A 72,089-nucleotide genomic window follows, 5' to 3' on the forward strand; every position below is an offset into this window, starting at 1 on the left:
TCTTCCGTCTCTACCGAATCAGCTCCCGATAATTAAATTGTACAGCGTGCGGTCACGTACATGGGTACGTACCCACATTCCGTGGGCTCCACCGCGGGTTTCAGTCGTCGGCAGCAGGGAGTCGTCCACACGTATTATTGCCACGTGGCCATGCTACGGTATGTGTATGGATGGCATGTGGGGGCCATGTCATGTACTGCCCACCAGGTGATAGCTGGCACCACGACAGAGCAACGCGCTTGGGCACGTGACTTGGATTCCACTTGCGAAAGCCCGAAATTCCAATTTCCAACCAACGCAACACCGCTTCGTCTTTCCACCGCAGCTAAATACGGCCAAATTGGCGGATGGGCACGTCGAACGCGGTGGAATTACGAACATGCCACGCGAGGTCTACCTTTACCGTAGGGCTGAAAGTCAGGCGGGGCGGGGCGGGCCGGGCGGGGCGGGGCGGGCCGGGTCGGGTTGGGTTGATGCTCAACCCTAGCCCAACCCGGAGTTCCTATACTTCAACTCAAACCCAACCCAACCTAACGTCTAATTGGAAATTCTCAATCCAAGCTCAACCCAAGTGGGCTCGGTCGACTTGGCAGGTGGATACATGCTAATATTTTCATTATTACATTAGTTTATTATATTTTAATACATATTTTATTTTTTGTACTTATAATTTTATTAATTATATATATAATAATTTATGGTAAATAACTTCATTTTCTCTAAACAAACAAGGTAAAATATAAGATTACTCATTTAAAAGTTGTTAGGAAAAAATACAAAAAGTCCGAAAACTCAGTTATAGAATAGACCAACTCTACTGACACAGCCCGAGGATCCGAGATAAGGGGTGCGACCGAGGCAAAATAATAAAGCCTAAATGAGAGACTTAACTCGGATTGCAGAAAATAAATTCCGACTGAGAGATAAAGAGCCAAGAGTCATAGGCCGAATATATAAGACACATAAAGTTGTCTTGGATAACGAGCCAATAACGTTTAAAGGGGATCAACTAAAGTCCAAAGACTAGAAGTTGCCCGATCGATTAGAAAACCGACTCATATTAAGTCGGTTATGAGCCAGTTATGAGCCAACTCTGTTATGGTTATCGGAATAAAAAAGAGTATCAGTTATGAGCCAACTCTGTTTCATCCGATAGAAGATAAGAAGCCTTATCCTTGCAGCCAGTCAAGACTCATCTATTACTACAGTCGGTCAAGGCCGAGCCGAGAAAGGAAGAGATGGTATAAGCATGAATACCGTCCTAAAAATCTTGTGAAATGATTCCCAATCCCGATAATTTTGAGATCGAGAAGCATCCGTAAGCAGGTTGCAATCAAATCAAATCTCCTAAGATTGAGGAGAGAATCCCTGCACGGCAGGACCTCTCACTCATATAAAAAAAGGATGTCTCTAAGATCAAAGGTACGTAAAAAAATCCTTCTAAAAATCTTTTCTACATTGTCCATTCACTGACTTTAGCATTGAAGGGTCCCTCGGCTCTAGCCAGGGTCTCATTTATTTCATTCTTGTGCAGGCGGTAGATCAAAAGAAGGTTCACCAATTTTTTGCATTAATAAAAGTCATGTTGTCCAGTATGCAATTGCAATCTATTTGAGAGAGAAAACTAGCATATCTTGTTAACTTGAATCATTCAAAATGGCATGGACCAAAAACACCTGACGGCACACTGGAATTTCCTATTACCTTCAACACAGACTATGCAATCTCAATTATCATTTATAACTTATATAACAATCACTGTCCTAGCAATGGTACTATAGCTCATGTCCAATCATTGGGTCCATCCCCCAGGTGGGCTGCCACATCTAAAGCAATGGCAGACGATGGTCCAATCCATCGTGCGTTTGTGACCCACCTAATGAGCTAATTGTCTTTGCTCGATGTGATTTTCATGGTACGGCCTACCCACGAATCGCATGTTCTAGTAAAGTGATGCATTGGTGTGAGTACAAAAGCTGTAAGCTACCATGCGAGGTTGCATGTGACCATTTCTTATTTATTTTCGGACGCTGATCATGCAATGAGGTGTGGATTCTCTATGGGCCCACCGTGATTTTTTTTTTCTATCCACGCTGTCCATCTGTTTTTTCAGTTAATTTTAACACATGAGCCCAAAATCGAAGCATATCAATGTCTTAAGTGGGTCACACCACAGACAACAGTGGGATAATGATGTCCATCGTTGAAACCGTCCAACGGCCCACATTGATGTTTATTTTGTCATCCTGTTCATAAGGTTACACAGACCTGGATGAAGGTTAAAAAATAATTAAAAAAAAAACTATGAGCTTGATCAAAAGCTTAAGTGGTTCTCAGGATATTTTCAACCGTAGGCATTCCCACTATTTCAAGTAATGTTGGCCATTTGAGCTTTGGATATGCTTCAATTTTGGATTCAAGCCTAAAATAAGCTAGAAAAACGGATGGACGGTGTGGATAAATCACATACATCACGGCAGCCCCACAGAATCCACATCACACTATAGCGTAGTCCGCTCCTCACCACACAATCCGCATACTTTATTTTCCAACCGTATATTTGGTAGCCACGGATGAGACGGTTAGGATCATCGGCGTGATTTCTGGGCTATGCTCCATCCATAACAGGTTTTGAGATTTGGACCGTTCAGTCTGACGGTACACATATGGCCTACGGTGGATAAGTCACCATCACTCGCGATGGTGACGCTGCGTTTTATTAAAAACGAAAGGGAAAACAAAAAAGAGATGCTGCGCGACTCACACACCCAACGCGCTAGACGTGGTCCACAGCACTTGTGCCATAATAGCACGTGTAGTGAAATCTGTACCGTTCATCAGTTTGAGGACTTTTAATAAATCTAATGTCTCAAAAATCTGATCTTTCTTCTCATCAACCAGTTTATATTTTTATATTCATTTTTAACCGTTGATCATCTTTTAAGACAATTTTCCATTTTCTCACACGTTTATCTCATCTGATTAATAGACCAGCATATGTACCGTGCAATCTACGTTATTATGGCTCCTAAGTAATTAGTGGAGAAGATCTCACACACGTACGACGTTGTCATTTGTGCCGAGATATATGGCGTTGAATTATCACCGGAGTCTCGTCCGTTACTCAAGGGCAGTTTCGTCAACAACGGGGTCATTTCTGTCCGCTCTGTATTTTGGACGCTGGGAACAGAAAGAAAAAGGCTCATGTAGAAACTGGTTTTACCGGAAAAAATCTAACGTGTCGGTGACCGACAGAAATTGCACCGACAGGTTTACCGGCTGCACCCGGTTATTCCTTTATAAACTGGCACGTGTCTAAGACTGAAAGTTGGGAGCATGTCCTTGCACAAGCCCGGAGTCGACGAGTTCGTCGGTGCCGAGTTCTTTGACTAAGGCGACTACGTACTCGTAAGTCGTAACGGATCTGATTTTTATACCGTCGCGCTCTGTATTTTTTCGCGTTGACGTTGAGAACTGAGGCAAACTCCATCCCTGGTGGGGTCCATCAGATCATCGGTCTGGATCACTTAATTATCAGCTAGAAAATTAGATCATATGGACACCATCAGACCCTAAAGCATCAGGACCCTACACTGTTCACCTAAACTCTGGGCTAGACTCAGCACCTTTTTAATGGTTGTGATTCATCCTCCTCACATCTGGCACTAATGTACAGCTACCCGAACCATCCAAATTGTGGGTCCATTTTGGTTGAAGCATATCTCTAAAATCACACTGATTAAGCAATTGTAACCATCCAATTGATGGTAATCAAATGGATGGTTAAAATTAAAACAGTGACGGGTCCAAATTCGAATGAGATAATCAGACCGCTATGATTATCTTCTCGGGGAGATTTTTTTAATTATGGTCCATCGATTATCGTATTAGAGATTTGGACGGTCTGGATTAACGTACAACTCATGCGTAAGGTTAAAGAGTCAACGCCATTTTTTAGATAGTTTAGTGCACCTCATTTTTATAATGTGGTGAAATGCACAGCAGGTATGGCCATCCTTAGGTAGATGGACCGTCAAAAACACACTGATCGAACGATCCTAACAACCAAACTAGCTGCCGTCATAGGTATGGTTGATAATACTGCAGTAATCTGTCCAAATTTTCGATGAAAGAAATCAGACGGTTAAAATTGCGTCATTTGTGTTATTTGGAATATGTATTCTATCACCTATGGTCCTTGACTTGAACGGTCCAGATCTTGAGAACTGTACTTGTTGGATGAGTCAGCAGTATCTAGAGACTGTGGTAAACAATCACAGGAGTGAACTTGTTTTAAATTCAAAATAAGAATTATTTTTTTGTTGTCAGTTTGCCTACTTGAGAGTTACGTGCTGCCCATGTGAGATGTTTCGCAAGATTGTAATGAATTAATTCACGGCACGTGATGCGGTACACGTGTCACGTCTTATTTATTTATTTATTAAAAAGTGCTGAAAATGGAGGATATCTCCAGCGCATCTACCGTCACACGGCACATGCGTGGTGCAACTGAACCGTTGATATGATGGGCCACCTTGTAGACAGGTTGTAACCTAAAAAATACTTGATCAAACGATCCAAGCTGCCAATCCGTGTCACAATAGACCGTTGAACGGCTAGTCTTTCTCCTTTTTAAAAAATAAAAATAAAAAATATTCAGGCCATCCACAAGATAGTCCACCAGTGATCAACGGTCCACATCAATTGGAGAGGCTACAGACCACAGGAGATAATCAGACTGCTATGATTATCTTCTCATGTGGGCCATACATTATTCCAAAAGTCGTATGATTTGACATAACATGCTTTATTTTTTAAGTGGATTGGCCTCATTTCACTCCAGATTATCTTCACAATGTATACAGCAATTTTCAAGGGTAGGCTGTCCACTATGTATATGAAACCAAGGCAAAAAATAAAAATAAAAAAATCTATGGTATGAAATAGACCTTACTCGCCTGTCTAGATGGCAGGAGAGACAGAAGGATCAGAACCGTTCATCTCGTTGTCCCTATCATGGGTGGCCAATGGTTGAAAAAGAAAGAACCCAAAGTAATGCGTTTACGTACAATTAGTGGTCCTTGAATGGACGTTGACAAAGGAATTTATTAACGGTTGAGATTGGAGAGTTAATAGTAAGGGATATCCATAGCTACAACTTCCAGTCCATGACCATCCAAGGCAAAAGGCCACTAGATGGATGGTCCTCATCCATAATCTCTCCTGCCACGTGTACGGTTGAGGGTCTCAATCGCATTATGATACGCTCAGCTCTACGGTTGGGGCAAGAGCATTTCGACTGCCACGTGGAGACAGGTACGTCCGAAAGAGAACTTGGCCCTTTTCCCATTGTGTGGTTTGATGAGACCGAGACAGACTCGAGTGTCCGTACTTAAAATGACGCATATACCCATGTACTTGCTTCTATTAAGTAATTTAATTCCTAATATCATAAGGGTGTTTTGGCCATTTACCACCACATTTTTGTTGGCTTCTGAAATCCATGGTCCCAGCATTTAGTCGATCAGTGCCAAAATGGGCTATTATCAGACGCACACATGCATACATTATGTTATGTACGTGAATGTAACGTTTATATGGCATGGGGAACCAGATACATGCACGCAGGAACCCGTACATTAAGGTGGGACCCACATACTAATTTCTTATCATTTCTCCTGTATCAAGCATGTGGGAGAAACGATCTTGTCCACCTAAAAGGCCCACAAATCTCCAGCCACCTAGATACGGTTTTGGGAATCCCAGCGCATATTCTGAAATGAGATTTTTGGATCAAGGACCCATGGTTCATTTATCCGAACCGTTGATATGATGGGTCTGACTGTGGATTATCATCTGCTTTAAAATCATTCGGATTGGATGGCTTTTTGGTTGAATGTCATCTAGTAGAGTTTTGGTGATGGCTATCTACGGTGCGTCCATGAAATCAACGGTTTGGATCACTGAACCATGGGCTAAAATGGGCACCTATTGTAGAAAATTAAATTCTGATTGGTACAACACAAACTCTCTGACCTGGGTACGGATGGCTACCAACGAGCTGACAGCTGACCTAACCATGACCCACAGCTCGGGCCCATTCGGGCCGCCCGAGTATGGCCCGTGATGATTATGAGCGCACAGACCTAGCCCAAGCACGTGTATATGTTTGTACCAGACCTGGGCTATTCATTACCTGTGCCCCACCATGCATGATATAGGACAAAAATGTCCTTAAAATGCAAAATCGGGCCGGGCCGGGCCAACAGGCTGTAGACCCACCCTAGGTCAGTAAATGGATATTTCAGAACTAGGGCCATTACTCAGGCCTAAATTCCAGCCCAAGTTAAGCCTTGAAGCCCATTAGCGGGCCCAACCCATAGATAGCCTTACACCTTGATTTATAATTGGCGACTCATGCCAAAATCTCCAGTTCTATCACTTATATCACAAGATTGCATTTGTCTAAAAGATCGTGGACGTTCATCTGCTGGACTGCAAATCCCAAGAACCATTCCAATCTGATGATCCTACCCATTGAATGGAGGTCTTTTATCAATCAAGGAAGGTGGATACTCACTGTCGAGATCCTGAACGTTGAAAAGAGCTATGTTTTGGTGTATGGCCCCTCAAGGTAGTATGGAAATAAACACCTGGTTTGGATCTTGTACATGGGCCAGATGCTGAAACAAATTGCCTGATTACTTGGGTGGCTGATAAGGCACAGGTGCAACAGTGCAGCCGTTGCTTACCACCATCAGATGGCAATTCATCTGTAATCACATGATCTCAATTCTACGGTGGGAAGCCTCTCATCTCTAATTCAATCGAAAGAAAATTTTCTTGCGCGAGTGGGTGGGCCAGGCCCAATCATCCTGGCCCACCATGATTACAATGCACAGGAGGACTCCATGCTGTCCATCTTTTTTTCAGGTTTGGGCGTGCCTAAAACAGGCTCATGCTGAGATTGGGCCCTCTGCCTTATAGTGTCAAGCCAGGTGGGGCCTAACCAGGCCACCCCATGCACAGATGGAGAGCTAATCCACTTCAGCCAAGGGCTTCTTAAGTAGTATTATTCTCCATTAGGGGAGTTATTTGATACTCTGGCAGAGTGATGGTTGATATGCAGGCACGATGAAATTGTATACCTAGCATCCACCCACTTAATTTAAACTGATCAAATTGCAGGACCCACTTTAGCTAAACATCCTCTCAAAATCAGATTGGTTGGACAATCTTAACCTCTGAATTTGGAGAGTGGGGTCGTTCTAACTCAACCGTCCGATAAATGTCCACTGATCGATTAGTTCAGTTGAATCAGTGTAAGATTTGGTTCATAATCCATATAAATCAGCGTACACCACGTCAATGGTTTAGCTTGAGTTGCTTGTACGCCGCTTGGACAACTTGTTAGTGCCTGCGCATCAATCGTCGTAACATGACAGAGTATCAAAGTCCATAATGTTGCTGGAAAATAGTACTTTATTAATCTGTTTCCTCCCTCAGTATTATTTAATACTCTGGCAAAGCATGATGGATGATATACAGGCACTTGCATTGTACACGTCCCATATATGAAAATTTAAATGTCCGAATTATGTAGCAATTATAGGAGATTAGCTAAAATACATCCGGGCATATTGCGATATGAAACATTTGAGATTTTTGCCTTTGAATCTGGGTCATCATGCAATGGTCCAAACAGTCATGTATGGTGGAAAGATGACAAATACAAGCCCTCAATTGGATTATTTTAGCCTTTCAATAATTTGGCTCTTTTGCTTTCAACATGAACGGTCACCATAACATTTGTATAATCAAAGGGTTGAAATATTCAATCCAAGTGATTTTGGTCCTATCCGGAGCCCAATCAAATATACAATTTGGGTCATTGAAAAATAACCCAAATCCAATGGCTGGAGTCCCAACGTATCTTATTCCAATACGTCATCAGAAGTATTTGAGCAAAACCTCAGTTTATAAACCTAAAATAATAATATTAATTGAATGGCTGTGGTGCCTATGTATCATCCATCACACAATCCAAGCTGTGGTTTCTGAGTGCCTGCAGATCATCTACTACATACTGCCAGAGTATCAACGTCTCTCTTTTTTTTTTGTTTGTCGTTGTTTTTTCCTAGATACATGTATAAACACTGACATGGGAATGCTCATGCAAGAGCAAGGCAGATACTAGAACTATAAGAAATGGCAGTGATGAACTGATAATTAAGAGGATGCTAGTTTAGTAGTTCATCCAACTGTACATTGAGTACATGTTCATCAAATGGGCTCATGTACTGCAGATGATCACAGCTAATTCATGTGCTGAAATTAGAAAGTGGGCCACACGACTGATAGATATTAGTTTATGATGCAAAAGATAATAAGAAAAGCCAGCCAACAAAAGTCAATTTCTTTTGCCCAAAATTTGAAAAAAGAAGAAGAAGATAATAATAATAAAAAGAAAGGGAGACTCACAAGCCATATGTTTCTCTATCCTTCCTTAAAAAACACCTTTCTGTATTCAGAGCTTCTCTTTGGCTATCTTCAAATAAAATATGGACCAGCGGGTGATACTGGCAGCCTACTTGGTAGCCGTTTCTCAACACCTGCTTCTGGTGGACCCACCTATTCCAATCTCTACACTTGTAGTTGATCACACTTCACAGTATGGGATAGCTATTCAAACCTTGAGTTTTGAAGTTCTTCTTGAACTTAAAATGAAAAAGATGAGAGCAAGGAATAAGAAGGCTGCAATAGTTAACGGAAGGACCTTCCAGGGACTGTCCCCGAATGAATCTCTCCACATTTCTTGTATTTCCTGCAGCACATGTTAAAGACAAGCTATCATACTCTTTTCTTTCCTTAGCCAAGTTGATGCTTTTAAAGAAGTGATGTTGGTCATTCACAAGGTGAGACATCGTCAAGTGCAAACATTTTCACTATAGTTGGGCAAATGAGTTGCATGGGCCCTACCACGCAGCATCATTACATCCTCTCTGACCATCATGTATGCATTTCCATGTTTGGCCATGGGCCCAAAAATCATCCCAATCCATGACTCAGGTGTTCCCCACCTCCAGGAACACTTGAGAGGGCATGCCCTGCCTCTATGTTCACCACCCCAAGTACAGGGTTGCGATGTAGTAATAATCTCAGTAAGACCGAGGTCGAATCCCTGAAAGCAACTAGAACTAGAACTAGAAGAAGATGTAATCTAAATCAGGAGAATGTAGGAGAATAATGGTGAATTATTAAACTAAAACTTGTAAAATTCAAAAGTGGGAAACTAGGGTGCCAAGGATCCACTTGTAGAGATCAGGGCAATCTATGCTTGATTCAAGAACACAACTGGATTTAGAGTTCCATCTTCATCCAGTTGGAGGATATAATATTACAAATCAAATCTAAACTTCTTTTGATCTAGTTTTCAAGAGATGAGAGGTATGAGAATTAGAATTGATTCCATCACAAAACCATGCCCATGAGACAAAGCAAACAACTGAATTTAACCAATTCACATCCAATCTGAGAGAGTTATGAACGTAGGAGAGGATTCCATTATCCAACCATGTCCATGAGACGATAGTGAACAACAACGTTCCTACGACCATAAGCTCTATACAAGCATAAAAATACTCAAAGCTATCGCAGATCCATTGTAATTTAAGTCACAACAAACCATTAAAAACTATGAATATTCCATATAATCAAACTAGAATCCAAGAGAGTTCAATAAAGCATGAATCAAAGTCGTAGAAAACACCCCATCACGCTACAAGCTTCACCTCTTAGCCCTAACTAAGAGGTTTAGCCAATCATAGGCATGATCAAACTAAAAATCTCTTAAGAAAAATAAAACAAAATAAAGAAAGAAAAGGAGGAAAAACTCTTTTATGCAGGCCACGCTCTCTCTCTCTCTCTCTCGTTCCTTGCTTCCCTCCACGCCTCCACGGCTGTACGGCTACCTGGATGGTCTTCAGCTCTTTCTCCTCTCCTTTTATAAGGAGAAAAGGGTGGTGGACGTTGTGCATGCCAGAGGTGGTGGAATGAAGTGCGTAACTCATACACACGTTGTGTGCGCAGCAAAAGCAGAAAAAACGCAAATCAACTTGCATTTAGAGGAAATCTTCGGACAGTGGACGTTCCAAGAATTGATTTTGGCTCCATGGTTAGGGTAAAGACCCCCTTTCCGAGCTGTTGGACGATTCAGATCAAAGATCCGATCATCATCTGGGCCGTACAACGCCCCGCAACATCCGGGAAAACCGGACGTGCGTAAGGTGCGAATTTTCTTGGGCTGAGATGCTCAGTGGACTCCACAGTGATGTTTTCGGAGAAATCCACCTCGTTCATTGGATTCCTGGCGAAATTTCGGTCGAAAAGGAGTGGTTTTGATTGAGTTTGGGTGCAGTCTACTGTATCAAATTACCCCGCCGTTCATCCTACGTTTGACAGCGATCTACATGTGTACACGTGCATTGGACCAAACAGTCACCATGGCCAGGGTTGTGGCCACTCCCGGAGCTAATGGACGGTCCTGATCATCCAATGGGGCCGTGATGGTGGCCCACTACGGTCACCCGGCGAATAGCGTCCGCTCGCTGTTGTGAAGACGGGTGCGGATCAGGTCAGCCGTGTGTTGACCGAACTTGCGGTCCGGTGCAGTGCGGGAGTGCACCGCACTGTGTACGTGCAAGTCCCCCTGTGGGGTCCACTATAATGCATGTGAGAAATCTGCTCCGTCCATCCATTTTGCCACCTCATTTAAGGGTTTGAGACCAAAATTGAAGCATATTCAGATATCAGGTAGGCCCAGATCGGTGTTTTATGGGCTGATCTGTGAGTTGGGCCACTTCTACAAGGATCCAATGGCTGAAATTTTACGTGTACGGTTACTTTATGGTCCTCAGGCTAGATATAAAGTTTCGAACTAAACGGATGGTGAAAACCCTGTGATCTTGCATTCAGGACGACTTTTAGGCCTCTTTATCGTTGATCACTTGATTTTCTTGGATCTTTGGGGTGTAAATTCTTCGATCTCGATCCCCTAGGATCCGTCCCTTGCCTTGGTGATTTGTGAGCATCAAATCCATGCTTTTAGTACCCTTTTTTAGTCCAGGCTCCTAAAAAAAACAGAATGGTGGTCAGGGTTCCAGGTGGAGAGTTGTCATGGTCACAAAATTATGTGCAAGCTCAAACTCTTAAAATCCAAAATTAAGGAGTGGCACCAGCAGGAGGATAGGCAAAGGGAGATTGAAAATGGTGCGTTGCTGTCAGAGCTCTAGAAGATTGATTCTGAGGCAGAAGTCAATCCTCTATCGCCGGAGTCTATGAACAGGCGAATTGCCATAATTCAGATCCTTTCGATCAAAGCCCAAGAAGAAGAAGCCTCATGGAGGATCAAATCCAGAGTGAGATAGATAGCCGAGGATGACAAAAACAATAAGTTCTTCCATAATATGGCCAATATGTGCACTCGATCAAAAGCCATTCTAAGCATCTTTAATAGCGGGACCAGAATTGAAGACAAAAAGGAGATCGAAGCCCTCGCCATCGCTCACTTCAAACGTCATCTATCAGCTGAGAACTGGGTGAGACCGTGTCTCGATAACTTGCCCTTCACATCTCTGAAGCCCGAAGAAGCTGAGCATCTGGAAGCCAAATTTTCTGAGGAGGTCAAAGCTGAAGTTGATGCTCTGGGAGGGGATAAATCACCAGGGCCTGACGGTTTTCCAATCAGTTTCTTCCAAACTTTTTGGGACATGCTCCGTCAGGACCTGCTTTTTTTCGTCCAGGAATTCCACAGCCAAGCTAGACTATCGAAGGGCCTCGGAGCTTCGTTTATCTCCCTCATCCCAAAGGTGGCAGGTGCCAGCCCTTTTTCCGACTTCAAACTAATCAGTCTGATAGGGAGTCCCTACAAAATCCTTGCAAAAATTTTATTTACTCGTTTATCAAAAGTTATAGGCAATCTCATATCCTGCAATCAGAATGCTTTTATAAAGGGTAGACAGATTACAGACGCTGCTCTCATTGCAAACAAAGTTCTCCATTCTTGTTACAGGTCTCACTTGAAAGGCATTTTTTATAAGCTGGACATCGCTAAGGCTTACGATCATGTTGACTAGCACTTCCTGCTCTATATGCTTTACCAGAGGGGTTTTGGGATCAAGTGGAGAAGATGGATGGCTGCCTGCATCGGCTCGGCTCACTTTTCAATATTGCTCAATGGATCCCCCAAAGGATTCTTTAAAAGCTCGCGTGGCTTGCTTCAGGGGGATCCCCTTTCCCCCCTTCTTTTCCTGTTTGTCGCTGACGCGCTGTCTTCCATGCTGACCAGAGGGCAAGAGGAAGGTCTCTTGCGCAGAATCCCTATGCCGGGCCTCCCCAACCCCTTAACCCACATTCAATTCGCGGATGACACCCTCATCTTCTCGGAAGCATCAACTGATTATATTGATAATCTCCAGATTTCCCTACGATGTTTTGAAGCGGTCTCTGGCCTGCGGATAAACATGTCTAAATCCAGGTTGCTGGGGACCAACGTTCCCTCTCCCACGCTTCAGGCCTTTGCAGACTCTTTGGGTTGCAAGGTAGCTTCCTTCCCAACTCTATTTGTTGGTCTTCCTCTTTCTGTGAGCCGGCCGCCGAAATTCATGTGGGACAGGATCATCAACAAGTTTCATAGGTTTTTGGCCTCCTGGAAATGTCGTTACTTGTCAATGGGGGGTCGTTTGACTCTCATTAAAGCAGCTCTGTCTAGCCTCCCCCTCTACTTCATGTCTCTATTCAGGTGCCCTGGCTAGGTACTCACAACTATAGATAAAATCAGAAGGGAATTTTTGTGGTTTGGCAAAGAAAACCAGCGGAAGTTTCACCTTCTTGATTGGAGCGAAGTCTGCAAGGTCTTCGGGGGGGTGGGGCTAACGTGAAGAACCTGAAAACGATGAACTCCGTGTTGTTAGGGAAATGGGTCTGGAGATTTGCTTCTGAGAAGGAGGCTTAATGGGTAAGGATAGTTAAAGGAAAGTATGGTTCATCTCCGGGGGATCGGTGGCCTAAAGGCTCGTCGTCCTACAAGGCTTCCCATATCTGGAAAGGAATCCTTAAAGTGAAAAATCCAGTTATCCAGCACAGCAGTTTCGAGCTGGGCGATGGCTCTTCAATTCGGTTTTGGGAAGACCCCTGGCTTGGGGAGATACCGCTCAAACTCCAATTTCCGCAGCTCTATCGTCTGTCCCCGGAAAGACACCCGCATCATCAACTGCTACTCCTGCACGGCTGGCCACATAGTTTGGAACATCAGAAGCTCCAAAAACCTCAATGAAACTGAAGCTATGGAGTTTGAGACTCTTCTGGAGTGCCTCCTCAGGGCTGCGCCTAACAAAAATCAGCCGGATAGCCTGCTCTGGCAGTTAGAGAAATTGGGGCGATTTTCCACTGCTTCCTGCCCTGCGTCTCTCCATGTGCATGATGCCTCCCCATTCATCTGGAAGTACCCGGTCCCCCCTAAGTTTATTTGTTTTGCTTAGTTGGCCGATCGCAAAAGAATTCTCACGATGGACAATCTTATCAAGAGAGGCATGCACATTGTGAATGTTTGCCTATGTTGCATGTGTGCAGCTAAATCAGTCAACCACCTACTCGTTCATTGTTCGTTCATGTCTAAAATCCGGGCTGAGTTCTCTCAGATTTTTTTCAGCAAATAGGTGTGTTCCTGAATCGGCAACTAGCCTCCTCTCTTCTTGGAATGGCTTCAAATTGGGGAAGATCAAGTCAATCATTTGGTGCATGCCCATTATCACTATTTGGTGGACCGTTTGGGAAGCAAGAAATAACCGTTGTTTTGAGGACGTTTCCTCGTCTGCCTCGGCGGTGGGATCTAGGGCCAAAAAATTGGTGATTGAATGGGCTTCTAATGTTAAGGATTTAAGGTCCTTCGATTTTAGCTTTCTAGGTTGTTAGGGGGTTGTCTGCTATCTCAGCAGTGTTGCCCTTTTCTTCTTCTTTCCTTTTTTCTGTTCTTTTCCTGTGTTTCTTATTTCTTTAGTTGTCCTTTTTTCCTCTCTTTAATGCAGTTCCAGTTATCTTATTAAAAAAAAAAAAGAATAATTGAAAATCACCTTGCAACACAAACACGATTAAAATAGGACATTAAACATTATCATGTTCGTAAAACCAAACAATAACTGGGGTCTAATATGCAATATTTGACCCTCAACACTCTCCCAACTGATCCTGATTGTGTGGCCCACCTAAGTCATGCATTGGCCTAATTTTTTGCACCATGACCAAATGGCCACAAGGGATGTCATGAACACCACGGTGGGACCCACAACTCGTTTGCACCACAATTTTAGTGAAAATATTTGCACTAGACTATGACCTGTATATATGTACAGACCCAAAATTGGCAACAACCAAGTAGACATCCTAAACAAAGCTAGGTAAGACCCAATAGAAAGATCGCATAGCTATTTTGATAGAAATACATTTTTAGCCAGATAATATCTGCTTGATGTTGAGGGTAACATAGAACAACTTGTTGGCCATAGTCGAGAAAGGTACAAATGTAGCCTTGAAAGAGATGTATAAATAATGAAAAAGAATGAGATGCTCTGCTCTTCACTTGGCAGTTTAAACAAGTTGTTGCAATAATGCGTCATTATGTATGCGTAGGGCATGATTTTTTGGTCATCCTAAAAAAATGCACTCAAAACCGACCAACCCTCCCACCCAAAAACGGAGCGAGAGGGAGGGTGGGGGGATAGTATTTATAGACTCAAATATGACCTGTGGGGTGAGAGAAACCACATGCATATGGAATGGGAAAGCAAGGATCTGTGTCACTGATGCCGACCGGCTGTTTAGTTGGTTGCTTATGGACATATGTCGTCTATGCTACTGGTGCAAACTAACTGAATATGGGAAGCAATGTTAGTGCTACTAACACCTTCTTTCCACTATCCCCATTACCTGGAATGGTTATTTTGATATGCACTTCACATGTTTAATGCATGCTACGTAGTTATGTATGAAAGGGGTGCAAAAGCAATTTTCATTGTTTCAAGCCAACTTGATGTTGGACGTAGGCCAGTGGGGCCCACTGGTGAGCAATCACTAGTGGTTGGGTCCCATGTTTTGAGGCCTCTCCTTCTTTTTCAGTTGGTTTTTTCAAATTCAAAATTGAATTTGATTTTGGATGGGAGATAGGGAGAAGACCGGATAATCTGGATTCATCCCATCTCCATCCTTTTCTATAAAAGGGATGAGCTTTTCTCTCGTAAAAAGCATCAATCATAAGAAACACCGAGGGTATAAAGAGAGATATAGTGTGCACAGTAATTAGTCCATTTTGGCTTGTCCTTGGGACGATCTAATCCATAGATCGTGATTCGGGGCCATTTATACCGTAGGATCAGAGGGGTGACTAGACCCATTTGCTCCAGTAGTAGTTAGGCGGGCCATTGGATCTAGAGCGTTAATCTTCGGCTTCGTGAGGGTTCCATATCGTGTAGATTGTCAGATCTTGAGGGCTCATGCTTCCACGCTTCCCAACAGTGGTATCAGAGCGATTTAACGGCGGATCCCCGAATTATAATTTTCATCAAAAAGGTAAGTGGCCCCCTTTTTTTATTGGAATCATGCTCATATATATATATTTTTTTTGAACAGTATCAGATCAGTGTGCGCACAGTGACTTGATGTGCACATATGCACCAAATTTGGGCCTACGTGGATGCATATACACGTGTAAAATTTGGACTCTTGGATGTGCATGTTTTGTACAATACCTACTAACACGGCCTAATAATTTGGATGATATGGATTCCAATCATTATTTATTATGCATCATATATTTTTTTTGCTTGATCGGGTCAATAGCGGACTGCTTCATGCCTGTTGAGGCATTTCCCATCAGATCAAGGTGTGGATCATTGAGCCTAATTTTACAAGAATAAAGGTCAATGGTCCTAAGATCTGGAAGATTCAGGCATTCCCCATCAAATCAAGGTTTGGATCACTGAACCATGAGCCCCAAGTGCATGGGAAAACCATGCAGTTTTCTATTGTGCTAGATTTCGTACATCCAGGGCATATTTTTTTTTTATAATCCAGAGCTTTTATCTGATGGGATCCACATTGGATGAGCTATGGCCAACGATGATCATGATCTCCAACCATTCATGAGGATGCATGCATAGATCGTGATAAATGCTTCCCTTGTGGGGTCAGGCCCACAAGCTGCGAAGCAAGCCCGCCCGTTCCAAGTGGTAAACATGCCTACTCTATCGCTAATGGACGGTTCAAAACAATCCACCGTGATATACTCAATTAAAAGATTGTTGTCTGCTCACCATACGTCCACCGTGATGCACTCAATTAAAAGATTTCTATACACTCACCATACGGCCACCGTAACGTACACAACTATAAGGTTGCTGTATTGACGCACCTAGCTATATAGCTGCTGTGAGAAGCAGATTGGCTGATGTACATCACACCAGCTATATAGCTTCTTTATTGACGTCAGTAAGTCTTGTGGGTCTGATCACGAGGTATGTGTTGTATCCAAACCGTCTGTCCATCTGGCGAGCTCAAATTTATGCTTAAGAAGAAAAATAAGACATATAATTATCAAGTGGGCCACATGGATGGACGGCGTGGATAATCCACATACATTTGCGGTATGCCCAAGAGAGTTTACTCGGTACGCAATCCGATTTCCATGTCGCCTGTAGCAATGTAGCACATGTACATGGGATATGGGCCGCTCATTTGGTACCACTCTTTATTGATGGTGCACTCATAGTAGGGGCCTAATATGAGCAGAAAATAGGTACCCTATGCATTCAAAGGGATACGTTATATTTTATGAGGACCATGGACGATGGATTGAGATAGAATCTCGGGACGTGACCTTCGTTGAAGATAGATACCTAACTGAATGCAGCAAAAAGGTTCCAAAAGAACTTTTTGAAATACCCAATGTATCTCATGAGAATAGGAGTTCTACTTCTCAAGATGATGATGCTCCTATAGTTCGTCAGAACAGTGGGAGGACATCTCAGCAGGCTCCTGAGTTACGTCGAAGCGAAAGAGGATTGATTCCCCGAAAATACTTCGATATTGAGGGGCAAACATTCTCTTACATTGCAGTTGATGATGATTAACCTGATTCCTATCAGGATGCTTTATTATCTTCTAACTCGACCGATTGGGTGACTGCTGTGGACAAAGAGATCGCTTCCATGGAAAAGAATAAAGTCTGAGAACTTGTTAATCTGCCTTCCAATCGCAAAGCGATGGGTAATAAGTGGGTACTAAAGATCAAAAGAAAGGCAGATGATACAGTGGATAAGTATAAAGCACGATTAGTTGCTAAAGGTTTTACATAAAAAGAAGGCATTGATTACGAGGAGACCTTTTCACCTGTTGCAAAGTTCTTATCAATCCGCATGATCTTGTCCATTGTCGCAAGTTTAAACTCATTATATCAGATGGATGTAAAGACCGCATTCTTAAATGGTGATTTAGACGAAGAGATATACATGTAACAGCCCATGGGTTGTGAAAAAAAAACATCCAAAGAAAGTCTGCAAGTTGTTGAAATCTATCTATGGGTTGAAGCAATCTTCAAGACAGTGGAACATGAGGTTCCACTTAGCCATCACCACTTTTGGATTCACGATGAGTGAAGAAGATCATTGTGTATACATGAAATGGTCAAGAAGATCCTTTCTAATACTATCTCTATATGTAGACGATATCCTGCTAGCTGGTAATGACATGTAATTGTTGATATTGACTAAAAATTGACTATTCTCGAACTTTGAGATGAAAGACCTCGGTGAAGCCAACATTACTTTTGGGGTAAAAATCATCAGGGATTGCCCTAAGAAATTTTTAGGCTTGTCTCAAGCCACCCATATACAAAAGATCTTAAAGCGGTTCAAAATTCAAAAGCTGTTGAAACTCCTATGGATAAAGCTACCAAGTTGGATAGGAAATCGTGTCCCCAAACTGAAGCCCAGAAATTGGCTATGTCCTCAGTACCTTATGCAAGCGCAGTAAGGAGCTTAATGTATATTATGCTTTGCACCATACCGGATATTAGCTATACAGTTGGCATAGTAAGCCGTTATCAGAGTAACCCGGGACAGTCTCATTAGCGAGTCGTCAAACATATATTCCGCTATCTCAGAGGAACAAAAGACCTAATGTTGTGTTACGAAGGCACAAGCCTCGAGCTCAAAGGATATTCTGATGCTGCTTGGGGTAATGACGCCGACGAGGGAAAGTCTACTTCATGATATGTATTCTTACTCGGAGGAGGAGCTATCTCATGGTCGAGTAAGAAACAGACATCCACAGCTCTTTCATCTATGAAGGCCGAGTACATTGCATGTTGTACTGCAGTTTAAGAGTGTATGGGTTCATAGATTTCTATTGGGTCTAGGTGTTGTACCGAGTGTTCGTCAGCCTATATTGCTAAAGATAGATAATACTTCTGTCATTGACTTAGCAAAGGACCCTAAACACCACCAGAAGTCTAAGCACATTAAGATCAAGTATCACTACGTCTGTGATCAAGTGAGAGATAAGAAGGTTGCCCTCAACTACATTCCTACTAAGGAGATGATGGCCGATCCCATAACGAAACCTATAACCAGAGATTTATTTAAGGTTCATGTCAAACAGATGGGATTGAGGAAAGCTTGAGTGATGTACTTGTTTTTAGTACCTTTGATCTTTCATTAATAAATAACACATTCCATTTATTCAGTATTGAACACTAATATAAACTAGGTAAGTAGATCATCAGCATTTACCTTGAGATCATGTAGGATTTCTATTTTTATCGGCAGGCCGGTCACCCACTCACACGGGTTGACCAACCTTGAATGTACAAGAGGTACATTTGGGGCCATGTTCATACACGAAGGTATGGACTTCTCTTTATTGTGAATAATAAAGGACGAGAATATGAGTGAGTCGTATCCGCCTACAATCTTAAAAAGATTGAAGATGAGACCGATAAAGTCAAATAATATAATCACACCATTCTTTTTCATGCGATCAATGTTAGGGCCTGAATTTATAGCCAGGTTATGAGGATTATGAGATGAGTCGTACCTCATGTAGAATGACCTGCGTATTGTAGACCCGACAAACACCTAGTATTGTCTACTTTACGACGTGGATTGTAGTCACGTGTTGGGACCTTTTACCTATAGATTGCTTTGATTCGATCTAATCATTGCAACGTGCGAGTAGCTAGTCCCGTAGGTGACTTTTGTGTCCTCAGCTACCCTCCTATTGTGTATATGAGGATAAAATTGAGTGTCGCTACTTTAGTGTACTATGAAAAAAGGTCCTTGATTGGACAGACTCAGTTACGCTAGGAAAGCGGCTTAATTGATTCTAAATTACACATCTGTGTGGGGAAGATCCCATGACCGCTATACCAAGTTTCCAGAACTATAAATGCGCATTTGAAGACTTATCCGCCGACAGTATCGAGTTGGTTGTATTAGACTTTTGCAAACAATATTTTTTTCTTAAAAAGCATATATATAAGTATTGCTTTAAATTGATTTTAGTCAAAGTTTGTGAAAAATCGAGTTTTCAGAATAACTCGATAAGTTAGATAAGTGCGTATGTTGGCCGAGTACTCCAGATCGGGAGTTAACTCCATCCGGTGTGGTCATGCGGACTAGGACAGGCATTACAAAGCTTGGGTTATTGAGTATTACTTAGGTGGTCACTTAGTACTTAAGCACCTGTGAGAAGATTACGGTGATCCATCTGGTCCCACGCCTCTGATTCTTTTGATCGCGATGTTTGGTTTTTTATTGTTATTAGGCGAGTTAGATGGACAAATTTTTGTACCTATCCCATAATGTGATTGAGTGAGAGATGTTGGACGTAGGCCAGTGCGGCCCACTGGTGAGCAATCACTAGTGGGTGGGTCCCATGTTTTGAGGCCTCTTCTGGCCTCCTCCTTTTTCAGTTGGTTTTTTCAAATTCAAAATTGAAATTGATTTTGGATGGGAGAAAAGGAGAAAACTGGATAATCTGGTCTCATCCCATCTCCATCCTTTTCTATAAAAGGGATGAACTTTTCTCTCGTAAAAAGCATCAATCATAAGAAATACCGAGAGTATAAAGAGAGATATAGTGTGCACAGTAATTTGTCAATTTTGGCTTGTCCTTGGGACGATCTAATCCATATATCGTGATCCGGTGCCATCTATACCGTAGGATCAAAGGGGTGAATAGACCCATCTGCTCCAATAGTAGTTAGGTGGGCCGTTGGATCTGGAGCGTTAATCTTCGGCTTCGTGAGGGTTCCATATCGTGTAGACCATCAGATCTTGAGGGCTCATGCTTCCCAACACTTGAGACACATGGAATTGTAATTGGGGGTTGGTTATTATTACAGACTACAATGCCCCTACCTCCACTTTTGGCCATTCCCTCTCTATGTCATTGAACTATCCTGATTCTGTTAAACTGTACATTCAAGCACGTCTTAATCTTCTGGCTAGTTTTTGATTCCAATGATCATCTAAACAGAACGGCGAAGCGGAGGGCTGGAACAGTTTTGCTAGATACGCTATGATTTTACAATCTCCGAGAGAAGCATGTGGTGGATCTTCAGGAAGATAGACAACTGAATACGAGTGATTTGTATTATATGTGACCTAACACAATCATAGGAATCCAGACTTACCACTTTAACCAACTTCTCGGCAAGATGTTTCTGCTGCTGTGCAAAGATGTCCTGAGCATGCTTATAAAGCTCCACGTCAAGGCTGTTTAGCAAAAGTATCTGCTGGAGAACTGTTTCAGGAACCTGAAGGCGTGCCTGTTAATCCCCAAATTTCCATTAGTCAATAATGATACAAAAGAGAAAATAGCTGGTACAATCCGGCCCTTTTGAGTTAAACATGGTCAAATGCGAGGAAAAAAAAAAGAAGAAAAAGAAGAAGAAGAAAAGAATAGGCATTTAATAATGCCTAAAATCGTTGCATTGCCAAATTACTAGAACTGCTCAATCTATGTAACAAACCTCAAACTTTAAAGAACTGAAGCCTCAAGCACAGGCTGGAACCTTGATATGTTTATTTTAGCTTTATTATATATAATTTTGTATAATTTCAATGTAGTCCTACTACTTTTTCAAACATGTATTGATGACCAGGGATACGGAAACATGTATCAATATCGCCAATACTCAGAAAAATATCTCTGTCTATGGGAAACATTGGGAAAATGTTGAGAAAAAGGTCGAATTTTTCAATGAAACTTAAGGAGAGGTCAAAAGACACGTGTTTACACATGTAGGAATCAAAATGTTGTAAAAAAATAACTATACATAATAAGTTACCATTTTATAAGGGCCTAACCACGTGTTATCGAAAAAATTAGTATAAATAAATATACAAAATTTATCGCCAATCAATAGATTGGCCAACATTCATTATTATATAAAATTTTCACATTGATTAATAGTAAAAAACGCATTGCATAATATAAAAATAGAAAAAAAAAAATAGTATTTTCTCAATTTCCCCAATTTTCCACTTAAATGTTTATTTTTTTTCCGCCACATATCCATGTCAATGCATGAGAATCATGCATCCACCTGAATTTCCATTGCAATCCATGCTAACATTTGAAAAGAAAAGAAGTTTCCATGAATTTTTTCGCCGCCTTTGAGTTCTGGCCTCTTTTTGTTTCAAGTCGAGATTTCTCCCCAAATCCAAACTTTTATTTAGTAAAAACCAAGAGTGATCAAAATCACCTAAGGAAAAAAATTCCAAAAAATTAAAAAAAAATAAAAAATCTCCACTAGTTTTTTATTTTCTTTCCAATTTTCTGTCAATTTTCACCTATTTATGGATATTTCCCCAGTATCGATGATATTATCGTTGTTCTCAGGGATATTACTGATGGTATCACTGATACCGGGAAACTTTTACAAGGGATTCTTCTCAAAGTATCGTTGATATCGATAATATCGCCAAGTATCATTGATATTATCAAAAATATTGGCAATATTCGCAAATTTGTATACTTCCAGCAGTTTCTATATCACTGAACTAGGAATACCCGATAATATTGGAGATATTAATGATAATATCACCGATATTTGGAACGCCGGTCGTCATCACTCTGCATTCTTTGGGGTGTGTGAAAGGAGTGAATATTATCAATAATATCACCGATATTTGGAACACCGGTCCTTGTCACTGTGCATTCTTTGGGGTGTGTGGAAGGCATGAAATGCTAGAATATTTGAAGATGCAAATTCATCAGTAGATACGCTAATAAATAAAATTCTCAAGGCAAGATTTCCAGATATGGTCAAAGAGATGCTTGGGAATTGGGACAACTTGTACATCCGCCTTGGATATCATTGTTTATTCTGTAAGCATATTTGGGTTGGCCCATGTACTTTTTTAAATTTTAATTCTCTATATCAATCAAAATCATTAAGTCTCAAAAAACAAAAACACAAAAAAAAAAAAAAAAAAAAGAAAAAAAGGAAAGAAAATTTCCTCTCGATTAAACTGAAAGTTCATATTTCAATTCAGTTGTGCATTTTCAACCAATAACTTTTGGGAGAAGTATGTGTATTGTACCTCATCTGAAAAGTTTACTATAGAGATTCTCTTAAATGATATGTTTCGTCGAGTTGAAAGAGTTTTCCGGAAACCAGAACTGCAAACCTCATAAGCTTCCATCAGTTTTACAACTGTCATCTGAAATGTTGAAGATTCCATATTAGCACCAAAAAAAAAAAAAAAGCTCATTCACAAAATCTAAATTTAGGAACTCAATAGTTCTAAAGTTTTTAACCCCCCACCAAAAAAAAAAAAAAACACTGGTCTTACATTTTCATTTCGGGTTTCGACATTTCCCATCGGAATTCCGCTGGTGTTTTCATCTGCAATGCTACTCTATGGTGTAAAAGATAAAGGTAAGAATGACTGCTGATGTAATGATTTTAAAACAACATAATATGTTCATCAAAGAAGAGTTATTTGATAATATGTCTGAGCATCGATGATTCATAGACATGCCCCCATCCATTACAGACAGCTTACACGTAACTCAATCAGAACCGTCCAAATCATGAATATTAATGAGTAATGAATTCCTCTTTACATTAGCAACTTAGATTAGCTGTAGCCCCAAAATCGAATTAACCGGAAAATCCTAACCTCTGCTTGATGGACATGTTTGTTGAATTTGGACCTTTAATATATTTTCATTTTGTCAGTCAACTTGATGGTCACCAAATGGCCAGCTGCAATTGTTCTTGCAGTCCGATTTTGGATTATGATCCAACTACACTGGGGCTCTCTATTTAGATGGTTTGGATTGTGGTACTTGTATGCCAAGTGGACAATATTTGTGAGGATGATCATCATCAAATGTTTGAGTATGAAGTAATTCTTTTTAATCAAATTAAGTAAAATGAATCCATCTTTGCTTACCTGCAGCTGGCTTGAACTATCAGGCCCAGAAGAGGAGTTCAGCTCTGCAGCAGAAGCAGAAATTTTGTTAGGAGAACTATGTTTGCTTGGCCAGGATGAATTAAGATACATTTTCTTGTTTGTGTTTGTATATGCGTGTATCTATGAATGTGATGTAGACCCATCTAGGCCCATTGTAGGACCCACCAATAACGTAGGCCCATAGCTCACCATAGGCCAACATGTGCTGATTTTTGGGCTGATTATTTACAGATTTGGAGATTATAATTTACTATTTTTTAGAGATATGGGGGGCTGATTTAAAGATTGATGAGCTAGATTGAAGATATGACCTCGATTTAGAGATTTGATTGCTTTCTGTGTTTGCTTTTTTTTAGACTTTTGTCATATGAAGAAAGATTAGATTAGGGTGCAATAAATTGTGATTGATTCTCTTAGTTGTAGAGATTTTAATCAACGATTTCTTTAGGATCTATAAAAGGGGGTTGTGGCATAGGAGTTGGCAGATTTGAATATTTTTCAAAGTGTGCTTTTTCTTTAAGCTTTGTAAGGGAAAAGGTTTATATCAATAAAAGTTCTCTCCCTTTCTACTCCATTGTTCTTGTTAGTATTCTTTTTTTACAAAAATTTCTTTGCAATTTGGGTTTCGAGATCTCATTGACTCAATATCCGGGTTGCGCCACTTTGGTACTAGAGAACATTGTCTCACAAGAAATGGTGAACAAATTAAAACTCAAAGAACATAAACATCAGCGACCATATCATATTCGTTGGTTCAACAAAGGAGGAGAAGTTTTTGGTAACTCCAGGTGCTTAGTTTCCTTCTTTATTGGATCTAAGTATAGGGATGATGTGTGGTGTGACGTGGCCCCCATGGAAGCATGCCACATTTTATTAGGGAGACCATGATTGTGGGATTGAGATATGGTATACGTGACTCGGGTCAACACCTATTCCTTCATAAAGGATGGTGTTAATATCACATTGCATCCGATGAAACATCTTCCAACACCCAAATCTGAAAAAAGAAGAGAGTAAAAAATCACCCAATGTACAGAAATTTAAAGAGAAAAGCAAAGAGACTGGCATCATCTATGTCTTGGTTGCTAAAGAAGACACAAAGCAGACAGATGTTCCTCCTTGTATATATACAAGGGCTTCTTCATGAATATAGACTTGGTGCCTAAAGAACTCCTAGTTGGACTGTAGGGAAGCGCGGAAGGTGAGCCCTCAAGATCTGACGGTCTACACGAGTTTTGGAACCCTCACAAAGCAAAAGATTGACGCTCCAACGGCCCGCCTATCTACTACTGGAGCAGATGGATCTATTCACAACTCTGATCCTACGGTATAAGTGGCCCCGAATTGCGATCTATGGATCAAATCGTCCCAAGGACAAGCTAAGATGGACAGACTATAGCGCACACAGTATCTCTCTGTATACTCTTGGTTTATCGTATGACTCAATGCTTTACACGAGAGAAGCGCATTCCTTTTTATAACAAAGGAAGGAGAGTTTGGGTGAGATTGGGATAAGGCCAAATAATCCGATCAAATCCCTATCTTCAATTAAAAATCAAATTCAAAAATCAAATTCATATTTGAATTTGAAATTTAATTCAAAGGAAGAGACCGGAGAAAACATGGGACGTACCCACTAGTGATTGCTCACAAGTGGGCCCCACTGGCCTACGTCCAACATTGACTTCCTCCTACAAGGAACATTTAGCATCACATTGATTTAGTGTTGGGTTCAAGCCTACCGAATCTTGCGCACTATCGAAGGAGTCCAACCGAACATGTCGAACTCCACCAACATGCTACTAAGTTACTACAAAAGGGTTTAATTTGGGAAAGCACGTCACCGTGTGGTGTTCCTGCATTATTAACCCCTAAGAAAAATGGATCTCGGAGGATGTGCATGGACAGCCGTGCAATCAACCAGATTACTATCAAGTACAGATTTCCTATCCCTCACTTGGACGATATGCTAGACATGTTGCATGGAGCAAAGGCCTTTTCAAAGATTGACTTGCGGAGCGGATATCATCATATGCATATTCGGCCCAGGGACAAGTGAGAGACTGCATTCAAGACTCGAGATGGATTGTATGAGTGGCTCGTCATGCCATTTGGCCTTTCAAATGCACCAAGCACTTTCATGAGGCTGATGACAGAGGTACTCTGCCCTTTTATGGGAAAGTTCTTAGTTGCATATTTTGATGATATTCTTGTTTTTAATCCTAATGCATTTGTTCATCTTTATCATTTACAACAATATTTGATGTACTATGGATGAAGTCACTATTTGTTAACTTTTAAAAGTGCTCATTCCTTACTGATAGTGTTGTGTTTTAGGTGTATATTGTGTTTGTAGAAAGGATCAAGGTTGATCAAGAGAAAATCAAGGCTATTGTGGAGTGGCCCACCCCACAAACCCTTTCGGAGGTTCGTTCTTTCCACGGTTTGGTGACATTTTGCCAGAGATTTATCAAAAATTTTAGCACCATCACCGCACCTATCACTGATTGCATGCGAGGAGGCAGGTTCGAATGGACTAAAGCAGCAGATCGAAGCCTTTGTGCCATAAAAAAAAAGATGACAGAAGCTCCAGTTCCTGCACTTCCGAACTTTAATAAAGTCTTTGAAGTAGAAAGCGACGTTTCGAATGTTGGCATTAACGCCGTGTTGAGTCCGGAAGGAAAGTCGATCGCTTTCTTTTAGCAAGAAGCTTAATGATGCATGGAAGAACTACTCCACGTATGATCTTGAATTTTATGAACCAGGTACTAAGACATTGGAGACATTACTTGATTCATCGGGAGTTCATTCCATACTCGGACCATGAGGCGTTGAGATATCTCAACTCCTAAAAGAAGCTGAGTTCTCGTCATGCGAAGTGGACGGCTTTCCTATAAGATTATACCTTCCTTTTTCATCATAAAGCTGGAAACCAGAACACGGTGGTGGATGCTTTGAGTAGGAGAGTGGTTACGCTAGGAAATCTCGTCGTGCAGGTCATTGGATTCGATGCATTAAAAGAATAATACAAAGAGGAACCGATTTTTGGCAAAATACTTGACAGATGTGTGGATGGTCGAGATCCAAAGTGTGAATTCATCTCACAGGATGGATATCTATTCAAGGTTTCTCGCCTATGCATTCCCGAAGGATCAATGCGAGAAAATATCCCATCTGAGCTACACAGAAGAGGACTGGGTGGACACTTCGGAGGGGATAAAACATTGGCCATGGTGGAGGAAAAATACTATTAGCCACATGTGCGGCATGACATTGAATGGTTCGTAGCACAATGTCACTGATGCCAAGTTTCCAAAGGTCATGTGCAAAATACCATCCTTTATACACCACTTCTCATTCCAGTCGCGCCTTAGGTGGATATTTCTATGGACTTCATTCTAGGTCTTCCTAAGACTCAAAGTTGAGCATATTTGATTTTCATTGTGGTGGACCGTTTTTCAAAAATGGCTCACTTCATTCCATGCAAAAGGATGATGGACGTCACGCATATCGCCAACATATTTTTCAAAGAAATTATGCGATTTCACAGGGTACCAAAAACAATAACTTTGGACCGTGATTCGAAGTTTGTGGGCCACTTTTGGCGCACTTTATGGAAGTGATTGGGGAGGACTAAGCTTCAATTCTCTAGCACTTATCAACCCCAAACAGACGGCAAAACTGAGGTAGTCAACATGAGCCTTGGTAACCCCAACGAGTATCATAGGTGACAACATATCCCAGTGAGATTTGGCTTTATCTCAAGCCAAGTTTACCTACAACAACTCGATGAATCGTACTACTGGAAAATCTCCATTTGAAATCGTAAATGAGAGAAGTCCACATCATGCACTTAACTTAGTACCATTACTAGTACAAGATCAAGTAAGCGAAGATGTTGATGCTTTTGCCAGGCACGTCCAAGACTTGGAAGTTCAAATAAAGAAGAAGATTGAAGGGAACAATACCAGGTATCAAGAAGCTGTGAATGAACATTGGCATGAGAAGATATATAACGAAGGTGACTTAGTTATGGTCCATCTCCTCAAAGAAAGGTTTCCAAGGGGAACTTATAATAAGCTCAAGTCTAAGCAGATTGGTCCATGCCGAGTCAAGAGGAAGTTGGGTGACAATGACTATGAAATCAAGTTGCTAGATGGCTTAGATATCTCGTCGACTTTCAATGTGGTGGACTTATTTGAGTACCATGGTGAGGCATCTGACATGCAAAATGAAGCCATTATCAATATGGATAAACATTTAAATAACTCCCAAAGAAAAAGAAGGAAGCAGTTGAACAAGTGTTGCAAATGAAAACTGCTAACACTCGACGGGGCCAATACAGGCAATACTTATTGAAATGGAAGAACAAGCCCTATTCTGAATGCACAGGGATCATGGGCGATGAATTGAAAAGATTGGATCCGGACCTATATTGCTTGTATGAAGCATCTAACTCGTCGGAGTCGAGTTCTTTCCAACCTGGGGGGAATTGATGTAGGCTCACGGCCCATGTAGGCCCATTATAGGACTCGTGTCAATAATGCAGGCCCATAACCTACCATAGGCCCAAGATGTGTTGATTTTTGGGCTGGTTATTTACAGATTGGAGATTATATTATATTTTACTATTTTGGGGGAGATATAGGGGGCTGATTTAAAGATGTGATGAGCTAGATTGAAGATATGGGCTAGATTTAGAGATTTGATTGCTTTCCATGTTTGCTTTTCTTTAGACTTTTGCCATATGAAGAAAGATTAGATTAGGGTGCAATAAATTGTGACTGATTCTCTTAGTTGTAGAGATTTCAATCAAGGATTTCTTAAGCATCTATAAAAGGGGGTTAGTGGTGTAGGAGTTGGTAGATTCGAATATTTTTCTACATGTGTTGTTTCTTTAAGCTTTGTAAGAGAAAATGTTGATATCAATAAAAGTTCTCCCTCTCTACTCTATTATTGTTGTGAGTATGCTTTTTTTTCCTTTGCAGTTTGGGTCTCGAGATCTCATTGACTCCATAACCGAGTTGCACCAGAATGTATAGGGAAATGATCGTGCAAAAGTTTTCAACACAACTGTGATGCAACAACCTTTTGTGGGTCCCACAATGATGCGTTTATGACATCCATTCCAACCATCATCCATACCCTACCATGTTTGGCCATGTGCCAAAAATCATGCTAATCCATGACCCAAGTGGTTCCCATCATAGGGAACACTTGAGATGGCACGAATGCCCCTTCCCGACTTTTCCTACTTGTGTGGCCCTCCAGAGTCATGGATTGCCTTGATTGTTGGGCCAATGGCCAAACGAGAAATGGCGTACATGATGGTTGGAATGGATGTAATGAAAACATCATGATAGGGCCCACACAACTAGTTTACACTATAATTATAGTGAAAACATGTCTTTTGCACTAGATCACATGTGTGTGTGCACGCTTGTCTGCATAGGACTACCCGTACCTGTTCTGTTGTTAGCAGCTTGACCGATACGAGAGCTTAGAGCTTCCAATAGGGAAAGCACCTGCACCCCGACCATATTCACAAACATAGTTGCTGACTCTTTGTGGTCCTCAGTAAGTCCAACATATAACATATCATCCAATCTGTTCTGCAAGATTCACAATGCCTGCAGCTATAGATCTTAAAGTAAAATGAAGAATGCTGCAGGGGATAAGAATTTTATATTTCAACGTTCCATTTAGTTTACCTTTGCAACATCAAGTACATATTGACCAAGTGATGGATGCTTCCTCACGCAATGGCGCACTTCATGTGATTCCGCTAAACGAGAGTTGTTTGTCAGTCCTGCCACCTAATAATGCTCATCAATCATTAGGGAGAAACAATATAACAATTTGATCAAGCTTAAGAATATCAAAGCATGAATTTCAAGAACATTTTTTTATATAGTTTAAAGGTCTGGTTGTTAACACACCAGTTGGATCTGAGTCTGTTACTACAACCAATCCAATATATGTCTGGCATGCACTCATGCTAATTTTGGACCTTCAAGATTGTGGGCCCCATCATGAATGGATCAATCCTGACAATCACACACAATCATAGCCATCTTATTTTGAACGGTAAATTAGGATCATTTTCCTTTTATCTGTGATTTGATAGTTAGCACTCAGCCCTTTGACAGTTAGGATCATCCAATCATCCATAATGGGATGCATGAGTTGGGCAATCTGGTTCAGCCATGTGAGCTCTAGCAGACTGGATTTCAACTTGCGTAAAGAATTTAAATAAAGTATCAACGAGGTTACGTTGATTGTATCCTTTAAAAAAACACCAGGCACATTTCCATCAAATCCAAGATGCTAACATTTCCATCAATTGTGGGAACATATATTACTATATACATTAAAGATACAGGGCACATGGAGTACCATCTAGTAAATAGTATGAACCCTAAAACCTTGGTTGGGGCACCAACACAAGACATATCAATCATCCAATTAGTAGCTTGTCTATAAAATATCATGATAAAAAAGGAAACTCTACACGTGTGGTGATCAGCATAGCTGAACATACCTGAAAAGTGGCTCCGTTGTGAACAATATCATGAGCTAGAGGCTCATTGATGAACTTGTGTAAAGGCATAACCATGTGTTCCATGTTGTATGGATCACCAGTTTCTTTGATCTCCAAAATATTCGCAATTTCCCTAGCATCCCGCTGCCATTATATTGAACAGAGAGTTTTGTAACTAGGCTTGAAAATATAAAGACAACTCCATGATTAAAGAAGAGTAAAGAAGCTAATATGCAGAGATCAGTTTTTTCATAAATCTATTGTGCAATAAAATAGCAACATAGTAATAAGAAGGTGAATGACATACAAATAGTGACAATACAATTTGCACCCAAATGCATGGCCGCAATGAGTAACGGGCTATATAAAGTGACGCAGGACAACTAACCGCTTTCTCTAAAAGCTCGAACTGATAGAGCATGGCGAATCAAACCCTTTATCTCATAGCCCAAGCTCCACATCCCATGGGTTAGGTCCTCAGCCAAACCGCCCTCATGAGCCCCACATCACATGGGTTCCGCCTCACACGGACCACTCACCCTGAGTGTGAAAATGCCCTTGCATTAATCAGGCCCGGTGAGGAGTCTCAAACACGAGACCTCCTGCTCTGATATCACTTTGACGTGGGACAACTAACCACATGCTCTAAAAGCTCGAACTGATAGAGCGTGGCAAATCAATATACACGGGCCGCCCACATCGAGTGTGCCCCTGCATCCCATAAAGGGCCTAAAATTCATATAATGGCTTACTATCCCATTAATAATATAACATGTCATATGCAAAATAGCAAACAAGAATGCCCTAATTTAAGAAATAGGTCCTTTAATACCGAATTACACAATGATGCTTTGATTTTTTAAAAAAAACACAATGAAACTGCCATTGTAAAAAGAAAAAAGTCCCTAGGTCAATTAGAAATATGTTCTGCCAGTCCAACTTGGCCCTATAAATGGATGTGTTAAAGATCTAAATGTTCCAAGTTTGGAACTTGCTTTGGTCTCACTTGAATTGGACTCTTAAAATAAGCCAGAAAATAGAAAGATTTCTTTTCCCCATTTTCATACTTTAGAAATACAAGCTGAAATACCAACCCCATATCATTGGCTGATAGAAATGTGTTCAAACGTGTCATAAGAAGTTCACAATCTAGGCCACTCACCTGAAATTCAGAAATCATTCCCTATCAGTGATGCAGGACAATTAACCACTTGTTGTAAAAGCTCGAACTGATAGAGCATGGCGAATTAATCCATTTATTTCATAGCCCAGGCCCTACATCGCATGGGTTAGGAACTCGACCGAACCCCTCTCGTGGGCCCCACTTCACATGGGTTCCGCTTCACACAGGTGGGGCCCGCCTCACACGGGCCGCCCACCCCGAGTGTGCCCCTGCATCCCACAGGCCACCCCACTCGTGCCCGGTGTGAAAATGCCCTGGCATTAATCAGTACCTTGCATCCTATTTTGTCTTTGGCTTTATGGTAGAAAGGTTAAGGCTGTGTTTGGATGATCATTTGAATTGAATTACAATTCAATGCAATGAAGTGAAATTAACCTAGGTGGGGCCGCTTACCCTCCATTTACAATGAGGGAATAGTACCCAAATATAAAAATACAGAATGTTCCAACTCCAACTTAAAACTCATGGCATTGCAATTAGTGTTCATCATTATTATGAAGTTCCACCATTTCTCCTTTTCTTCCTTTTTACTTGGTAATAGAAGATCCATACGATCTATATGAACTAAACTGCACAAGAGCAGTCTGTACCACGGTTTGAGAGCTCAACTAGAGACTGTATCAGGTCAAGTTGACAAAAAGGCTCAATTGAAAGCTCATGAGAACCTGAAAGAAAAAAAAATCTCAAATAGCTAATAATTACTTTTAGATAAAGAAATGTATAATAACAAAAATCTGCTCAATAGCAATGTGCCAGCCAATCCCCAACGTGGATAAAGGAGGTTGATGTCAGGTAGGCAATCCGTTGTTGAATTTTTTGCAATCAAAATTACGAGAATAGTCAACCCCAAATAGCTGGGACAAGGCTATAATAATGATGATGATAAATAATGGATTATCACGTGCATAAACTAACAAAATATAACAACTTAGGAAAAAATCGACTCAACTCAGTCAAGTTTTTTACTCAAAAAATAAAATAAAATCAATGGAAATGAGTTTCTCAGCATGTTCGCTCAAAAACTAATTTAGGCGAGTTCTGAATTGAGTTGATTCAGTTGAGTTCCAAGACAACTCAATGAGTTTTAGACTATGGTCCATGCTGAGAGTATGACAGTGGGAGCATATCCTTATAGATCAGCTTTTTGTTTTCAAGGATTTGTGGTATTTAGTGCAAGTTTTTTAAGATGATCTGAGTTATGTAAAACTGACTTTAGGAAAAAGAAAGCAAATTGTGGTAGGGGAAGTGAATGGTTGATCATGCATCATCTTTCTCGTTCTTTGGGTACTTTGTTGGGTGTTGTTCACACATGATTGGGAATCAACAGACATGGTGATGGACGGTTAGTCCATCAAGTGCTTTTATTGAATCAAGGATATTTATTACTCCGAGATCGTTGAAAACCTAGTCTTTTATATTAAAACCATCGAGTTATGGGACAAACCGCCTTAAATGGTCTCAATTGGCCAAGATGGCTACTTGAACCAATGGGATATATTAATGGAACGGTTAAACAACCAGCCCTTGATGATCCACAGTATGGAAATTACAAGTTACAAAACTTTACTATGATGTCATCATTACTCATGCTATGCAACCACATAAACAGGACTTTCATGCTGTCCAAGACTGTGAAAGAGGCCTGGAACTCTGTTTCCGTCTATTATTTTCTCCAAAGAAAAACACTAACAAACTTTATAAGCTCAACAAAGAGACTTCTCCATTTCATTAAGGGGAGATATCTCTCACTCATACTATGCCAGTTTGCCCACTTTGTTGTTTGGTAACTCTACTCAATGTTCCAAATATCGGTGATATTATCGGTATTGTAAAGTCAGAGATACCAAAACTGCTAGAAATGTTTAAAAAAAAAAAAAAAATCAAATATTGCCGATATTTTTTATAATAACAGCAATACTATCAATATCAGCGATGCTTTGAGAAGAATCCCTTAATAAAGTTCCCCGGTATCGGCGATACAATCGTTAGTATCCCCGATATCAACTACAATATTTCCGATACTAGGGAAACATCCGTAAAAGGGCGAAAATTGATAGAAAATATAGAAAAATTCCAAAAATCCCCATTTTTTGGATTTTGAGTGTGTGTGGGTGTGCGTGTGATCACTCAGGTTTTATTGAATCAAAGTTTGGATTTGGGAAGAAATCTCGACACAAAATGAAGATGGAACGGAACTCAAAGGTGACAAAAAATCCATAGAAAATGTGTTCTTGACTCTTAATTAATGTCAAAATTTTACATTAATGATTGTTGGCCAATATATTGTTTGGCATCAATTTTATATATTAATTTTATACCAATTTTTTCAACAACACATTGTTAAGCCCTTCTAAAATGGAAACTTATTATATATAGTTGCTTTTTGCAGTATTTTGATTCCTATATGTGTAAGCATGTGTCCTTTTAACATCTCCTAAAGTTTCATTGAAATCCACCTTTTTCTCAACTTTTGCCCAATGTTTTCCTCATAGAACGATATTTTTCGGAGTATCAGCGAGATACCAATACATATTTCCATATCCCCGGTCATTGATACAAGCAACAATACCGATACTCTGAACACTAACTTTACTACTAGCAGATATAATTGGACTGCTGATCAGGTGCAGGCAACGATGGAGCATATGCTTCTCTACGATTCATTTGTTGGTTTGAATCACAATATTAGCCTACTCTAACAAAAATTCTTGACAGAGAATCCTTACCATCTTTGGGGACTGTTTTCTCTTCTTCAAAATGAAAAAGTCAAGGGAAGGTTATGCATCCATCTGAGGTCAGGATTACTGAGACATCTGCTTTGTTCTCAAATTCACGAGGTAGTCTAGGTGGAAAGAAGAGGTCCAGGTCATGGTGAGAATGGTAGACTTCTTGATCATGGAGATAGAGGTCATGGTAGCATGTTCTCTGATGCAAATGACAAACTTAAGTGCACACATTGTGGAAGAACTCAACATAATAGGGAGACTTGCTAGGACTTTTGAAGGCCAACTTTCCTAAACAAAACTTGCATATCCGGCCACTTTACAACTGGTGAAAATTCCATCCCGAAGAGTTCACCAGGTTTGGCACCATCCAATGACACAATCACTGTTCCCAGGAACAAGGTAACTGAGCTACAGGTGCAAATCACTCATTTTGAGGGCTCCTCTTCTTCTCATTCCACAATGGACCTATCGCTGCCCACTACTTCTCCATGTCATCAATGAACCCTTTGTGGATATTGATTCGAAGACGTCTCACCATATGACTAGTATGTCTTCAAGCATCTTGTTTTATTGTTCAATCTTAATTGAAGATTGTCTAGGAACATCTCATGGTTCCTCTGCTCAAATGTTACAAAAAGGAACCATCATAACCTCACCTTATGTTTCCTTGTCCTCCATCGCTAGCTTCAAAATTAGCATTAAATTTGTCATTGATCAGGGTCATAACCATTTTTCCCTCTCATTGTGTTTTTAGGATCTGAAGATGAGGTAGAAGATTGGTGGTGCTTGTACAACTAGTGGTTATAGTAGTTCAATAACATGAGAGGAGGTCCATATGGAACACCTCAAGGCATTCGTGATTCCTTTTGCTCATATCATGTTTGTCATCTGCATAAGGGTAAGCACGCAACCTATGGACTTGAGCAAGGTCCTCGTGCATGGTTTGAGCAGTTCAGCAGTGCTTTTAATTGAGCTTGGGTTCAATTTGCAAGCTCATCCATGTTTTTCCACTTGAACTCCACTGGTCTTGTCATTCTTCTTCTGTATGTTTGAAGATATTATCGTCATTGGTCTACAGAATCATCTCTTCTTTCCCTTGTTTAACTTCTCACGAGTCATTTTGCCAAGAAAGACTAAAGTCTTCTCACTATTTTCTCTCACAAATGTACCATTGTTTCCTAGGGTTTAGCTGCTCTAGATCTTCTATCTTGTACTAGCATGACTAATTGCAATCCTATCGCTACTCTTGATATTTTTAAGCCTTCCCTTTGATGGAGGCCCTCTCTCTGATTCATCTGAGTATCAAAGTATAGTTGGTACTTGGTACCTTACAATGTCACAGCCACAATATGAACTTAGTCTGCATCAGCCTACTATGTTCCATTCCCATCTTGTAAAGCATATTTTTCAGTTTGTGAAAGGCACTTTTTCATTGCCTTTACGTTCACTCAAGCTCCTCTCTGCATACTCTGATGACTAGTTTGGATCACCTGACAACTGAAGCTCTGCCTCTAGATATTGTGTATTTTCTCAACTGTATTTCTCTTGGTGCGCCAAGAAACAACCTATTGTTTCTTATTCTAGTGCTGAAGCTAAATATTGTGCTATACCATCTAGCTTTGCTGAGTTCACTTGGTGATAGTTTCTACTTTGGGGTTTTTATATATCATTGCCTAGGCCTTCTATTATTTTGCTGTGATAATCTCCGTGCCACATATATGGTGGTAAATCTGGTCTTTCATGCACAAATAAAACACATTGGGCTTTGCTATCATTTTGTTCATGAGAAAGTTGCTTCAGGGTAGATTCGCACCATGTCTGTTCCTTCTAGCAGTTGACCGATATTTGTAGTAAGTCATTTCCTTGAGGTCCTCATCACTATATATGTAGCAAAATGGGTGTTCAACCTTTGCCCGCACACAGTTTGAGGGGAAGTGTTAGAAAATAGTGGTGTAATTTCTACGAGGGCATTACTGTAATCTATGTAAATCTTTTAAATAGGCCTGAGAAGATTTCTAGAATCTCCTTAAATTGTGGAATAGGCTTGAGAAGATTTCTAGAATCTATGTTAATCTTTTAAGATATCTCTAGAGAGGCTTGAGAAGATTTCTAGAATCTTCTTAAATTGACTTGGGAAACCTGCAAACTACCTTTTATATTCATTCAATAGGGAAACAATTTCCATCTTCAAGTTTCTTTTCAGTTACATAAGATAGTTTTCTGGCATAGTCCATCCATGGTGGGGCGCATCACATCAATAGTCTGTAAGAAAAAGTGGGCTCCAAATGCAGGAACTCACGATCCAAGGATACATTGCATATCCTCTAGCAAGCATCATATACTTCACACAAGGATACTGTGCAAAGCTTTCGACTGACATGTGGGGCCCCCGATCATCGATTTGATCTATATTCCTTTATAAAAATACGTACAAGTCATGGTCCAAAAATCACACCAATGAGATGATCCTAAGCATCCAATCAATAGCATGGAAAATGGACAGTCAAGATTGAGTGGATAAACAAAAGTCTAATCATTATCTTGAACCATCCATCCTATAGATCCCACTTAGCATTGCTCATTATTTCCAAAGTAGCATTTTGGTTTGATGATTCTAACCATACGATCTATGGCTAGTCAAAAACAGACCGTTGTAATAAATTGGCCTTATCCATAGGGACAGTGATAGCGGGCAACCGACCAGCGCACCAAAAGCTCCAAAGCTAATGGGGAATGACCGGTTTATCCCTATATGCAGGCCCTCCCAGGAAAACCCAGGTGAGACCTCCTTGTGGGCAACCCCTGCTTCGCACGGGTCCCCGAATCGCACGGTCCTACAGTGGGGCCCACATCGTGGCCACTCTGCATCTCACAGACTCCACCTTGTGGGCCACCCCACCCTAGCATAGAGATACGATGCATCTTTGGAATCATACCATGATGCTCCTGCATCATCCACCCACGCTGGTGAGGAGACTCGAACACTGAGCTCCCACTATGATACCATTTTGATAGCGGACAACCGAGTAGCGCACTAAAAGCTCCAGATCTAATGGGAAAGGATCAATTTATCCCTATAGGCAAGGCCTCCCAACCAAACCCAGGCGATACCTCCCCATGGGCAACCCCCGCTTCACACGGGTCCCCGAATTGCACGGTCCCACAGTGGGCCCCACCTCATGGCCATTCTGCATCTCACAGACCCCAACCTCATGGGCCACCCCACCCCAACGTGGAGATGCGGTGCATCATTGGAATCACACCAAGATGCTCTTGCATTAGATAGGATCATCCGATCGGCTTAATTCTTGCACCATGGCTTGCTCCTGATGGTACTATTGAATGAACAGTCCCGATTGATTATCGGCGGTCCCACTTATTAGTCAAAAGCTTTGAGGACGTTAGCAAAACCCTTCTGAGTAAATATTTTTACGAACATGTAAATATTTTTTAGAAACATGTAAGTGAATCTGACTTTTAAAGGCCACCATGTTTGATACTGTATGCGTTTGACACCACAGTGGCTAGTATCCAAGTTAAGTAGGTCAACGATGTTGGGGATTTGTACTGCGGAATCACATAGATCTAGATCTAGGATAGCAATCCAATGACACCAAGCACACACAAAAGAACAGAGATTTAACGTGGAAAACCCTTAAGGGAAAAAACCACGGCACAAAGCGACAGATCTCCACTATGAAAATAGAAATTACAAAGAGAGAGGACTTACCCGATTCGAACAACCTTGAATCTCACCCTTCCTACACCCTTTAGAAACTCTAAAATCCTTTTAGGAACCCTTGGAAATCCTTTAGAAAGCCTTAGAATCTTTTAGAATAATACCTCACAATCCCGTTTACACCCATATATAGTTTTAGGAAGAATCCCAAACAAAATCGGAAGGAATCATAAACGAAATCGGAAACAAATCCCGCACTTTCGCAGTTACGCGAAAAATCTGTACAGAATCTAAATTAAATTTAAGACATCAAATACAACAATCTCCACCATGTCTTCAATCTTCAAACATGTAGCTCCTTGTCCTCTTCTCTTATCTTTGCATCGCATCATAACTTCAATCAACGCTTCTCGTGCACACTCCATCTTCCTTTTTCGCCATCGTCAAGCCCAGAGAAGTTGCACAGAACTTGAACTTCTCTGTAGGAACGTTTTAGGTGAGCATGTCTGCCGGATCAGAATCTACGTGCCCAACCACCTTTGCTCATGTCTTCTCATAAGGAAAGACATAGTCTTCTTACCATCTCACCGCTACTCAATATTGCTTGCCGGGGTATTTGCTCACAACATTGACAGCCTGTGAAATAACCGGTCTAATACAAACCATGGCATGCATTGACAGCTGCATTCGAATAAGGCTCATGAGATATATCCTACTTTTCCTCATCTGTTTTGGGACATGTCCTGAGGAAAACTTGAGGAGAGACGTGTAGAGAACGCTCTTCGGCTTTGTCTGGTCCATCACATCCTTGATCAATACCTACCCCAGGTATTCTGCCTGAGATAAGCAAAGTCTACTCATTTTTCAGTCTCAATGCCGAGAACCATCTTTACAGCTCCCGATCCTTCATCCTGAATATCTCACTTGACCGAGTCTTCAGTACACTGATTTCAGACATGACATAATTGGCGATTTACATATCATCAACATACAATACCTGACCCACCATGAAGGAATCAAACCACTGCCTAGGCGACATGTTGTACCACGACCTTCTACAAACTTTTTTCTCAGCCCCTTTTAACTTCGAATCGCTCCGATTGCTTCATGTAGATCTGCTCTTCACTTTCCCTTGCAGAAGTGCAGACTCCACATCTATCCTTCCAGCTCAAGATCACATTAGCCAACCAGCGTCAATCACGGATCTAATAGATACCTCTTATATCGTCGGCACGAATATCTCTGAGAAGCTGATCCCTTCTCTTTGAGCATAACCCTTCGCTACCAACATCGCCCTGTATCTATGCTGTATCCTCTTAAAGATCCACCTGCATCCAACCGCTTTCCGGCCTACTGGAAGCCCTACCAGCTCCCATATGTTGGTCTGGTACAACGAATCCATCACATCGCCTATAGTCACCTTTCACTTCTCAGTATCAGGCTCACCTAGAGCCATCTGAATAGAAGATGAATCCCCTGCGATATTGGAGTCGTCCATTTACCTCGCCGATATCCTTCGATCATGCCGAGTGATTTTTCTCACAGGTAGCTGCTCCACCTACTCTGTATCCCTATCCGTGCGTCTCAGCCTTCCTGCCCTGCCCGCTCATGTGGCCATGCCCAACATGCCACACACGTGCAGAGGTGGAATCCGCTACATCCACTGCAGCTCCACCTTTTGAAGTGCTCCCGATCAACCTGTACATGTTACCGAGTCGTTGCGCTTTCATAATTACCCGTGCCCCCTTAGATACCTTAAGAGCACCATCAATACCTGTGTACTTGCATCCTTTTGCCTCAAGCACACCAAGAGAAATCAGATTCTGCTTCAAGTCAAGAACGTGCCTGACATCAGTCAAGGTACGCTCCACCCCATCAAACATCTTGATGCACACCGAACCAACAGCCACAACATTACAGGCAATATCATTGCCCATAAATACTTGTCCACCATCGCACTCCCTATAGCTGGCGAACCAACTCCGATGAGGAGTCATGTGAAAAGATAACCCCGTGTCTAGCATCCACTCATCCTTACGATTATCGTATGGTCGTCTGAGCGAAGACACAGACAAAACATCACCATCACATCTACTCAATCCATCTGATGTAGCAGCATTGGCCTCCCTATACGAAGCCTCAGAATCTTCTCTTCAATTTAGGATTTTCACAATCCTTCTTTACATGTCCTTCCTTCCCACAGTTCCAGCACTTTACCTTTCCTTTGCTCCCCCTTGGATTTGGATCTAGAACCTAAAGAACCCATACCTTGTTTAGAATTCCTACTCCTTGTAAACAGTGCATCAGAAGTTGCCCCCACATCGCCGTTTAACTTTCTCATAGCCTTCCGTTGAAAGGCTGAGATAACGGTGTCGACACTCAGGGTTTTATTCATGCTACACATATTGTCCTTGAATGACTCATACGACGCCGGAAGAGAATTCAACAACATACATGCTTATTCTTCATCTTTCATCACTTCCTCTATATCTAATAATTTGCAAACTAATTTATTAAAGTTGCTGATGTGAGCCTCCAAATCTCCACCCTCTGTCATCTTGAAGTTATACCACTGCCGCTTCAAGTGTAGGCGATTTTCAGAGGATTTTTTCGCATAAACATCCTCTAACTTCGCCCATAACTTAGTCGCAGTTTTCTCCCTCATGACGTTGTAGAGAACCTCATCCGTAAGACATAAACGGATCGATAATAAAGCCTTCTTATCAAGAGTATTCCAATCATCATCAGTCATATTAAACTTTCACTTCTCAAGAGCACCATCTTCGCCTTGCTTGATTAAGGAACTCATTATCTTGATCTTCCATAACTCAAAATTATTTTTCCCTAAGTACTTCTCAATCTCATACCTAGTGCTTCCCATTATTACTAATCCTGCAGATTCAGATCTGTGCCCCAATAATTGCTCTAATACCACTTGTTGGGGATTTGTACTGCGGAATCACACAGATCTAGATCTAGGATAGCAATCCAATGACACCAAGCACACACAAGAGCACAGATTTAACGTGGAAAACCCTTGCGGGAAAAAACCACGACACAAAGCGACAGATCTCCACTAGGAAAATAGAAATTATAAAGAGAGAGGACTTACCCGATTCGAACAACCTCAAATCTCACCCTTTAGAAACCCTGAGATCCTTTTAGGAACCTTTGGAACTCCTTTAGAAAGCCTTAGAATCTTTTAGAATAATACCTCACAATCCCGCTTAAACCCATATATATAGTTTAGGAAGAATCCCAAACAAAATGGGAAGGAATCATAAATGAAATCGGAAACAAATCCCGCACTTTCGCAGTTGCGCGAAAAATCTGTGCAAAATCTAATTAGATTTAAGACATCAAATACAACAAACGATAGTTTTAGAGTTTAGACGATTGATAATATGGACCCAACCATGAATGGAGCATGCCCAAAAATGCCTCTATTGGAACAATCCTAGGCCTTTGATTGGTGGCTTAAAACCAACGATTAAGAAAGGAATAATCAATGGAAAAGGACCAAAGATTGGGTGGTTAGGATATTTCCCAACCACAGAGACATTGGGTGGCTAGGATCTTACAACCTGGGACAGTTTTGGCATGGTTCATCGATGGTGGGCCCATCAATCAACAGTCTGATCACAGAAAAGCATGCCCCAATTGCAGGAACTCAGAGCCCAAGGATACCATACATGCCCTCAAGCAAGCACCATGCAATTCTTGAAAGTGAAAGGTCACAGAATCATTACAGTTAGTAGGAGAAAATAACTGCACTCGCTATGATGCAGATATTACCAGATAATAATAATAAAAAGGTAAACATAACCTGAGCAAATAAATCAACATAGTTGTGGAAAGTAACTTTTCCCAAAAAAAGGGGCAAACATACCCGAACAAATAGGTCTGCCCTCATCCAAGGAACCAAGTACTTCCATGGCCAAATATCCAACGTGTTAGTTCCATGAGATTTTGAGGGTGGTTGTGCTTCCATTCGTGTTGCTGCCGTTAAATTTGGAATGAATAAAAATCTAGCTGCAACTTCCACAGAGAACTCATATGTGCTAAATACACGATCCACTGGGTTTCTCAGTATCGTGACCACCGAAGTTCTCTCCTTTGGAAGTTTGGACATCATACTATAGTCATCATGAGTAGCCATCAACCTGCAGTTTGGTTTGCTGCACGTGAACCCGAATTTGTCCCTTCAGCCCTTGTAGGAGCAACTCGTCTTTGTATCCAAAATATGGTAACTGAGGGTCATAACTCGATTGCAAGTATTAAGTACTGAATGAGCCACAAGTGATTTATAGTAGATAATAGCATGGAAAAGATGGGCTAGACTGGTATTAGTTTGCCACAGTATGTTAAATTGTGGCGACTCTTCCACCATGCATTTGGCAAGCATGTATGTCAATCCAAACCATTGAAATTGCAGAGTGGGCCCTCACCTGAACAGAGCATTGTTTTTTTTTTAATTCTTGCTGATAAAACTATCCTGACCATGAAATTGGCGGCTGTCAAATGAGCAGGAATAGTTCCAATTCAAAATGCAAAAATGAGTTGGTTAAGGTCATCTAATCAATCTATGAGACACTCAATCCCTGATGCACCCCACAGTTTGATGGTCTAGATTGGCATCCACATATACCACGTGCGTGGTGGTCTGGTGGACGAATCATCAACATCGAACAGAGTGAGGCACATGCATTCTAGAGTCTACCCCAAAAAGGGAGGGAGCGGATTACGTGTTACCCGGGTAACACATTAGTGGGTGTTACCCTGACCGTACGGGGCCCACCTTGATGAATGAGTTGTATATCCACACTGTCCATCTGCTTTTCCATCTCATTTTAGGACTTGATTCCAAAACATATGCAGATCCAAATCACAGGTGGACCACACCAATGGAAACTGTGCTCATTGACCATTAAAAACTTATTTGGGCCATAAAAGTTTTGAATCAAGCAGATCTTTGCATTTTCCCTTCATCCACGTCTGTCTGACCTTCTCAATAGGTTGGATGGCAAATAAACATCACGGTGGTCCCTAGGTAGTTTTTAATGGTGGGCATTCAATCACCACTGTTTCATGTGGTGTGGTCCCCCTGAGAGCTGGATCTGCTTGAGTTTTGGTACCACGTCTAAAATGATCTGGAAAAACGGATGGACGGCGTGGATATAGAACACATTCATCATGGCAGGCCCAACAGTCAGGGTAACACCCACTAATGTGTTACCTGGGTAACACCTAACCCAGTCCCAAAAAGGGCCCTTTGGGAAGAAAAGGCCCGAGTCAAAAGCATCCAACATTCACTTGACAGGATGTACCCAGACTACAAAGCCATTATAAAGATATGAACTTTTTTCATTGACAAAGAATTACAAACCATTATGTGGCAAAGATATCAACTGTCCATATCTGCAAAGTTTTTGGTTTGCAGCTGTATAAGCACTGAAATGTTAAAATGATAGCATGTTGAGCATTACCTAGGATCAAAGCGTAGTTTATCATAGGAAGAGGGACATTCCTGATCTTTGGTGTATAATTTTTTAAGAAAGCTGTTGGAACCAAAACATATCAACAGCTGAATAGGGGTGAGAGAAAGCTGGAATCTGAACATGAAAGAATGTCATCTTGAATATCAGATGTGGAAGCACTTGCCAGTGGTAATAGGTGCGTCCCCCAGTTCTGGGAACATGGAGAAAGAATAGCAAGTCTCGCAGGGTTAGTTTGTCTCCTTTGACTCTATAGTTGAATGAGGAAGTTGCCCAGTTCTTGACAGTACTTTCACACTGCACAAAATCATCCTTGGCAGAAACTACAATCATTGATGCAGATGCTGGCAACATGAAGAAGTTCCGAAGTTAATAAATACATTGGTCATAAAATTAATAATGTTTGGTTCCATCATCTTAGTAGTACAACACAAACTTAAAGAAGCCTAAGAATTTGAAATGATGTCTTTGCCAAACTAGTTATCACGGTTCAAAAAAAAATTAAAAAAAAATCATGTCACAATTATTTAGATGGATTCCCAAGGATTTTCTAAGATTTTGACAGAATTCAGAACTTACATGAGAAGTTGGAGAAAAGGATAACTGGATTAAGTGGGGTAGCAGTTCTATGAAATGGATACTCTTTCCCACTTTCAGGGCAGAATTGGCTCTATCCATTCAAAACCAGCATTTTGCTAAAATTCAATGGGAGTGGAAGTAATAGATCCCTTTGGTGGTAAATAAGAGCTGCAAGGTCTGCATAAGTTTCAGATACTGTCCTGTGAACTAAAAACTATCAGGAACTATGATTGAAAGAAAAAGCTTCCTTTTCTTTTTTTTTTCTTTTTTTTGAAGCCCTGATTGGCTTTCCAAAATATTGTTCCTTATTAGTGAGGAAATAAGATTTATTATACTCAAAAACAGAAGGAGAATAAGGATTTTTTTCCCCAAGGGTCTGTTTGGATTCATAAAAAGCATAGGAAAGGAAATGGGGTTTCTTAAAAAACCATATTTCTAAGAAACTGTGGGAAAAGAAACATTGTTTCGTTGTTTGTTTTTCAACAATATTTTCCCAGAAATTTAGGATCTATTTTCAAAGAAACTGTGAGGTGTTTGAAGCTGTACAGTGGTACGTGGCACAAGACATGCATTGGCACATTTGACACGTGGGCACATTGGCACCATTGGCACATGTGGCATACTTGGAGCGATTGAAGATGGACGATGGCACATTTGGTGCATTGGTGCATTGGTGCATTTGGAGTGCTTAGAACATGTGGGGTGCAAAAGAAGATGAATGGTTGTACAAGTGGGCACATTCACACACGCGGGGTGCAAGAGAAGATGAATAGTAGCACATGTGGGATGCTTTACGCATGTAGGCACAAGAGAAGATGGGCGGTGACACATGTGCCATAGTGGCATGTGTGGGGCATAACCAAAGATGGACATTGGCTCGTTTGGCACATTGGCACATGTGGCATATGTGAGGTGACTGAAGATTGGTGGTAGCACATTTGGGACCCCTTTATAACCCCTTTGTCTTACATCATGGGAAAATGCTTTTCTTGGGGGTGGAGGTGGGAAAATAAATTTGTTTTATTTTCCAACAAAGAAAGTGGCAAATAGTGTTTCCCACAAATTCCCACAAAAAAGGCTTGAAAAACAACGGAAATTGAGTTTCGTGGGAAACAATGTTCCTTTCCTTTCTTTCCCATGAATCCAAACAAGGCCTAAGTACAATAAATATTTCATTAATACCCATAATGTGTCTCCAAGGTACCAATGTCAGGGAGAATTTACCAACAGATGAAATTGATAAAATTCTCCACCAAATACTAATTGCAAAAAGGAAATGACAATAGATGTCCTCTGCTAACTGCACAGAAGAAAGAACAAAAACAGTAAAAGATCCCATACAATTCATCAAAGGAGAAGGCTCTTTATCCATGGAAAAAATAACGAGGAGAAAAGTAGCCAACAAATTTACAAATAAGTACAAATGTTGAGAACTGCTTCTATACATGCCCATGGAAACATGGATGCTCATGAGAATCCCTGAAATTTAGAGGGGCCTATAGAAATTCCTGGAAACAAAATCCAGAGAAAAAGATTCTGTTTGTCATGTACAAGTACTGTGGAATGCAGTTCCGAGGGATTGAGAAACTACGTTTGGGTACTGGGAAGGAATTGAAAGAATTGTTGTGCAAGTATTATTTATTTAAAAAATAATAATAATAGAGTGACTGTTAGGAAGGAATCCATTTCCTTGGAATTTGCCAGCCAGCCTCTGGCCAGGAATAAAAAAACAACACCAAAGCTGGAATCAGTTTCCAAAACATAGAAAAACAGAATGAGAAGGAAAAGAATAATGCGAATCAGTTTCCAAAACATAGAAACCCTTTGCCATTTCCATTTTTTTTTTTAGCAAGATGAGTTTCTATGGGATTGTATTTCTTTTTTCATTCCCATTGTTTGTTTTGCCATTTTGAAATGGGTACATCTACATAAACTAAGGAAAAGTACAATCAAGACAACTTTAAACAGCACATCAAAGGGGTCACAGCATTTTCTGACTGAGGAAATCAATTTAACAGGTTTGTTGAGGAAAAGGTTTTAGTCACTTTTTTATGAATACTTTGAAAAAGGAAATTGATTTCTTCCTTTTTTTGAATTATTAAACAGAGTAAATTGTCACATCAAAAGAATTCATTTTCATTTCCATGATTGACCACAGTTCTCTCTGAACAAACTCAAAAGATAAGGAAAACAAATTTAATACAAACATACCCATCGCAAGCAGAATCACCAACATGTTGAATCTATAGATGGAAGCCATCCTTCTCTCCATCGAACTACTTCCGGAAAAGAACAATAACACAAGAACTACTCAATCAAACAAAACTTGTAAAACCAACTGTCAAAAAGGAAATATGGACAAGAAAGAATTACGTAAAAAAGTTCAAGCCGATAACAGGAAATTGCTAACATTCCAACATTAGAATAGATGCAATAAAACTATTGATTAAAAAATCTATTAAAACAAAATGATGAAAAAGAAAAACAAAATCCAAACAAGAAGATAAGGTGCAGCTAACTCTAACTAGACTCCTTCAAATTTCCCACCAAAGAGGCAAAACAAAAAAATACACTCAGACACCAGAATATGTGAATCATAAAACAACGGAATGGAGCAAACCCCAATGAAATAACCACAATAATAAATAAATAATAAAAATAAACAATTTGCAAAACATCAAAAACCAAAAACCCACCCAAAGCTATTCAAATTTCCACCACAAAATACAAGAAAAAGAAAAAGAAAATTAGGATTCAAACATCAGAAAAGGAGAAGGAAAAAAAAAAAGTGCAAACATCTAGGGGCATGACTAGTCACTGATGCGTTTGGAGGACAGCATGTGGATAAGATCCACCGTCCATTAGGTGTGTCACCCTGTGTCTGGACTCTGGCCCAAAAATCAGGCTGACTCAGAAGTCAGGTGGGCTACACCATAAAGAACAGTTGAGATGGGAAGTCCCACCATTAAAATCTTCAAATTTTGTGTGGAGTCCACCTTGGTGTGTATAAGTCATCCAATCAACTCATCTGACACACCACAGGAGGACTAATGGATTCCCAGAAAACCAGTACATTCTACAACTCAAGTATGCCAGACCACATGAATTTAGAGCTCTTAGGCATATATTACACGGCTCCCTATGGTGTGACCCACATAAGTCTTGTATTGGACTGATTTATAAAATCCATGCTGAAAATGTGGCGGAAAACCTGATAGACGGATTGGATCTGATCCGCATTCTCCCCCACGTGATGGTCGGTTGGTTGTAGACACACACTAGGTGTGACTACACATAGTCAGGCTACCACAATCCAAAAGAGAACTACTAGGTATCTCCCAACCCAATGAAATTAATCATAATCAACAAACCCAATTTCCATAACATTGAAAAACAGAAATCAAAGAGAGTTTCTGAAAAAAAATAAAAAACTAAAGAAGGTAAAGAAAAGAACATTCAAACATCAGAACAGAAGAAGCAAAAAAAGAACTACTTAATCAAACCAAACCCAATGAATTCAGTACAAATAAAAAAGAAAAACAAAAGGGAATTGACATCTACACCACCCAGATTGGTTTTGCGCACACCCTTAATTTCGCAAACTTGAAATAATATATATATATATATATATATATATATATAGTGTGGCATTTCAATTCCCAAAAATGGAAAATGAGTGTATGCAAATCAACCAAGGCGGGTGTAAACTGTAAAAAACGGCTCCCAGAAAAAGAAAAAAAAAACCCAGTACCAAAACACAGTAAAAAATCCCCCCACCCGCCAAAAAAACCACCAAAAGCCAATCCGAACTCCTTGAAACGCCAATCCAATACACAGAAAAATACGAAAAAAATAAATAAAATAAAATAAAATTAAGGAAAAAGAAAACCCACCTCCAAAACAAACTAAGAACAAAACCCACCAAAATCCAACCAGAAAACACCTCAAAAACAAACGTCTTCCAAATCAAACAAAGCCCCCAACAAAAGAATAAAAAACCAACATAATTCAGACCAAACACCTTCTAATTTCCATCCCGAGACCCAACAACGGCAGGAATTCAAAACAGAAGCAGACATTTGAATGAGACAAAATGGACGAAATTCAATGGCGGGATTCCCTACCTGTCTGGGATTCTGATGCCTCGTGCTCACAAACTCCCGAGGGATGTTTGGATTGTAGCAGACAAGCCCACCATCGGATGCGGGACCACCGAAGCTTCTATAAAACACCGGCTCGGATCCTTGAGATTTTCCGAAAGGCGGATACAAGAACGAAAACCAAAAGATTTTCATTTAAGTTCTTCATTGTCGGATTCGCTATAAATGAAATTAAATCAAATTCATTAGAGATTTCGTTTTTTCTCGACTGGTTTTCCGTTGATTTTTGAAGAGCGTGGCATCCGCTAACGTGCGCCGGCGGGGTTTCCGCTTGCGTCATCCCTGCAAATGGGAAGTCAAAGGAAGTAAATAGTTGTAGAAAAAGTTATATACTCTGGCAGAGTGTGAATGATGATACACGGGCACTTAGAAATTGAATATATGACGTTTATTTTCATAAAATAAATTGTAAGAAATATGTTTCCCAGTTTGTATGTATCATGAACATAAAATGGGAATTATCTGATTAACTGATTATAAGATTGGTGGACATTTAGTCGACGGTTAAAAGAAAAGCATCCAATGGTTATATTTTTAAAAAAACATGTGTCGGTGAATCGGTGGTTGGGATTACTCATACATTTTTATTTTGAGTCTGTGAATTAGAGACAGTAGGTTCCACAGTGTAGACGGTTTATTTAGAGTTTATGTGTGATGAATATACAAGTTACGAGTGCCTGCGTATCAAGCTTCATACGCTGCAGAGTATTCTGTAACGCACCAAGTTAGCTTTGTCTCTGTCGCGACTCAGGATCGAGCGTGTGTCCCCAGTTGCGTACTGTGTAAACCATGTGGGGGCCACCGTGACCTATGCGTATTATCCACACCATCCATCCGTTTTAACAGATAATTTTAGACATGGTCCCAAAATTAAAACATATCCAAAGATCAAGTGGACCACAACACAGAAAACAGTGTGTATCTGCATTGAAAAATTCTTCACGGAAGTTTTGGATAAAGCTGATATTGGTTTTTTTACTTTCATCCGTATCAATGTGAACTTATTAACAGAGATTGGACGACAAATGAACATCACGGTGGGCCCTACGAAGATTTCAACGGCGGATGTCATTATTCCGACTATTTCCTGTGGTGCGGTCACTTTAGCTTGGGATGTGCATGGATAAGACACATACATTACAGTGGGCCCCGCAGAGTTTACTTAGCCGCTTTAGTGGCCATCTACCGGCTGACATACTGAGATGTACGACGATTTGGACCGTCCATATGCTCTTTGTCACCATAAATAAAATATTAGCTTATAATCACGTTTTTTAAGATGATACTCACATCTAATTTCTAAAGTGGAATATGAGCCATTGAAAATTATTTTCACTCATTCTAATGTCCTGCCATCGGAAGCTACGTTATGGCACGAATCGAGGGAAGCGGATTTCCTGCAAAAGCCTTTCTTAGAAAGTTACTGCATTCGGATGCTATGTGGGGTCCACCGTAATATTTGTGATAAATCAATACTGTCCATCCGCTTCTCCTTATTGTTTTAGGACATGGGACCAAATATCAGGTGGATCCAAAAGTCAAAGTCTCCATACGAGAGGGAAAACCGGAGAAAGAGTTTCCTACCGTTGAAATCTTCCTCGGATCTAACATGGTGTTTATATGCCATCCAAACCGTGTATAATGTCATTCCCACTGGGATGAAGTGAAAACAAGAAAAACTTAGCCTGATATGAAACTTTGTGATCATGTAAATATTTAAAATGGTTGTCACTGAACCCCCACTGTTTCCTCTCGTGCGGACCATTTGAGTTTTGGATCCATCTGATTTTTAGTTGCATGTTCTAAAATGAGCTCTCAAAACGGATGGCAGTGTTAATTTCTCATAAGCATCACAGTGGGGCCCACTTAGCATCCCAGCGGTGGAACTGCGATCTATGGCATCCAACCAGTTGATAAGATCACATGCGCGTATATGAAAAACCATATAAATATCATCTTGATCCAAGGCATTTTGGCCTCTAAGAAGTTTTTAATGGTCAATCACCATGGTTTCTTGTACTTGGTCTATCTAAAATTTGGATCAACTTTATTTTTTCAGTCATGCCTTAAAATGAGTTTTCAATATAGATGAACAATGTGTATGTAGTCACATATATCACAATGGGCCCCACTGTTAGGGTTCCCACCCAAATACAACAAAAACATGGCCTTTTTCACATCATTTTAGGACATTATCCCAAAAATAAAAAAGATCCAATCATCTTGGGGACCATACTCTAGGAAACAGTGGAATTAAACATCATATTATTAAAAAGCTTATTAGAGCACACCTTAATGCTTTATCAATGTTTATTTGCCATTCGACCTGTATATAAGGTCACATGAGCTTGTATTAAAGTAAAAAAACAAATATTAGCTTGAACCAAAACTTTTGTTGTCCATTAATAGTCCATCACCAATATTCCCTACCATATAATCCACTTGATAATTATATTTGTTTTATTTTTGGATAATACCCTAAAATGTTATAGAAAGATAGATGAATGGAATAAATATAAAATACTCATATCAAAGTAAGCCTCACGATAAGGTCTGTAACGTCTTGGCCCGTGGGTGAGGCCAAGGTTTCACCTAGAGTTGGGCACGCGACAACTCGACTCGCTTGATTTGACTTGTCCGACTTGTTCAGATCGACTCGACCCAAATCCAATGGGTGCGTCGGTCCGAACTCAAACCGAGTCGAGTTCAAGTTACCCAGTAACTCAACTTGACTCAACCCGAAACTCGATCCGATCAGACTTGACCGGATCTGAAACTCGACTCAACTTAGATTCGGATGTATGTGTGTGTGTGTGTGTGTGTGTAACCCTAGTTTCTAAGTATCTGTAATCCTACCACCACACCCGACCCCAATCTGAGCCCAAACTCTCTTTCTCCCTCCCTCATCCTCATCTTCTTCTAAGTCTGACAGCCACCCACTACCATCACTACCCTCCTCCTCCTCCTCTCTCTCTCTCTCTCTCTCTCTCATCTTCTCTCTATGTCTGTCTCTCCTCTCCACTCCCTCCCTCCCTAACTATCTCATCTCTCGATCGGACTCACTGCCAACTTGAATCGACTTGGTATTTTTGATCGGTTCGAACTCGGTACAGATCATTTAAGGGAATATCATACTCGGATCGGGTCAAGCATGCTGGATTTGGTATCGAGTTTGGGTCAAGCATATTTCAAAACTAGATTGAGTCAGGTCAACCTTAACTCGGTCTGACTCAACTCAATGCCCAATTCTAGTCTCACCTAATCCGCTGCCACTGCATAGTAGAGAAAAATTACCAAAATGCCTTCATTTTATTTTTTCTTTAAAATTTAAAGAAGTTGAGAATTGTGGGCCCTCATGTACGTGCATAACATCCAACTCATCTATCATATGCACCCTACCATTTTTATTACAAAACCCAAAATCCAACTGTGAATTATGAATAAATTTTTGCGGCGTGTAAGGTAAATTTACGGTTTAGCTAACTTTATAATTGCCTTGAACAAAACTTTGAGTCATGTGATGCTGATGGAAAGGTGCAGCCATTGAATGAGTGGAATGTCATACACATGCCACATGGCACCACACCACTTCTGGATCTACCGTTTTTATTTTTACGAGAAAAACAGAAACATCATTTACGGGATTCCAACCGTACAAAAGCACTACCTGGGTGGATTAGGTGCAGCCCAACATCACCTGGTGCGCGGCCCTCACCATGGGGCCCGCTTTGATGTATGTATTCTACATCCACTCATCTGTTTTGCTGTATCATTTTATGCCATGAGTCCAAAAAAGCACCTTCAAATCTCTAGTGGACCACATGGTAGGAAACTTACGATTGAACGCTCCACCATTAAAAACTCCCTAAAGCCCACCCTAATGTTCCTGCAATTTTTATTTGCAATCTAACCCGTTGATAAGGTCTAATGAACCTGGATGAAGGGATACAAAACAAAAATCAGCTTGATCCAGTACTTTTACAGCCCACAATAAGTTTTTAATGGTATTTCCTGGTTTACCTGAGATTTGGATGTGTTTCACTTTTAGGCGAGAAATTTATGACCCTGGACCCCACCTTTTATCCAGTGGTTTTTACGAAACAATACAAACTTAACATACGCACTTAGACCTCCTCGTACGGCCACCGAATTTGAGGACGAAAATACCCCTGCCTTCCTCTGGCTGGCGTGCAGAGACGAGCACTGACGGACGGTCTGGCGATGGGGAACTCAGGTGGGGCCCACTGTGATGTTTGTGAGAAATCCTCCCCGTCTAAGTTCATTCATAGGGTCACAAAGACCGGGATAAAGAGGAAAAACAAAATTCATAATGATCCAAAACTTTTGTAACCCCTTAAAGGGTTTCAATGGTAGACTTTTAATTACCCACTGCCATTTACAGTGTGGTCCACTTGATAGCTAGATCTGTCTTTTTTTTATCTCAAGCCTTATTAGAGTTCGCCAAATAGATGGACGGTTTGGATATAACACATACCTTATAATGGGACCCACAAAAATTGGTGGGGATCATAACAGTGAAGAAAGAAAAAAAAAAAGCAGCAAACCTCATGATGGGACCCACAAAAGTAACACAACATAAAAAAAAAAAAACACAGCCTGCCGCGGCAGCGTGGCAGATTATTTTTTTTTAATTTTTTACATGGAGAACTTTTTCCCCCTTACATTTTTCTCTAATACATAATTATGTAAATATGTATATATAAGTATATAAAAATATTTTTCTATCTTTTAATTCATTTCTTTGTCTATTTATTTAACAAGAATATCTCCTAAACTAGAATGATTTACTTAACTTACCACATATGATTTTGGAGTAGGACAAGCTAATTTAGCCAACCAACGTAGTTGTTTTCCAATATTCCATCGGATTGGAAAACCTCTTTTGACTCTTCTTTTTAACTATAAACGATGGAATTCTCCATTGCGATATATAAAAAACGATCGCTTTGAGAAAACAGTGAATGGGGCAAATTAGAAAATTGATCGAGGGAAACATGAACACACACCCCCACACACTCACACTAGTGGAATTTCACCACCTACGGATACTTGAACGCTTGACCGGGTGTTAAAAATCCTAAGAGTCTACCACCCAAGTGGGGCAAACTGAAATATGACCGGGGCAAACTAAAAAAACAACGGGGCAAACTGAAATATGAGTGAGGCAAACAAAAAAAAACAGCGGGACAAACTAAAAAAACAGTGGGGCAAACTGAAATATGAGCAGGGTAAACTAGAAAAATAGCAGGGCAAACTAGAAAAATAGCGGGGCAAACTGAATTATAAGCGGGGCAAACTAGAAAAACAGCGGGGCAAACTAAATTATGAGCGGGGCAAACTAGAAAAGCAGTGGGGCAAACTGAAATATGAGCAGGGCAAACTAGAAAAATAGCGGAGCAAACTGAATTATAAGCGGGGCAAACTAGAAAAACAGCGAGGCAAACTGAATTGTGAGCTGGGCAAACTAGAAAAACAGTGGGGCAAACTTAAGTATGAGCGGGGCAAACTAGAAAATATAGGGGGGCAAACTAAAATATGAGCAGGGCAAACTAGAAAAACGGTGGGGCAAACTGAATTATGAGCGGGGCAAACTGCATTATGAGCGGGGCAAACTAGAAAAACAGCGGGGCAAACTACATCAACGGAAGGAGCATCGGTTTCTTCCAAAGCACAAGAGGTCTCCGTCAGGGAGACCCTCTCTCTCCGTCCATTTTCATTCTTGCGGCTGAGGCTTTCAGTAGAGGCGTCGCATCTCTGTTTGCGTCAGGGAGCTGTCAACCTTTCCACCTCCCCAATCATTGCCCCATCATTACGCATCTTTTTTTCGCTGATGATGTAATTGTTTTCCTTAATGGCAGGATAGCTAACGTGAAAATCCTTTATAGCTTCATTCGTGACTATGAAAGCTCTTCAGGCCAGAGGGTCAATGCAGCCAAAACTACCTTCATTGCTCCAAAGAAAATATCTAGAAGAAAAGCTCAGCGTCTTGCCTACATATCAGGCTTCTCCCAAGGCTTCTTCCCCACGTCGTATCTGAGCATTCCCCTCGCCAAGGGTAAAATCAAGAGGCCGATGCTGCAGCAACTGGTTCAGAAGATTACTACCAAGATTGATGGATGGAAAGCTAAACTCCTCAATCCAGCTGCCAGATTGGTATTGATTAGACACGTTCTTTCAAGTATTCCTATTCACATCCTGTCAGTAATGAACATTCCGAAAATAGTTGTCAAATCTATCGACCGCGTGTTTGAAAAAAAAAATAATAATTTGGGGTGCTTCTGAGCAAGGAAACAAGAGACACTAGATCAGTTGGGAAAAAATCTGTGTACCATTCCATGAAGGCGGTTTGGGTATTCGAAAATTTAGAGACGTTATGCGTGCTCTCCGAGTCAAAATAGTGGGTTTGGGTATTTGAAAATTTCAGTTTGCCCCACTATTTTTCTAGTTTGCCCCGCTCATAATTCAGTTTGCCCCGCTGTTTTTCTAGTTTGTCCCACTCGTACTTAAGTTTGCCCCACTGTTTTTCTAGTTTGCCCCGCTCATATTTCAGTTTACCCTGCTGTTTTTTTAGTTTGCCCCACTCATATTTCAGTTTGTCCCACTATTTTTCTAATTTGCCCTGCTCATATTTCAGTTTGCCCCAGTATTTTTCTAATTTGCCCTGCTCATATTTCAGTTTGCCCCGCTCGGGTGGTAGACTCTTAGGAGTTTCAACACCCAGTCAAGCGTTCGAGTATCCGTAGGTGGTGAAATTCCACTAGTGTGAGTATGTGGGGGTGTGTATTCATGTTTCCCCAGCTAAATTTCATGTTTCCCTCGATCAAATTTCTAATTTACCCCACTCAATGTTTTCTCAAAACGATCATTTTTTATATATCACAATGGAGAATTCCATCGTTTATAGTTGAAAAGAAGAGTTAAAAGAGGTTTTCCAATCTGATGGAATATTGGAAAATAACTAGGTGGGTTGGCTAAATTAGCTTCTCCTACCCCAAAATCATATGTGGTAAGTTAGATAAATCATTCTAGTTTAGGAGATATGCTTGTTAAATAAATAGACAAAGAAATGAATTAAAAGATAGAAAAATATTTTTATATACTTATATTTACATATTTACATAATTATGTATTAGAGACACGTGAAGGGCCCCGCAATTCGGATGCTCTACATAGTAAAAAGGGCCCTTAATGACACGTGAAGGGCTACCTACATGTGCGAGGGGTGTGGCATCTAAAAGTTTCTTGACAATGAGAATAGCCTACACTGTTGGATAGGGCCCGTATCTCCGGACGTTTTCCATTTCCATTTATGAAAAATAAACCTTATTTATTTTGATTTAACGTTTGTCATGAAGAAAAGGTCACCGAACTCGTTAGCATTTTTTTCCTCATGAGCTTTGTTAATTGTTCAACAAGGTTATCTATATCAATTGGTGGGGCTTGAACACAACTTGCCAAAAACCTCTTTTAGAGGCTGTTCGACTCTAAGTTACTCAAATAGAGAGTTTTGAAACTCAATTGAGTCATGTGCAAACTAAATTGTCTAAAAGTTATGCAACTTGCCTGTAACTTAGGGTTATATGAATTCCTTATAATCCAAAGGGATGTAAATTGCCCACAACATGAAAAAGAGCGGGGCAAGCATGAAAAAGAGCGGGGCAAACATGAAAATGAGCGGGCAAACATGAAAATGAGCGAGGCAAGCATGAAAATGATTGTGGTCCATTTGAACATTGGACACGTATAGATTTATTAGCTCAAGCCATGAAATTATCTGTTAAGTTTACCCTACTGATTGTCTAGTTTGTCCCGCTCAATTTCATGTTTGCCCCACCGATTTTCTAGTTTGCCCCGCTGATTTCTTAATTTGCCCTCGCTGATTTTCTTGTTTACCCCGCTGATTTCCTAGTTTACCCAGCTGATTTCCTAGTTTACCCCGCTGATTTTATAGTTTGCCCCGCTGCGCTGATTTTCTAGTTTTCCCTGCTCAATTTCATGTTTGCCCCGTCAATTTTCTAGTTTGCCCCGCTGATTTCCTAGTTTGCCCAACTAATTTTTTAGTTTCCCCCGCTTAATTTCATATTTGCCCCGTTGATTTTCATGTTTGCCCCGCTGATTTCCTAGTTTGCCCGCTGAATTTCTAGTTTCCCCCGCTCAATTTCATGTGTTGCCTCGCTGATTTTCATGTTTGCTCCTCTCAATTTCATGTTTGCCCCGCTCAATTTCATATACGACTGAAAGTTGGGTGGGTTCAACCCGACCGACCCGACATTGGGTTGGGATCGGGAAGGATATATCGGGTCCGATCTCAAGCTTGGGCTATACAAACACCAACCCGATAAAACTTAGGTTGGACTTGGGTTGAAGTCTTAGGTTGCCTGACCCAACCCGAACATGATCAATATATTAGTTACTTATAAATTATAATTGAGTGTGGATTGTTTGTGTAGAAGGTATACTAGTGATGTCGGGTCTTATTTGTCCACGTCATTTTCAAGGGCTCAAGCTAACAAGATATGCCAGATTTCTCTCTCCCAAATAGATTGCGTTCTATGCTACATGACTTTTTAAAGGAGTAGTCCTATATTTTAGCTTGGTTTTTCAAAGAAAAAAATGAAGTTCTTTATGATGAATAATCACGTATATAATTAATAAAATCATAGATACAAAAAATAAGTCCTATATTGAAATATAATAAACTAATGTAATAACGAAAATATTAGCACGTATACACCCGACCAACCCAATCAACCCGTCGAGCCCTCTTGGGTTGGGCTTGGGTTGAGAATTCCCAACCCAAGATTGGGTTGGGTTGGGTCAAGGTTTAGGTATAGGAACCTTGGGTTGGGTTAGGGTTGAGCACCAACCCGAACCAACCCACCCGACTTTCAACCCGAACCAACCCGACCGCGAAGTGATTGAAATTGACCACGAACTGAATGAAATAGATTTTCGACCATCGACCCGATGGAATCTTGGAAAATAACTAGGTTGGTTGGCTAAATTAGCTTCTCCTACCCCAAAATCATATGTGGTAAGTTAAGTAAATCATTCTAGTTTAGGAGATATGCTTGTTAAATAAATAGACAAAGAAATGAATTAAAAGATAGAAAAATATTTTTACATACTTAAATATACATATTTACATAATTATGTATTAGAAAAACGTGAAGGGCCCGGCAATTCGGATGCTCTACATAGTAAAAAGGTCCCTTAATGACACGTGAAAGGCTACCTACATGTGCCAGGGGTGCGGCATCTAAAAGTTTCTTGACAATGAGAATAGCCTACATTGTTGGATAGGGCCCGTATCTCCGGACATTTTGCATTTCCATTTATGAAAAATAAACCTTATTTATTTTGATTTAACGTTTGTCATGAAGAAAAGGTCACCGAACTCGTTAGCATTTTTTTTCCTCATGAGCTTTATTAATTGTTCAACAAGGGTATCTACATGAATTGGTTGGGCTTGAACACAACTTGCCAAAAACCACTTTTAAAGGTTGTTCGACTCTAACTAAGTTACTCAAATAGGGAGTTTTGAAACTCAATTGAGCCATATGCAAACTAAATTGTCTAAAAGTTATGCAACTTGCCCGTAACCTAGGGTTATATGAATTCCCTATAATCCAAAGGGATGCAGATTGCCCACAACATGAAAATGAACGGGGCAAACATGAAAAAGAGCGGGGCAAACATGAAAATGAATGTGGTCCATTTGAACATTGGACATGTTTAGATTTATCGGCTCAAGCCATGAAATTATCTGTTAAGTTTGCCCCGCTGATTGTCTAGTTTGCCGCTCAATTTCATGCTTGCCTGCTCAATTTCATATTTGCCTCCGATTTTCTAGTTTGCCCTGCTGATTTCTTAGTTTGCCCCACTGATTTTCTAGTTTCCCCCGCTGATTTCCTAGTTTGCCTCGCTGATTTTCTAGTTTGCCCCGCTGATTTTCTAGTTTCCTCCGCTCAATTTCATGTTTGCCTCTTTGAATTTATTTTTCCCATTGATTTTCTAGTTTGCCACTGCTAATTTTCTAGTTTCCCTGATTTTCTAGTTTGCCTGTGATTTTCTAGTTTGCCGTTGATTTTCTAATTTCCTCGCTCAATTTCAGGTTGGCTGAAAGTAGGGCGGTTCAACCCGACCGACCCTGTGACCGACCTGATTGGGTTTGGCTCGGGCAGGATGCGTTGGATCTCAAGCTTGGCCATACAAACACCAACAGGTAAAACTTAGGTTGGGCTTGGGTTGAGGTCTTAGGTTACCTGACCCAAGCTGAACCCAATCAATATATTAGTTACTTATAAATTATAATTGAGTGTGGATTGTTTGTATAAAAGGTACACTAGTGATGTCGGGTCTCATTTGTCCACATCATTTCCAAGGACTCAAGCTAACAAGATATGTCGTATTTCTCTCTCCTAAATAGATTGCGTGTTATGCTACATGACTTTTTAAAGGAGTAGTCCTATATTTTAGCTTGGTTTTTTAAAGAAAAAAATGAAGTTCTTTATGAAAAATAATTACGTATATAATTAATAAAATCATAGATACAAAAAATAAATCCTATATTGAAATATAATAAACTAATGTAATAATGAAAATATTAGCACGTATACACTCGACCAACCCAATCAACCCGTTGAGCCCTCTTGGGTTGGGCTTGGGTTGAGAATTCCCAGCCTAAGATTGGGTTGGGTTGGGTCAAGGTTTAGGTATAGGAACCTTGGGTTAGGCTACCAACCCGAACCAACCCACCCGACTTTCAACCCAACCATGCCTTGATTGCGAAGTGATTGAAATTGACTACAAACTGAATGAAATGGATTTTCGACCATCGACCCGATAGAATCTTAGAAAATAACTAGGTTGGTTGGCTAAATTAGCTTCTCCTACCCCAAAATCATATGTGGTAAGTCAAGTAAATCATTCTAGTTTAGGAGTTATGCTTGTTAAATAAATAGACAAAGAAATGAATTAAAAGATAGAAAAATATTTTTATATACTTATATATACATATTTACATAATTATGTATTATAGAACAATGTAAGGGGGAAAATGTTCTCTATGTAAAAAATAAAAAAAAATAAATAAAAATAAAAAAGAGAAAAAGTGCATAGCACTACAGATTTGTACGGTTATAATCCGTAGCATAGGCCCAGCTTTGACCCGGTTGACCCCAACTCGCTAGCTGCATTTTTTTTTTTTTGTTCTCGACTTTTTTATATAGTCGATTTAATCCACTTCTTCATTTTCTTTTTTTTCTTTTCTTGTATCCTCCAACAAATTTTGTAGGTCCCATTATGAGGTATGTGTTATATCCAAACCGCTCATCCATTTGGCGAACTCGTATTAAGGCTTGAGATGAAAAATAAGACAGATCTAGCTATCAAGTGGACCACACTGTAAAAGGCAGTGGGGAATTGAACGTCTACCATTGAAACCCTTTTAGGGGTTACAGAAGTTTTGGATCATTATGAAATTTGTTTTTCCTCTTCATCCAGGTCTTTGTGACTATTAGAAGGGGATGATTTCTCACAAACATTACAGTGGGCCCCAACTTATACGGGGAGGATTTCTAATGGTTGATGCTCATTCAACACTGTTTCCTGTAATGTGGTACACTTAAGATTTTGATGTACCTAATTTTTTGTCTCATACCATAAAATGATTCGAAAAAATAGAACTCCGGAGCACAGTCCATCCATGATATCCCATCAGATCAATGGTCCAGATGCTACCAATGTCCCCCAGCCGAAGAACATAGGATTCGTCCTGTGTGTGGTAAAACCCAAATGAAACCGTACACTTTAGACGTTTCATATAACAACGATTATACTGAACTGATGTTTTAACTGTTGGATTAGTTTATATCTAATGGACAGTCAACATGAAAGCCATCAACGGTTGGAATTCAACGAACAAATTTTCATACATTGAATGATTAAATCAATCTAATTAATATTATTTTTGGTTTATAAACTATCTAATACCTAAAATGGGTTCCCCGATTTGGACGGTTTAGCTGATTTACATACATCTCATTGTACAAGTGCAAGTGCTCGACTATCATCCATCATACTCCGCCTGAGTATCAAATAACTCCTCGTTCTAATAAGCGCACCAGGCGCACGTTATGTAAGACATTCCCTGCAAGGAGACCAATAGTGGAAGCTCTTTGGGACCAACATGATGCCACTGGGAAATCCGCTCCGTCCGTTAGTTTCTACAGCGCATGTTAGTGTAGGAACCCAAAAATGAGGCAGATTCGAAACTCAAATGGGCCACACAATAGAAAAGGTAGGAACGTAAACTCCTACTGTTTAAACCATCCCAGGCTGACAGTGACGTTTATATGCCATCTGAACCGTTGGTAAGGTTATTCTCAATGGTTGAACTGAAACAAAAAATATAAGACAAAAATATTATCCTGATCTAAAACTTCTGTGGCTCTGAAAAAGTTTCAATGGTGAGCGTTTAATCCTCACTGTTTCTTATGGCCCCCACCTAAGTTTTGATCAGCATTTTTCTTTGATTCATGTCCTAATATGAGCTTGGAAAAACTGGCGGACAGGGTGGATTCGATCTTGAGATCTATCTGGGCCCCACATAGCTTTGGCCTACATAACCTTCTTGTAGGCCGGAGCACAGGAAATTCGCATCCGAAGAAGTGGACTACATAAGGACTTTAACGAACTTGTGCTTAGTGCTGTATCTGGCAGCTTTTACAGGGTGTCGCGCACAATAGTTACGGTTTGCTGGGAGAATCTAACGTGTTCCTCGGTGACAATGTAGCACATTCAACGGGAGTGGTCTATGAATAGGGATTTAGGTGGTTAGAGTGTTGCATTGAGAACTGGTCACCTACAACTGCCTGCACGATAACCTGTCGTGACATTCCCGTTTTTCCACTCATCAGATGGGCCACACCGTTGGAATCGATGGACAGCCGTCTGATTGAACATACAGGTGTGGCCCACCTAACGATTCAATCAACCTGTTTTGCTAGATGGGTGATGGGGGCCTACCATTTTCATGGCGAGGATGTCCTACAAAAATGTCAGGAAAAAAAAAGTGCTCTTTAAAACATGAGAATTTTTCGACTGTATACCTCACCTTTTACCCACCATCTCTTATTGTGTCGGAATCCTCCGTTACAGGGATTTCCTGTTACCCTAATCCTCATTGATCCACGTCACCACTCAAAAAAAAAAAAAAAAGCAAAACAAAATAAAGCTTCGGAGGCCAAACCATTAGGGTAACAGGAAATCCCTATTGACTAGATGATAGAGGATCCCTTTTGACCGGATAACAGAGGATCCGGACTCATTTTACAAGCGCTCCCAAGCTCCCTGCTGATTTTCTAGTTTGCCCCGCTGATTTTCTAGTTTCCTCCGCTGATTTCCTAGTTTGCTTCGCTGATTTTCTAGTTTGCCCTCCCGATTTTCTAGTTTGCCTCGCTGATATCCTGCTAAAAGCTATGGTTATAATCCGTAGCTATAGATCTGACGAATGGACGAATGCAAGGGTATTTTCGTCTAGTATGCCCATACATACTGGTTTAATTTGGGAAAGTAAAGTGCGAGAGCGGTTGGAAAAGAAAGGTAGCGATAACTGTCATAAATTTCTCAAACTTGGGCCCCACTATAATGTATATGTTTTATCCAGGCCGACCATCCAATTTTTCAGCTCATTGTAGGGCATGAGCCCAAAATTGAAGCATATCCAAAGCCCATGTGGACCTTACCACAATGGTGATAATGATGTCCACTATTTATCATCCATCCTGGTTATAAGGTCACACAGACCTGGATAAAGGAAAAACACAAATATCAGCTTGATCCAAAACTTCCGTGGCCCCCAATAAGTTTTCAACGTAAGCTTTTAATCCTCACTTTTTCATGTGGTATGGTCCACTTGAAATTGGATGTTCCTCAAATTTTTAACATACCCTACAATGAATAGTAAAATGGATGAACGGTGTGGATATAACACATACATAATGTTGGGGCCCACAGAGCTTTGACACCAGTGAGGGTCACAGCCAAACAGCGTCCTTGGTTCCAGTCATCGAGAATTCAACGTGTACTGTTTAAACTTGCCCTATCATGGACGAGACGTAATCCAAGCCTTTCATTTGAAGGATCTTGCAGATTACAAATGGATGGTTAGGAAAGTAAAATGCTCAATGGTCAATGGGGAAAACAAACTAATTCATTACTAGGATTATCTGACTGGTGTGATTTTTAGCACCTGGCCTAACTATGGTGGGACACTACATATGAACAGTCTGGATCTTATATATTCTCTGCATTTACAAGAACTGAGTGGTCCAAAAATATTTAACATCGGATACTTTGCCAATGTAATTCCTGCAATCTTCTACAATGACAATTTGTGGACGGGTGAAAATGAATTCATCTCATTTTAGTCAATGATAAATCATATTTCTTTTTGGTAAGGATTAAAATAAATTTATAACCAATAACTGAAATCTGTAATACATGATTATAATTAAGTAAAAATGAGATAAACTCATTTTCAGGCATCTACCAAATGGGCCCTTAGCATCTAGCCCTAGTGGACGGTGCAGGATGCATTCTCATATACATGGGGCCTTTTTTCTGCAGCTGGGTTCGAACCTAATCTCCAATGGTAGCTGGGAAGGTGAGCGGATTAGGTGCAGCTCACCTCGTTGTATGTATTCAATATTCACAGTATTCATCTGTTTTGCCTAAAGATTTTAGGGCATAAGCCCAAAAATAAAAAATAAAAAATCCAAATCTGAGGTGAAAAATGTTATAGGACACAATGGTAATTGAGCATTAAAAATTTCCTGTGGGGCATAGAATATTTGGATAAAGCTGATATTTGTTTTTTTTTTTTTTGCCTTCATTGAAGTTTGTTTGTGTGACTTATCAACAGGTTGGATACCTTACCAAAACATTATAGTGGGCCGTAGGAAGTTTTTAACAGTGGGGTGTTCAATCACCACCTTTTCACATAGTATGGTCTACCTAAGATTTGATTCTGCTTCATTTTTTGGCTTATGCTCTAAAATGATATGGCAAAGTAGATGGACAACTTGGATGTAGAATACATACATCAATGTGGGCCCCACGGTAAGGGCTGCACCTAATCAGCTCCCAGGCAAGGAAGCACCGTCCAGTTGAGCCATTTCGTTTAATGTACTGTTAGATCAATTGATTGGACTATCCAAGTGAATCAATGTAACAGGAAGTGCCATAAATAGTGCTACGGGGCAATGGAGCTTTTCTCTAACATAATAACCATCAATATAAGCAATATATTATAATGTCTCATATTTTTGCTAACTTGGAATTGGACATCCTTGGATGTTTGGATGTTACGTTTGATTTATCGATTCGAGTGCATGTTTGTGCATGTATTTGCAGGTGTTTGATATCAAAATGAGTAATATGGGATCCACCAAAAGCACCTAAAAGAATGAGAGTTCAAATCTTAAAGAGTGTGGACCAACCCCGGCGGTGCCACCCCAAATTCGGAGGTGCCACTGCAAAAAAAGAAAAAAAAAAAAGAAAAGAAAAAAAAGAGGCTTTTTAGACAGTTCATAGCAATGCCACCGCAAACGTAATGGACAACAGGCGGCGATGCTACCGCCACCCCCTCTTCAGAAATTTTCTACATTTTCATATTTTGCCATTTTTGGTGCACTGACTTAAAAAATTCACATTTTTTAATTTACAACTCCAATTGAGGTGATTCAGCTAGATTGAATCTTGATGAGTCTGGTTTCATATAAAAATAAATAATAAATAAAAACAAGATTCAAAAGAAGTTAATTTTATTGCGTTTTGGAAACCATACCAAAAATCTTGGTTTCAGGCAGTTGGTATTTTTAGAATTTTTTCTATAACTCGAAATATAATGAAATTTGGTAGGGTTAAAGAAGAGTTGATGATGAACTACTAGAAAAATAATAAAATAATCTAGTAACTAAAAGTGCTAAAAATATTATATGAAGTATATCTATTAAAACTGAAAATTTCTACAACTATACATTGTCAATGGGCTGCGCATATCTTTCTTATCTTGGAGTTTTTGTGTTTGGTGTATTATTAGGAATTGCTTTTAATCATGCCAAAAATCATCTTGTATGGTTAAATTTGGACTTTCTATTTTTAGTATATTTTATTAATTCAGGCAGTTTCTAGTATAGTTGAATTAAGGTTCTTAATTAGGATAATTAGGACCGAATCATCGTTTTCGCTAGTTGCGAATAGGCTACACTATGAACTTAGCTAATACAAACCCTAATTATTGCTCATAAGAAATCTCACTGCCCAATTCATCTCGAAAATAACCAGATTCACCGGATTAGATCCAGATTGCACGTTAGAGGTCTGCTAGAATTCAAACTATAAAATAACGACCATCTTACTGGGCTTAATGTCCATCGCGGATGTTGATCCAAGATAGTGTCTTGGATCGCTCAACTTGGACTTGCAAGGTAAGTGCATGGGATGTGTGAATATTCCTGAAATCAATCCAGAACTTAAGTTAGTTGCATGTGTCCGGTCTTTGCCGAAGTTGTGGCTTTCGAGCCGTTAGATTGTGACCAAATTTAGGGCAACAACCTAAAGTAATGTCCTACACTAATCCGTATAGTCGCGGGCCCGATGAATAGTTGGTGACTGTTGAACTGACTTCTGATCATACCTGTTAATCGACGTGTACAAATGACAGACTGATCATGCAACGCGTAGATCTTCACTATGGCCAACTATTCTATGGTGAATGTCGACCCCTACGCTCCATAATGGCCCCCAAATGGTAGAGACACTCTTCTAAGGCTAGTATAGTAAAAACCCGGCCTTAGGGCCATTTGCACCAAATTTGGTGCTATAAATAGGACATTTGGGGGCCTCTTTTACTCTCATACGATTTTCATGCCTTATGAGAGAAAGAAAGAGGAAGAGAGTGAGTGTGAGGGGGAGGGAAGGATCTTAATGCTTGGGGGTTAGTATCTTATCGATTAAACCCTTTAAAATTATTGAATCCTTCGCTAAATCCACAACCACTTGTAACCGGAGGTAAGATTTGCATTCAACCATTCGATTTCGTGACTTATACCTACTTTACTTATGATTAACGATACTTCCTTGCCTTACAATAAGAATTGATGATTTTCTCCAAAATCTCAACCCTAGGAGCTCAAAGATTGAAAATCCTCTCTTAAGGTGCGTACCATTATATCTAAGTTTCCATTTATCGACCATTGAGGGTCTCTATTTTATTATAGTGAATGATTTGTAAATAGCCGGTGTGTTCATATTTCGTGTTTGATTATAATAGGTGTCATTGCTGATTAAATATGTTATTATAATGATGCTCACATGTTTGATTGAACGCTAGGTTGAATGTGTTGATTTATTGATGCTCATGTGTTTGATTAAATGTTCCAGTGAATGTATTATTCTATTGAGGCTCACATGTTTGATGAAATGCTCAAGTGTTTGCGTTATTGAATATATGATTCTTATGAAACCTTATAATTATCGCATGATGGGTTGTTAGGTCTGTAGTGATATTAAGATTGCCTATGATGTTGGATCAGTCTGCTAACCGCCCAAACTAAGGGAAGGCCCGAGTTAGGTCGGCCACCCTAGACTTATTTAGTCAACCCGGGTCGAACACGTACGACCGACAGTAGTTGGACTACACGGGATGCTTGCACCCAATACCGATTAAGCTAGAGTGCCCCAAGTTGACCAAACCAGCCTAAAAGTCTACTAACTTCTTTATGTTTGCGATGTATGATAACACCAAACAGAATCTAAGATACCTTGTTCCCATTGAATGAGTCTACTTATAACCATTAGCGGTATGATCCACCAGACTCATGAGTCGGGCATGGTGGTATGTGACACTGTTTTCAAGCTGTTGGCCTATGCTCTAGTGACGAGCCTCTCTATAATGATCAATAAGCAACCAAGAATGCTATGAGCCTAGTACATCAAACTGTAATGATGTCATGACTGCTCCACATTTATGTTTGGGTCACGACTCTTATATCATTTGGGCACCCTCCACCCAACGATGGGCTGCCTAACCCTGTGCATCCGGGTTGTATCATCCAGGTTCTTAGTAGTCAGTCGGGTCACATTGATTGGGGAATTGTCATTTAGGTGGTCAACCCAAATACGGATCAATGGACACAGGTAAGGAGTCGCTTCGGCCGCCCCGAGTCTAGTGATTCAGTGTAACACCCTGTACTTTTCAGTACTCGGGTGTTACCGTGTACCCTAACTTAGTATAAATACAAACCTAACTTATTTAAACATCTATGTTCATTCTAGTCTAAATCTAACCGTTGGAGGCAATCACCACCCATGTATCAAGCTATCCATCCATTGTTATTCAAGATGGACCTCCACATTGACGTAGAAATCTATTTTCAAGGTTTCCATCTCTTGGATAGATCAATCCAATCATTCATCTTAGATTTGGAAATCTGAATTGCTAGATCCGTTGTTTATCAAGTCTATGACATCTTGTTGTGATTCTGACTAATAGATTGTAATATTAACTATTCCGGTGCACCTAAATTCAGATCAAAACGCCTGAATACTCTTTAAGATCCCTAAAACGCTTTTAACCTCTAATGTTCCAAATGTAGAATGATCCGACTGTTGGAATTGTATATCAGTTATGAAATTCGAGATGAACCATTAGATTTAGGCCTCGCATTGTACAATGATGGATCTGATCATCAACACCAGTTAGTAGATCCATCTAAGGGACTCTTGGACCAACGATGAACCGTCTTAAGATAATTCGTCCATTCAAACCCATGATCGCTTGTTTAGTGGAGAGGTAGGGACGATTAATTGTAGAAATGGCTGCTGAATTTGCTATAAATCGGGTTACAAACTATTAGGCATGTTAATGATCATATTTGAAAGGGATCCGACCATTGGATGGTTAGAAATTGCCTTTTATGGTGCATAAAGGGAGATGTATGGCCCACCTATGTTGGCGATTTGACCCATTCTTAGTATAAGGTCATAATGAAACATAATAAAGAGAATGGATGGAGTAGATTTCATCAAAACATCATTGTGAGCCCCACACATTTTGCACGTGTGCACCAGGACTGGTGCACCTACTATGCACCAGACCCTAGAACCGGTCAAACTAGGTTTGACCGGCGATTTCCTGAAGGAGGAAAACTCCTTTTTTGTTTCCGCTTACAACAGTCTGAAACAGATTGTTTCTGTTTGATTGAGACGTGGCCCACCAACTCATCCCCACTGAAGATGGAAACCATTCATCTGATCCAGGAGGTGGGGATGGCCAAAACCCAGACTAATTCACATGAAGGTGTGCACATGTGTGGGCACAAATTCAAATGCATGTGGACTGCATGTGATGGATTTTTCTGAAAATGGAAACTCATTCTGCTGCTGCCACGATGGAGATTCGCGTGCATTGTCTTCCTTTCATCTCAACCCTCCATTTGGAAGCATCCAAGCCCTACATTCACTCTTCTTTAGGGTTTCCTTGTAAGAAAACTGACGCAGATCCTTCCCACGGTTTTGAGAAAACCAAAAAGCAGGATTCGATCCAGGCCATCCAGCCCTTATCCGATGACTCTAAGGGAATTTAAGGCATGATATAAGGCAGTAGGATTGAATAACAATGAGTCTTTCTCTGGTTATTGCAGCCGCCCGAGAAAAACCGGCTGTTTCTTCCCAAACTCGAACCACCACCTAAACCTCCTAGAAAACTCAGGCCTCATCATAGTGGGACCCACATTTTGGAAGGATAGGAGCGTTTTCTAGATGAGGCCTAAGTTTCCTCCGCCACAACCGATCATGAGTTGCGGTTTGACGCCCTAATTGCTATAACGGAGCTTTCTACGCTCTTGGATTTGTTCGAAATGGACGGCTGAGATCTAAGGAGTCTAGCTGGCTCGGAATTCCAGCCTGGCAATAACGTGGAGTTGTTGTTTTTGGAAACCATCAAACATGACCTGTTTGCACCCGAAATTGTGCACATGCCGACTTGTTTTATGGTGCGGGAAAGGCTTAGTTTTGGTCAAATCCCACGTTTGAACATGATAAACAGTTCAGATCATCTGATTGGATGGTCATGGTGGGCCAGCATCACCACGAACAGGCCCCATCTGTTCAAATTGTTGTCGGGTGGGAGAAAGAGGGGAAATTTCTCTTTTCTTTTGCGTTGTCGAGTCAGTGCGGTCAAAACTGCATATACAGTTCTGGTGCGAGGCGGGTGCACGCACAGATGGTGCACACATACTTCTAAGGTGGGGTCCACAGGATGTTCGTGGGAGATCCACTCCGCCCACTCGTTTTGGACACAAATGTTGTGTCATCAGGTCAGAGATAAGGCGGATCTAATGTTCAAGTGGCCATGAGGTTTGATTTAAGTGCCTAAATGGTGTCCTTTTGACGGTTAGATCTTTTCATATGAAAGTTTTTAGTTAGTGGTTTAAGGTTTCTTCTTAGTCTTTATGAGATTTATTAGTAGGGTGAGTGATCATATGCTTAATTGCAGTGGTGAAGTGATTGTTTCTAAAATCTATAGTGTGAATAGGGTGCACGATGGATATAATGGGTTAGATTTTGACTAGGGTATAGGCGAGTGGTTCAATACGGTAGGAGTTCATGGTAATACTCGAGTACCGAGGGTACAGGGTGTTACAATCTACCCCCCTTAAAGAAAATCTCGTCCTCGAGATTCAATACGTACATTTCAATTGTTACTATTACTAGTAGGATCCTCACAACGTGCACCTCATCTTGAATTTGTTCAATTGTGTAATTTGGATCTAGATTCCTATGAAGTTATGTTAAATTTTTTGTCACAATTCTTGAATCTTTAGTCTAACGGATTAACTAAGGTACATAGATATTACTAAGGGTTAGAAACCTGTCCAGCACTACTCAGAAATTTGGGATTTGCCTCAACGCTCATCACCATTTTGATTTCCAATAATATTTATTAGGGTTACACGTTCTTCTAGGTGACAACTACTAATAATAGTATATCCTTCTTTTTATTTTCTTATACTTTTAATAATAGTTTTCTGCCACCTAAAGTACAATACAATTTTCTATCTTTAGTGTTCGGGCTAATACAATTAGATGGTTATAGTAGGTTTGACCCCGATACATCGATCCTCTGCTTGCACAGAACAGTGGAATCGCTAGTGTCGTCTTCCTAATCCCGATGATTTTCGATCTTCTGCTTGATCAGGGCATTGAGATCATTGAAAATTTTCTAAGATATAGAATTTGGATCAAACTGCATATGCTTTGTTTAAGATATGATTCCATCAGGTCGTGGTCCCGATTATTTTAGACACTTGAGAATATTGTGAAGTTTTTGGTTTTTATAATAAGAGTGCTTGGAATCTAGGTGAAACTATCTTAAACGACTAACACATGTTCACTACGCATTCTGATCACCTAGTGTACTACCTGAAATTTCAAGATTCAAGCTTTTACATGGAAATTTGAGTTCAAATTTTTATTTTTATTTTTCCACCTAGGATTTCAAATCTCATCTTAATATGCTCGGCCTAGGGTCAGAAGTTTACCCAAAACTCTATAAATTTATCCTTTAGTTAATTCTAGGTGTTGGATTTTGTAAGAAATATTGTCTCTAACTAAAGATGTATTGGGAGAGTTCAGATTGTGATTCGTAGTACAATTCTTTAAGTTTAGGGAGTGCTTATGTTAAATGTAATGTGCAATATGGTGGTAAAGAATTTCCTACAATGACTAAGTTCGTTGCACTTGATGAGTGTTGTGAAGACGTAATTTCAAACAAAAGAAATAAAAATAAATAATAATTCAAATCCTAGATTTCTAAAGTGTTCCCTAGATGTCAAGTTTAAGGAATGTTTTTGTCATACCTTAGATATATCACACTTGGAATTTGTTTTCCCCTGGTACCTAGGTAGTTTCCAAATTCAAGTAACTATTATATTAATTTACATGGAATTCAAAATTCTTGTCCCTATGTTCAATTGACTCGTCCTAAAAATTTCAAAGGAGACTAAGGTTTTAAATTTCCATGGAATTTATCATAAATCCGAATGGCATTTATAATAAATTTCCTAAGGGGACCTAGTGTTTGGTTTCTAAGTTCAAACAAGTAATTGTTCGTAATGGGAATTTAAATTCAATTTATACGTTCAAACAACTAAACTTGAACTTTCCTATGAGGCCTAATGTTTTGTGTCTCTATGTTCACAATTTTCATAATTCCTAAGTAATTCTAATCAAGTTTGAATGGCTATCTTAATGATCTCAAGGGAACTTAAATTTAATTTCTACGTTCAAATAACTAAACCTGAAATTTCCTAAGGGGCCTACGATTTGGGTCTCTATGTTCAAATTTTTTCCTTAACTCTAAGGGAACTCTAATTAAATTCAAATGTCTTCCCTAAAAATTTTCTATGGGGAACTAGGTTTGGTTTTTGGGTTCAGACACCCAATAGTTCATAATTTGAAACCTAAGTGTAGGTCTCTATGTTCTCAAAACTTCTCCTAGTATAGAGGAGAATCACCTAAGCTCCAAATCCTATTCTAGCATCCTAAATTAAAACATTTAAGGCGGGTATAAGTTTGTTTCCTCAAAGGCAAGGTTTGTCTAAACTCTCTCTCTCTGATACCAACTTGTAACACTCTGGTTCTCAAAACCCGATGATAGTTGCTCGTCATTGAGAACCCGAGTATTACATTATGAGTTGGACCATCATATATCCAATTAATGATAAATTTCAAAGCATGAAGTAAAACAATCACTATATAAGTCAGGGATATCAAGAGTAACAAAAAGGAAGTCTAATACATGTAAATGGGAATAAGATAAAATCCCACAACAGGGAAATTTTTTATTACAATTCAAGTAAAAGGTAAAGTATGAACATGAAAATATACAAATCCGAAACTATCAGTTGAGCTCCAACGACTCAACTACATCGATACGAAGGCTCTCCTTGCCGAGCTCCTCCTCAGTTATTCCTAAGTTCCCATCATAGGGGTCTCCACCTGTTCATCATCCCTGTGTCTATTTGGTGCAACCGAACGATTAGGTGAATGAAAACTCAGTGGGAATTTTTCGCAAGGATTCATATATATCGAGTCATTCTAAAATAGTTCAAACCAATATATTAAATCATAATGAGAAGAATATGAACTTATATGTAATGTATGGAGGTAAGAATGTGTGCTCAAGTCACAGTCTGGGGATACACATCCAGCTGTGAAAATAAAGGGTCGCCCAAGAAGAACTAGTCACTCGGAAAAATACTTATAGGTATGCCCAAGGAGAACTAGCTACCCGAAAAGACCATGTATGTAAGACCCGTGTCCTAATCCTTACTGTTCCGTTGGCTTCCGCGGTCCTTCCGGTCAAATTTCGTCAACCTTCGTACCATATCCGGTGTTTGCACACGATCCTAGGCCAGGTTCCGCGCACCGATGACGGCTTGATCTGAAAGTTGTATCATAGCGACCGCTCCGTCGCTGCGGTTCCAACGCCGCGTCTTGTGCGTCAAACCGACGCTTAGATCATAAGTTGGGGACTATGCATTATAATGGCCGTGGACCGCGTATTGCGGGGGCCACCTATTCCATGTGGCACTAATCTCTAGGAAATTATGAGAACGATGACATCACCCTACCCTAGCTATAGCCACCCTACCCTAGCTATAGCCACCCTACCCTAGCTATAGCCACCCTACCTACCCCTATCCCTTCTTACAAGCATTTAATGCTAGCCACCCTCTCTTACAAGTCATTATTACCTACCTAAGCTACTCTCCCTCTCTCTTATCTCTCTCTCTCTCTCCTTTATTTTTTTTCATTCCTTCATTTTTTTTTTCAAAGCAACAAACCCATACGTATGAGACCCTCTCCCATTTCTCCCAAGCTACTTGTGTGGCCCACCTTTCCTACCCCTTCATCTCTCATCTCAACCATCCATTTTTCATCTTCCTCCATCAAAGAGTAGCACAAGGAGCTAAGGAAGCCAAGGGAGCAAGAAGATCAAGTGGTGGGTGCCTTGATAGGGTAGATTTTCATATTTTTAAGATGGACCAAGTGAGGCCAACCGATCAATGGTTTGGATCTCACTTTGGACCCTAAGAT

The 72,089-nt window shown here is 40.3% G+C and overlaps 1 protein-coding gene across 5 annotated transcripts; it reads right to left on the reverse strand.

Annotated features, from left to right (window-relative positions):
- Nucleotides 1-8,355: 8,355 nt before the first annotated feature.
- On the reverse strand, nucleotides 8,356-48,194 carry LOC131240349 (protein-tyrosine sulfotransferase-like). Of its 5 annotated transcripts, none has more exons than XM_058238506.1 (13): nucleotides 47,865-48,194; nucleotides 45,952-46,016; nucleotides 43,328-43,505; nucleotides 43,153-43,224; nucleotides 41,556-41,844; nucleotides 30,079-30,222; nucleotides 29,249-29,353; nucleotides 29,002-29,149; nucleotides 23,517-23,560; nucleotides 22,911-22,976; nucleotides 22,659-22,778; nucleotides 20,744-20,878; nucleotides 8,356-8,824 (listed from the first exon to the last, which is right to left on the reverse strand). In XM_058238506.1, exons 2-13 carry the CDS (start codon nucleotides 46,010-46,012, stop codon nucleotides 8,687-8,689), a joined length of 1,500 nt encoding a protein of 499 aa, XP_058094489.1. In that variant the 5' UTR covers nucleotides 46,013-46,016; nucleotides 47,865-48,194; the 3' UTR covers nucleotides 8,356-8,686. The 5 variants fall into 5 exon arrangements, with proteins under 5 accessions (XP_058094489.1, XP_058094490.1, XP_058094493.1 ...); XM_058238507.1 differs by having other exon boundaries at nucleotides 45,952-46,019; XM_058238510.1 differs by lacking the exon at nucleotides 45,952-46,016.
- Between the last annotated feature and the right edge of the window lie 23,895 nt (nucleotides 48,195-72,089).

The sequence above is a fragment of the Magnolia sinica genome, chromosome 3 (assembly GCF_029962835.1).
Source record: "Magnolia sinica isolate HGM2019 chromosome 3, MsV1, whole genome shotgun sequence".
Lineage (NCBI taxonomy): Eukaryota > Viridiplantae > Streptophyta > Magnoliopsida > Magnoliales > Magnoliaceae > Magnolia > Magnolia sinica.

Coding starts and splice junctions, on each gene's coding strand:
- LOC131240349 (XM_058238506.1), bottom strand. CDS start 46,012: ATGGAGAGAAGGATGGCTTCCATCTATAGATTCAACATGTTGGTGATT. Junction 43,225..43,327: donor GGACGCACCTATTACCACTG/GCAAGTGCTTCC, acceptor TGGTTCCAACAG/CTTTCTTAAAAAATTATACA. Junction 41,845..43,152: donor AAACTACGCTTTGATCCTAG/GTAATGCTCAAC, acceptor GTTCACGTGCAG/CAAACCAAACTGCAGGTTGA.